The sequence below is a fragment of the Cavia porcellus genome, unplaced genomic scaffold (genome assembly GCF_034190915.1).
Source record: "Cavia porcellus strain 051 isolate PalLab524CR breed Dunkin Hartley unplaced genomic scaffold, mCavPor4.1 scaffold_28, whole genome shotgun sequence".
Classification (NCBI taxonomy): Eukaryota; Metazoa; Chordata; class Mammalia; order Rodentia; family Caviidae; genus Cavia; species Cavia porcellus.
Genome location: NW_026947511.1, coordinates 39,528,765 through 39,595,073, shown reverse-complemented (window position 1 = coordinate 39,595,073; position 66,309 = coordinate 39,528,765). Strand labels below are relative to the sequence as shown.

General features: G+C 53.7%; 6 protein-coding genes and 1 long non-coding RNA gene across 9 annotated transcripts in view; 3 read left to right on the top strand and 4 right to left on the bottom strand.

Moving 5' to 3' along the window:
• Hsp90ab1 (heat shock protein 90 alpha family class B member 1) overlaps window positions 1-2,747 on the top strand; it is a 5,760-nt gene extending 3,013 nt beyond the window's left edge. The window contains exons 7-12 of the mRNA XM_003473833.5: window positions 500-665; window positions 842-1,032; window positions 1,133-1,280; window positions 1,380-1,648; window positions 1,950-2,283; window positions 2,369-2,747. Coding sequence (XP_003473881.1) covers window positions 500-665; window positions 842-1,032; window positions 1,133-1,280; window positions 1,380-1,648; window positions 1,950-2,283; window positions 2,369-2,478 — 1,218 coding nt within the window. The 3' untranslated portion in view covers window positions 2,479-2,747. The remainder of the gene's footprint in view (window positions 1-499; window positions 666-841; window positions 1,033-1,132; window positions 1,281-1,379; window positions 1,649-1,949; window positions 2,284-2,368) is intronic.
• Window positions 2,748-2,910: 163 nt separating this feature from the next.
• On the bottom strand, window positions 2,911-6,110 carry Slc35b2 (solute carrier family 35 member B2). The gene is made up of 4 exons (XM_003473632.4): window positions 5,859-6,110; window positions 5,281-5,471; window positions 5,034-5,188; window positions 2,911-4,364 (listed from the first exon to the last, which is right to left on the bottom strand). The coding sequence occupies exons 1-4, from the start codon at window positions 5,867-5,869 to the stop codon at window positions 3,426-3,428; spliced, it is 1,296 nt and encodes a 431-aa protein (XP_003473680.1). The 5' UTR covers window positions 5,870-6,110; the 3' UTR covers window positions 2,911-3,425.
• Window positions 6,111-6,552: 442 nt separating this feature from the next.
• Window positions 6,553-13,325, bottom strand: Nfkbie (NFKB inhibitor epsilon). Of its 2 annotated transcripts, none has more exons than XM_005005356.4 (6): window positions 12,925-13,325; window positions 10,719-10,821; window positions 9,992-10,214; window positions 8,618-8,706; window positions 8,179-8,340; window positions 6,553-7,255 (listed from the first exon to the last, which is right to left on the bottom strand). In XM_005005356.4, the coding sequence occupies exons 1-6, from the start codon at window positions 13,227-13,229 to the stop codon at window positions 7,190-7,192; spliced, it is 948 nt and encodes a 315-aa protein (XP_005005413.1). In that variant the 5' UTR covers window positions 13,230-13,325; the 3' UTR covers window positions 6,553-7,189. The 2 variants fall into 2 exon arrangements, with proteins under 2 accessions (XP_005005413.1, XP_003473880.1); XM_003473832.5 differs by having other exon boundaries at window positions 8,179-8,418; window positions 12,925-13,324.
• A 4,808-nt stretch (window positions 13,326-18,133) lies between these two features.
• Window positions 18,134-25,040, top strand: Tmem151b (transmembrane protein 151B). The gene is made up of 3 exons (XM_063238796.1): window positions 18,134-18,369; window positions 20,188-20,628; window positions 21,597-25,040. Exons 1-3 carry the CDS (start codon window positions 18,256-18,258, stop codon window positions 22,686-22,688), a joined length of 1,647 nt encoding a protein of 548 aa, XP_063094866.1. The 5' UTR covers window positions 18,134-18,255; the 3' UTR covers window positions 22,689-25,040.
• On the bottom strand, window positions 24,435-37,533 carry Tcte1 (t-complex-associated-testis-expressed 1). Its single transcript, XM_003473630.4, has 5 exons — window positions 37,309-37,533; window positions 32,491-32,810; window positions 31,119-31,690; window positions 27,672-28,121; window positions 24,435-25,932 (listed from the first exon to the last, which is right to left on the bottom strand). Exons 2-5 carry the CDS (start codon window positions 32,723-32,725, stop codon window positions 25,723-25,725), a joined length of 1,467 nt encoding a protein of 488 aa, XP_003473678.2. The 5' UTR covers window positions 32,726-32,810; window positions 37,309-37,533; the 3' UTR covers window positions 24,435-25,722.
• Window positions 36,964-38,771, top strand: LOC134473677 (uncharacterized). Its single transcript, XR_010044052.1, has 2 exons — window positions 36,964-37,126; window positions 38,450-38,771. It is a non-coding gene; the product is annotated as an uncharacterized LOC134473677 (long non-coding RNA).
• Window positions 38,772-47,971, bottom strand: Aars2 (alanyl-tRNA synthetase 2, mitochondrial). Of its 2 annotated transcripts, none has more exons than XM_003473831.5 (22): window positions 47,697-47,971; window positions 46,629-46,820; window positions 46,083-46,228; window positions 45,707-45,874; window positions 44,945-45,089; window positions 44,275-44,420; window positions 44,037-44,145; window positions 43,690-43,728; window positions 43,495-43,606; window positions 43,051-43,184; window positions 42,630-42,774; window positions 42,333-42,505; window positions 42,109-42,222; window positions 41,866-42,006; window positions 41,160-41,297; window positions 40,948-41,057; window positions 40,715-40,823; window positions 40,306-40,428; window positions 40,104-40,214; window positions 39,640-39,723; window positions 39,455-39,565; window positions 38,772-39,155 (listed from the first exon to the last, which is right to left on the bottom strand). In XM_003473831.5, the coding sequence occupies exons 1-22, from the start codon at window positions 47,937-47,939 to the stop codon at window positions 38,991-38,993; spliced, it is 2,958 nt and encodes a 985-aa protein (XP_003473879.2). In that variant the 5' UTR covers window positions 47,940-47,971; the 3' UTR covers window positions 38,772-38,990. The 2 variants fall into 2 exon arrangements, with proteins under 2 accessions (XP_003473879.2, XP_063094865.1); XM_063238795.1 differs by having other exon boundaries at window positions 46,083-46,244; window positions 47,697-47,882.
• Between the last annotated feature and the right edge of the window lie 18,338 nt (window positions 47,972-66,309).

Genomic DNA, 66,309 nt, shown 5'->3' with positions numbered 1-66,309 from the left:
TTTCTCCTGATAGAAACTTGGGTAGTTGGGCTGGGGATTTAGCTCAGCAGCATAAGCACCTGCCTTGCAAGCAGGCAGTCATGAGTTCGATCCCTGGTACCGATAAAAAGATTAAAAAATATATACAGAAAAGAAACCTAGGTAGTCTGTTGCCTGTGGCAGTCTTGACATGTCGAGCTCTGATGCAAGCTGTTTAGTTCATCTGAGAATGGCATACAGCCTGGCTTGGTTGTGGGCATTAAGAGTACAGTTTTTAGTGTGTGGGTGGTGGCCCCCCCCTTCCAAGAACTGCCTTGGTGTTTGTCCCTTGTGCTAGGAAGAAGAGGATCATTGTCCCATCATACTTTTTTTTTTTTCTTTATCGGTACTGTGGATCGAACTCATGACTGCCTGCTTGCAAGGCAGGCGCTTATGCCACTGAGCTAAATCCCCAGCCCCCATCACACATTTTTCCCAGAAATGCATGGCTATTTTATTTATCTTGTTGGATTTCTTTTAGCACTTCTCTGTGGAAGGTCAGCTGGAATTCAGGGCATTGCTATTCATTCCTCGGCGGGCTCCCTTTGACCTATTTGAGAACAAGAAGAAGAAGAACAACATCAAACTCTATGTCCGTCGTGTGTTCATCATGGACAGTTGTGATGAGTTGATCCCTGAGTACCTAAGTGAGTTTTTGATCCTGGGTGCAGTGAGGTGGGCTTTGGGCTCTAGAGCATTCTTCTGGGAATAAAATCTTGAGACTAGCAAGTGAGTTGGGCAAGCAGAATGCCTCGTTGGGACATGGTGTGGCCACATCTGCTCCTACTGTTTTTACTGAGCTTTCTGCCCTGGTTGGTTGCAGATTTTATCCGCGGTGTGGTCGACTCCGAGGATCTACCCCTGAACATCTCCCGAGAAATGCTCCAGCAGAGCAAGATCTTGAAAGTCATCCGCAAAAACATCGTTAAGAAATGCCTGGAGCTTTTCTCTGAGTTGGCAGAAGACAAAGAGAACTATAAGAAATTCTATGAAGCATTCTCAAAAAATCTAAAGGTAGGGAGACACGTACACTTAACAGTCTCTTTGGCCACTTTATTTAATACATGCGGTGTATTTCTCATGGATGATTTTCTTCCCCTTTTTCTCCTTAAAGCTTGGAATCCATGAGGACTCCACCAACAGGCGACGCCTTTCTGAGCTGCTGCGCTATCATACCTCTCAGTCTGGGGATGAGATGACATCCCTGTCTGAGTATGTGTCTCGCATGAAGGAGACGCAGAAGTCCATCTACTACATCACTGGTATGTCCCACTGGGTCTGAGCAGAGCTGCCTTGGTGAGCAGGGTGGCGCTGGTAGTGTGAGGCCTTTCAATGCGTGAGTTCCCTTTGCATACCCTCAGGCGAGAGCAAGGAGCAGGTGGCCAACTCTGCCTTCGTGGAGCGCGTGCGGAAGCGGGGCTTTGAGGTGGTGTACATGACTGAGCCCATTGACGAGTACTGCGTGCAGCAGCTCAAGGAGTTTGACGGAAAGAGCCTAGTCTCTGTGACTAAGGAAGGCCTGGAGCTGCCTGAGGATGAGGAGGAGAAGAAGAAGATGGAGGAGAGCAAGGCCAAGTTTGAGAACCTGTGCAAACTCATGAAGGAAATCTTGGATAAGAAGGTTGAGAAGGTGAGCTGTTGTGGGATTGTGAGACTCAGGGGTGTCAGCTGCCTTGAGGCATTATTTCAGCTTCTTGTGAGAGTAGGGGTTTAAATCCCCTTGTTCTCACTACTCTTGTAAGCAGTCATTTCATCCATCCCTAACCCTAACCCTAACCTAAGGTGGCTTCTGGATTGAGACCATTGTCACAGATCTGTCCAGGTTGGCTTCAGACTCTTGGGCTTAGATCCTCCTGCCTCAGCCTCCTTCACTAGCAAGAACCCTGTGTGTGCTACACTGCTAAAAATAAGGTTTCTATGACTGTCTCCAGGTGACAATCTCCAATAGGCTTGTGTCTTCACCGTGCTGCATTGTGACTAGCACCTATGGTTGGACAGCCAACATGGAGCGGATAATGAAGGCCCAGGCCCTCCGAGACAACTCTACCATGGGTTACATGATGGCCAAAAAGCACCTGGAGATCAACCCCGACCACCCCATTGTGGAGACCCTGCGGCAGAAAGCTGAAGCTGATAAGAACGACAAGGCTGTCAAGGACCTGGTGGTGCTGCTGTTTGAGACCGCACTGCTGTCTTCTGGCTTCTCCTTGGAAGACCCTCAGACCCACTCCAACCGAATCTACCGCATGATCAAGCTGGGCCTGGGTAAGTGGGCGCTGAGCGGCTGCCGAGGGGCAACATGGGTCTCATGCCATCGTTCAGTTCTTAATGAGCTTTCTGTGTTGCACAGGCATCGACGAGGATGAGGTGGCTGCAGAGGAGCCCAGTGCTGCTGTTCCTGATGAGATCCCTCCCCTTGAAGGGGATGAGGATGCATCTCGGATGGAAGAGGTTGATTAGGAAGAGCACTCACTGTAGGAAACCTGTGCCCTCTGTATAGTATCCCCACGGCTCCCCCAGCAGCCCGAGTGGCCCTGTCTCACCTTGCTCCTTCCGCTGATGTCTAATGGTTTCTTTTGCCCTGTGTTGAAAGCAGGAAGCAAGGGTCTTGAGCCCTGTCCTCTCCCTAAGTTGGCAGCAGGGTTGTATGTTGTGTATTGTGATGTTATTTTTTGTTATTTTGTTCTAAAATTAAAGTATGCGAAATAAAGAAGATGCAGTTTTATACAGTTCTGCTCTCTTTTCACTGCTTACTCTCTTAAGTGTACCTCACTTTCCTGAGCATAGCAAGGTAAACTGGATTCTTTCTGGGGAAGCCAGCTACTGTAGCCACACTGCCTTGAGTTAACACTGTACTTGTCATCCCCTCCAGGCAACCAAAACATGGCCAAGTCTGTTGCAGCAGTTTAATAAAATTATAAGAGCAAAAAGTGACATTTCCAAAGTACCAAAACCTGCACCTGCCTTGGGCAGAGCCTCAGCCCAGGGGCACAGCAGCAAGCACTGGGCAGGGCTCCCACCCCTTCCTGGCACAGCACCGTCCTCAGAGAACTACCCCTGGGAAGCAGCATTTAGATTTGTGCTTTTCTCACTGAGTAAGAAATGCAGGTCAGGTGGGGTCTGAAGGGAAGGTAGCCAGGTGGGGGCCAGCACAGGTAAGGGCTGCTGGCAGAGCCCACAGCTGGACCAGACTTGATCTGAAGTGACTGCCATGGGAGACTCCTACCTGGGGCAGACATGTGGCATGGATGGCCTAAGGCAAGGGAGGCTGCCTCCGGGCCTCCACCCCACCTGCAGAGCCAGCCTGATACTAAGCCACATCTGCCCTGGAGCCAGGGCCTCTGGAGTGGCAGAGGCCAGAGAAATGGCCACATGAAGAATAATCCTGTCACCTAGCCCTTGGGCCCTCAAACCATTTGTACAGGGGACTCAGCAGGCACAGCCTTCTTTCCTCGATGCTTTAGCCGGCCCCTGGCATAGACTCTGAGCAGCAGGGCAGCAAACACCACTGCCACCCCCAGCCCGCCCACCACAGTGACAGTGTGGCCATAGAGCAGGCAGGAGAGGAGGATGGCAATGGCCTGACGGAGCGTCATGATGATGGTAAAGACAGTCGCCCCAAACTGGCTGATGGTGTAGAAGATGAAGAGCTGGCCAAAGGCAGAACAGATGGAGAGCAGGAGGGCATGGGCTGCAAACTCGCTGTGCCGCCCCATGAAGCGTGTCCCCTCCAGGAGGGCCCCCTGCTGTAGGAGGGAGACCACTGTGAGGACACACGAGAAGCAGTTGACCCCAAACATCATCTGCACAGATGACATTCTATAAGCAAACAAAGTGTCCTGCCAGTTAGAAGTGAAGCTGTCACAGGCGATATAACCTGCCAGTAAGATGAGGCCCGAGAGCGTGGTGGCTGGGGAGCTGCGGGGCTCAGGGCCGCTAGACAGCAGGAACATGCTGACCCCGATGGAGATGAGGCCAGCTGTCAGGTATTCCCAGTGCTCGTAGCTGCGCTTTGACACCAGTTTCCCCATCAGCATGACGGGGATCACCTTGGAGGCCTTGGCCAGCACCTGTGTGGGGAAGCTGACGAACTTGAGAGCCTCATACTGGAACCAGCTGCTGAGTACATTGGACAGACTCGCATAGGAGTACCGGTACATGGGTGCCCCATGTCTCGGCTGTTTACAGAGGACACAGGTGAGGCCTGCCACTAGGAATGCCAGCACTCGGTTCATCAGCACCAGGAACTGCGAGTCTGTGAAGCGCTCGCCAGGTGACGTGGCTGTGGCCCCGTAGCTGCGGGTCATCACTCTTTCCTGCAGCACACCCCACGTCAAATAGGACACCTGCATGGTGGATGGTGGGGACAGGACACAGTAAGCAAGAGAAGGGAATGGCAGATGAAAGTAGACCATAACTGCCCTCTTCCTCAGGATGGTTCAGAACAATACATGTTACATGTGTTTTTGTTCCTCTATAGCAGAAGTCTCCTCCCCATTGGAGGGAATCCAGTGTGGGGAAAACATAGTAACACATGCACTGGGCTGCTGGGACCAGTCTGTGCCACAGCATGGGTCAGTGCTAGCTTCATCCGAAGTGTGTTCCAGTTTCCAACCAATCCGGAGGCACACTCAACATGGATACAAGGTGGATTGGTACTTCCCTACTCACTCCACAGGGCTGTGTGGTCAGCATCTTAGCATCCCTCAAGCAAGGTAATGCCCCCAAACTTCTATCTGTGCATGAGACACAATGGTGCAGGCGGAAAGTGTGATAACAGCCTGGCACAATAGAAATAAAAAAAATGTAAGATACAGGTCCCCTGCAGCACCAGGTATGGTGAAGTGATCATGTACAGTTAACCTTCAGCGCCAGCACTCACTAGGGGTAAGAGGAAAGACTTCCTCAAACACACCCATGGGTATGTTTGTCCCTGGGAAGAGGAGGAGGAACAGTAGAACGCTGACCTCCCCACCGAGGCCCAACGCAGAAAGAGGGCAAAACCTGCTACATACCTGCAGCCCCACTGCACAGAACAGCAGTTTCAGGGCCTGTCGAGTAGGGCTGGTCTCTGCTGGCTCCGTGCGGGGGGCCAGGGGGACCTCATCGGAGGCCTTGGGCTCATTGCCAAATACACAGGCTCTTACCAGGGGGAAGAAGACACCTCTGCCTGAAGAAGGCAGCAAAGTCAGCTCAGAAGCCCCTGCACAGCCCCGCCCGGCTCTGTCCAGGTCCCACTCCGGCCTGACCCGTCCCGAACACCTGTCTCCAAGTAGTTGATCCGTCTGAAGTACTGCACCAGGAGGTAGCCAGGGACCAGTATGGTAGCGTAGCCCGCGACGTTCACCAGGAAACGGAAGAGCCACAGCTGTGTCCACGACTCCGGGGGGGCCTCGGGGTCCCCGCCTGCGCCCAGGGAGGGCAGCGCCGCCAGCACCACCACCGCCCACCACCTGCGGGCGGGAGCAGCCGGGCTCGGGCGGGACGCCGGGGACGGAGGGAGGGAAGAGGCAGCCTCCGCCCGCAGGCGGACAAAGTCTTCTCTCTCTGCGGCCACACAGGTCCCCTCTGTCCCGCCCGCAGCCGCCAGCCACACAGGTCTCCTCTGTCCTGCGGCGCCGTGCCCCTCCCCCGCCTCCGCCCCGAACCTGGTCCCCGGCGCCCCATCCCTGCCCTGCCGACGCTCTTAGCGGTCCAGCTCACGCGGGCCCCATGTCCCCGCGGCTCCGGGCAGCGCCACGCGGGCTGGCCTGGCGCGGGGACCCCCACCCCGCACCGCGGGCCCTAGCGTTGTCACGTGGTCCAGGCGCGATCACGTGCCCACCACGCCGGGCCCCCACCTGGTGTTCATGGCCGGACCGTGGGGTCCCCAGCTGCGCTCCCTCCGCTCCCTGAGCTCCCGCCGCCACTGCCACCGGCTCGACAAGCAACTGAAGCCTTGTGTGCCTGCCCTAGCACGGGTGCCCGCCGATGCCACAGCGCCCCCGCGCGGCCCGGAGGTGGCACGACAGGGGTCGCCGGTCTCGGCACCCAAGGCTCCTCACAACTGCTTTTTGGGAGGGATGAAAACTCTTTTTCTAGTGGGACCAGCAGTCCTGCCCCCTAGTCCCCGTGAGCTTCGAAGCTCCGCAAGCACTACTGCCCCGGGTTCCATTGGGGCCTCACTCCGCAGAGTGCCCCGCCCACCCGCTGTCCCCTCCCACCAGTGTTCTTAATGGCACCCTTTGCAAGCCGCAACTGGTGTTGCGATTCAGGATGGTAAAGGCCGTTGCATTTGCTGGACCCCACATGCCCAGGGTCACCAGCACAGGACCAACCGGCAAGGTCCGTGTGGCAAGAATACAGAGAGCACGTGAAAAAGAGGCCATCTCTGCTGCCCTCTGGGCAGGACTCCCTCCTCTGGGGCTGTCTCCCATTTCCTTCTCTCCCTCCAGCCAACACCCCAGTCAGTAGGGCCCTACCCTTCTCAGGAGCCATAAGGTCTCAGGGCAGCCTGCCTAGGTACACACACAAACAATGCTAGAATGGAAACGCTTTCAAGTCTTTGCTAGTATTTTAGTGTCATTACTTCAATGTCCTGTTCCCAAGGTCTGTGCAAGGCCCTCTGTGTGAAGTCTTTAGACAAAGGTGTTTTCATTTTTTTTTTTTCCCCAAAACTGGGGGTCCAGCCCAGGGGCCATCTACCCCTGAGCAATAGCCCAGTCCTTTTTATTCTGAGACAGAGTCTCACTAAAGTGCCCAGGCAGGACTTGAACTTGCAGTCTTCTTGCCTCAGCCTCTCTAGTAGCTGGGAATATAGGCCTGCACCACCACCAGGCCAGACTTGAATTCTGGTCAGCAGGAATGTGGGACCCCTGGGGCCCTTGCTTTGCTGTTTCAGTCTCTTCTCACTTGGGAGCAGCCAGGCCTTCTCCCTGGATGGTACCACCGACAGGGTGCCGATGTTGGTAGAAACAACAGCCCTTGCAATCTCCAAGGGGCACACGGGCTTCACCAGGGCACCTTGGGCTTTGGGCGTCCAGTCCACCAGGAGCTCTCCTTCCAGACTCCTTTCAACTTGGGACTGTGCTGTTCTAGGCTTGGGCCTCAGTCCCTAGGACGCCAGAAGGGCAGCCAGCCTGAGTCCAGGCTGCAGCAGGGGCGGCCCTCAGGCTCCCAGCCCTACCCGGCTTCAGTCAGCACACAGCAGCGGCTTCCCTGAAATCTTCAGATCATCGAAGGGCAGGAGAGTGAGTGGCTGAGGAGAATGGAGGGCAGCAAGGTCAGGACTACCAGGAGCCACTGCAGAGGTAGGGACGCGGCTAACTCACTAGGCCACCCCTCCCCCTAGACTGAGGGACATCAGGGAACACATCTTCACCATCATTCCCTAGTCATTCCCAAATCATGGGCCGTGGGCCAGGCGGGTCCAAGGGCTCCAGGAAAGCAATCTATGGAGGAATCGCTGAGACAAGAGGAACCTTAAAGGTGGCCCAGCTGGTGTCCCTGTGTGTGGCTGTTGTTGGGGGATGGGAGAAGGGTGTCCACAAACCATTTAGAACCTTGTGTGTGATACTGGGGATTGATCCCAGGGCCTTTACATTGAACTACATCCCCATCCCTTTTTAAAACCTATTTTTTGAATCAAGGTTTCCCTAAATTATTAAGTTGTTTGGGGAGGGGTGGAACATGAGATCCTCCTGCCTCAGTCTCCCAGAGAACTGAGACTGCAGACATCCACCCTCATGGCTGGCTGCATGGGACACTTAAAAATAAGGAAGACAGAACAGAAAATCTGGAAAATCACCTAAAAAATTCCAAGAGCTGGAAACCTCAGCACATTCCTCCTTTGTAAATGCAGCTGAAGCTAGGTGGCAACCTCAGGCCCAGGACTCCAGTTTCCTGTAAGCCTTACCCCCACAGGGCTCAATGCACACTTGCCTCTCCCCATTCGCTAGCTGAAGCACCCTGAAGGTGTCCCAGTGTGGGCCCTGATCCTGACCAACTAGGAACCAGGCTCATTGCAGGGCTGAGGTGGGCAGGGTAGTTTGGTGCTAAGTGGTGAGCCCTAGTTACACTGCAGACTTCTAACTCCCTGCCCTGGTTATGACAGTCCCCATTGCCTGCCTCAGCTATGGGCATGAGAGGCCCCCAGAGCAGGACAGAACACGCGCCTCTTACATCCTCAGCCAGGTCCTGGGGTGTCTCATCCTCCACATTCAGCAGCAGGGCGTCAGCACCAGCCTGGCACAGTGTGTAGGAGATGCTGCCCAGGCCACGGCCAGCTGCCAGGTGCAGTGGTGTGCAGCCGTTGAGCATGCGGGCATCCACCTGGGCACCTGCCTGCAGCAGGAATTGCACCAAACCCCGCTCCTGGGTTTCCACAGCCAGGTGCAGGGCTGTCTTCCCACTGGTGCCCTCCTGGGGGGGACAGGATATCAGCAAGGCCCCTGGGGCAGTGGGTCAGGCCTGTCACTGCAGAGGGGAGGGCCCCTGGGTGCTGGGCTGTCTTCCCACTGGTGCCCTCCTGGGGGGGACAGGATATCAGCAAGGCCCCTGGGGCAGTGGGTCAGGCCTGTCACTGCAGAGGGGAGGGCCCCTGGGTGCTGGGCTGTCTTACCTGGGCATCGATGTCAGCCCCATTCTGCAGTAACAGCTCCATGAGTGGCTGGTTCCTCTGCAGGGTGGCGATATGAAGGCAGGCCAGGCCTAGGGGTGGAAGGTGGGGTGCTGATGGGCATCCGGGCCATTTGCCCCAGGGGACCCGCTGCCCACCCGACATCTCTCATCACAAGATAGTTAAGGCCCTAAAACTCCCACAGGAGTCTGAGGGGAAAAGACCTCAAAGTTTCCATCTCTCCGAGTCATGTTATTGAAACTGTCATGCTTCAGGGCTTCAGACAGCCTGTGACAGCCCCCGACACACACCCTGCCCCAAGATTCACCCCACCCACACACACAGGGACCCATGCTCACTAGGATACTATACGTCTTCAAGCCCAATCCTGGCTTCTCTGAAAAACAGGGTCAGGAGACCCTGTTATCTCCAGCCTTTCTAGAGACCACTTGATCCTGTGGACTCCCTTGGCATTATGGGTTGTTTTCATTCTTTTTTGTACTCTTCTTTTGGGCCTTAAATAGAGATTCATAATTGAATTTATATGCTTTGCCTCCTTCAAATTCCTGTTTGTAGGCCTTGGGCTGAGTCCTTCCTTGACCACCCCACTTAAAAATCACATCATTGGGGCTGGGGATTTAGCTCAGTGGCATAAGCGCCTGCCTTGCAAGCAGGCAGTCGTGAGTTCGATCCCTGGTACAGATAAAAATGAAAAAGACAAAAAAAAAAAATCACATCATTTCTCCCCCCAGCTAGCACTTGTCCCTTTGAACATGCTGATAACGTGCTTCTTATATTTATTGTCTGTCTCAGACTTCGTTTTGTGCGCAGATGCAAACCTAGCTCCTAGGAGGCCCTCAGTACACTTCTGTTGAAAGAAAGAGTTTATCTGGCCTCTATTTAAGTACCTTCCCCTGTCATTTGTAATACTGAGGATTGAACCCAGGGCCTTCACCCTAAGCCACATCTTTTGCCTCTCACTCCCATATTTTGAGACAGGTCTCCTATTGTAGTTCAGGTTGGTCCTGAACTCATATCTCACTATGTAGCCCAGGCTGGACTTGAGTTTGTGATCCTCCTGCCTCAGCCTCCCAGAGTTCTGAGACTAAGAGGTATGTAATCATGTTGGCTTAAACTAAATATCTCAAGAATAGGATTTAGATTTCTTCTCAAGGCACCATAGATGTTATATAAATTCTGACTCATTCATTCATTCACTCCTTCATTCATTCCTTTTTCTGGCAAAGCTGTACTCAGTGCCCAGATGCTATGAGCTGGAGAATCACTGGGGACAAGATGGGACCTTCCCTTCTCTGAGGCTGGGGTCCCCACCTGACCTTCTGTCCCCTACCCCATAAACCTTGGGGCTGCCCGCACCTTGCCAGTTCTGTAGCTGGAGGTCCAAGGGGTGGGCTGGTCCTCGGCCTGGTTCTGGCCGTCCTTCCAGCAGGCATCGGGCACAGGCCAGATGCTGGCGCTGACAGGCCACATGCAGAGCCGTGTCACCATGCCGGTCCTGTAGCGTCCGGCTGGCCCCTTTCAGCACCAGGGCCCGAACAGTACTCGGCTGATCCAGATGCACAGCCAGGTGCAGAGCAGTCTGTGGGGACAGCAGAAGGTTGAACAGAATGCCTGGGGCGGTCACAGCAGCTCCACGTGCCAGCCCCACTTTTGGGAGCAGCTGCTAAAGCTCATAGTCCTGGCCTCCCAAGCCTTTCCTGTTACCCCACCAACTTCTGGAAGCAGAGTACAAGAAGTGTCCCTTCCTCTTCTTTAAATCCCTCAACCTCTGGAGAAAGGACATGTGGGGCCAAGACCAGCCCAAGCCCCTCACTCTTGGGGAGACTTGTGTCACTGGGGTGGGGAGGAGAAGAAGGGTCATCACGCCACCTCCCCTTGCAGCCTTTCCCATAAGGCTCCATTCAGACACCATCTCCTACACTACACCTTCCCTGGGAGCTGGTGTGTGACCATCACAACTCCAGTTACCTGTTGTGTGACCCAGTAGTGCAAGGGCTGTGTCTTGCATCTCTGTGCCCTCAGCTCCCACCTGTGCCTGGCAGGGCACCCACAGGTACCTGGGACCGCCTCCTCCTGCACTCACCTGGTAGAGGTTGTTCTGAATGTCCAGGACCTCCTGAGGCAGCAAGGCCAGGCAGCACAGCAGCATGGCTGGGGCCTCATGGATTACGGCCAGGTGGACAAGCCTGGGGCAGGGGAAGGCATAGGGTCAGGGCCTGGAGTCCAGATGGGCCCGGGTCTTGGGGCTGGAAGGCACTCATCAACCTCTAACAAGTGCAGATGACTTGGGTGCAGGAAGTAAGAGCTGGGGCCAGGAAGTGAGGGTGGGTGTGCGAAGCTAGGACTCAGGGGAGGGAGCTCCAGGTTCCCTTAACAAGGGCTGGTGCTGGGTGGCACACACAAGCACAGTAGGGTGCTGATGGACAAGGGCCTTCCTGTCCAGCCTGCCCTACCTCATGCGGCTCCACCCCAGGGCCCTGCCAAGCCAGCTGCAGCTGAGAGCCAAACTGAAAGCTGCAAAGTGATGCGAGGGGGTTTCCAGGGCTGGGCTCCCCACCTCATCAGGCAGGAGGACGGGGAACAGAAGTGGGGTTCCCCCAGCACCTCCCAAGAGAGAGAACAGCTCTTGGAAGAGGGATGAGGAGAAAGCGGCACTCATACTGCTGCTCTGCCCTTCCCAGGGCATTGCAATCCCTTCTGTGCTCCTGTGCAGTCCAGGGCACTTGTGTTTGTCAGGAGCCAAGAGTTATAACCTACGGAGGGAGGGAAGTCCCAGTTCCGGGGTTTCCCCACATCAGGTGGGGGAAACGAAAGCAGGAGCTATAGGGTCTGGGCTTGGCAGAAGTGCGGAGCAGCTGGCTACCATGGGCGGGGAGGGGGCTGCACCGGCCACAGGGCCAGGCTTCAGGCAGACAGGCAACCCAGGAGAGAGTGACAGGGAGGGAGAGACAGCTCTGGAAATCCCCTCAGTCAGGGCCTGCTCTGGGGCCACATTCCTGCCACCACCTCTGTCTCTCCCTGGCTCCCCTCCTCCCACTTCCTCTTCCTACTTTCACATACCTCTCAGCCCAGGAAGACAGGCCACCTCTTGGAGGGGACCCGCAGGGGAGCAATGACACGACCCCCTGCACACTCATGCACATACATACACACACACACACACACACACACGCATGTGCAAAGCACCTGTCTCTGACTAGTGGGGGTAAAGCTAGAGCTAAAAGGCCAATGAAACAGCAGTGTCAGAAGTCCTCACTACTGGGTTAAAGGTCAATTATGAGACTCTGGCATGGAACCCCCACAACCTTAGGGTTCTGGGTCTGGCATACAAAGGCTCTGGGTCTCCTCCCTCTTACTGGGGTCAGAGGCTCTTCAGCAATACCTCAGATGAAGATCCTTGCATCTCCAAAACAGATGGTCAGGACAGGTTCCCCCGTGTACCCTGCCCTTGCTCATTATCACCTCTAATCTGGGGCTCCAGCCCAGCCTCTGTTCCTCACCCCAAACTCCAACCGCTCCCTCCTCTACCAGTGTCATCCGCTTCCTGGGGCCAGTCCTCAACCAGCTGACCTGTCCCACACCATCCCTCTTTGTCCAGCTGCCCTCTGGCCCAGACTCCACCAAACTCCACCTGGGTCTTGGGGAAGGGGGAGTAAGGGGAGAGGTGGGATAGGACAGCGAGAAGAAGGACTTCAGGGGCTCAGAGGTGGCGCGTGTTGGGGAGCCTGGCTCCAGCCCTCACTTCCCCTTTCTAAAGAGGAGGAAGTAGACTGGGGAGCCGGCCACCTCTGTCTGCAGGGGCAGCAGTGCCCCACTGAATCACCCTCTTGTTCCCAGGGTTGCCCCAACCCTGCACCCTTTGCCCTGAGCTTCCGAACCCCAAAGGACAACCTGTAGCCTGACGCCACTTGTCCTTTGAGACGGCCATTCCGAGGTCAGAAGCTGAGAATCCCAGATGTTGAGCAAACGAGGATGCCCCCTCCCCCAGCCAGAAGAAAACAACTGGACCAGGCCGGGGAATTTTTCTCTTCCCAAGGGGAAAACTGGGAGATTTCCAAGATGCAGACTCGGGCTCCGAGTGCTGGGTGGGGCCCCTGATGGCTCTGCCTTTTCCCATAGTAGGCACTCTGATGCCAGGTGCTGGGTCAGGGGCTTGGCGACAGCTCAGAGGAGTTCATATGGAGTTTGCAGAAGAAAGTAGGGACTGTCCCTTGAAGGACCTCGATGGATCTCCGTGGTGCAGGTGGGAGCCCTGGACAGCTGCCTGCCTCAGCCTAACCCATACTCACGTGTCGCCGTCCTCAGAGATGTAAGTGAGCGCTTCGAGCTGCTGGGCACTCAAGGGCCCCGCGTGGGGCAGTGGCGAGCGAGGGCCGGAGTATTCGGGCTCGGAGACCCCAGGCAGAGGCAGGGGCTCAGCGAGCGAGGCGGAGGCGTAGGCCGAGTAGGCGCGCTCGCTCTCCGCGTTCTCCTTGGGGGCGCTCGGTGTCTCCGGACCGGACTCCGGCAGCGAACGCAAAGAGCGCAGAGACTCGATTCCCGAGTCGCACTGGCTGTCGTCCGATTCCGCCAAGTCTTTGCGAGTTCCAGACATGTCGCCGACCCCTTCCCGGTCGCCGTCCGCCGGCGGCGGCCAGGGCGCCGAGCTCCGCCGCGTCCACCCCGCCGACTGCGTTCGCCCCGCCCAGCGGGCCGGACACGCCCCCAGCCACGCCCCCGATGGCGCTTCCGGCTCGAGGACCCGCCCCTCCGGAATCCCCCGGACCCGCGCTTGCGTAGGCCGGAGTCATGGTTACCGTTCTGACTCACGCCTGCGGTGATGAACTCCGCGTTCATTCATTCGCTCTCTTCGCCTTTCTTCACTCCATTTATTAATTCCGTGCGTTCATTCTTTTACTCCTCCATATCTTCTATTTATTTATTCACTTATTCATTCCTTTTTAAAATTTTTATTTTACAATGTTAAGGGTTGAACCTCAACATTGAAGGATGGCCTTCAGTACATCCCCAACTCATTTTTGCAGCATCTTGATCACATTCCTCGTGGGGAATTAGTAGGTGTGCTTAACGAATCTCAGTTTTGTTTTCACCCTTTTCCTCTCCCGTTCCTTCGTCATTTGGTCCTCTTCCCTTTCGCAAAAGATCTGTTTCTATTATCTTTTATTTTGCTCTTTAATTTACTTATAATTTGTCACTCCTTTGTTTTAGAGGAATATTTATTAATTTTCTGCACAAATTGGACGCTTGGGGTGGGATGGGGCACTGCTTCTCATTCTCTGCTGGGGCCCAGGAGTATGGGTGGAAAAGAGAACCCATTAGAATCTTTGGGGAGCAGGGCTTCCTGGGGGCGCTGCACACAGGGCCTCCTGTGTCTGTTTCCCACACACAGACCAGGGTGTGGGGCTGTGTCTCTGGAAAGTGGCTTTTCTCAGGCAGCCCACTGTCTAATGAGCCAGTGGTCATGGGCCTCCTTCCTCCCCAGGGTAAACCAGTGACCTCAGGCGGTTGTGGCAGCTGGCCCCTCCCTCTCAATGGTCCGGGAAGTTAACTTCCTCATGGTGGGGCTGGGATGGGGAGGTCCCAGGCCCAGCCCCAGCCCTAACATCTTCTCTGCCCCTGCTTTCCCTGTGTCCAGGGAGGACACCACCATCCACAGATAAGCTTCAAGCCAGCACCTCCTAACTTGCTCTTACCCATGACTCCAGCTGCCATTGGCCTTGGCCAGCAATGCTCTTAGAGGATCATATCCAAAGGAACAGCTGCTTGTATATGGGGGAACTGAACACAGGGCCTTTGCACTAGCTACAACCCCAGGCCAGCTTTCTAAAAACTTTATTTCGAGACATTATCTAAATCCCTAAGTTGCCCAGACAGGGCTGGAACTTGCAAAGCTCCTATCTCAGCTTCCCAAAGTGCTGGGATTAAACAAGCACATGCCGGCCCACTCAGGTTCCTTTTCATTTCTTGCTTTGGGTAAAGAAGTTGAATGAATCTAGGCAGCTACTAAGCAGTGTCCTACTGCCCCTCCCCCTGCAATCTCATTTTATTCATTCATCCATTCGCTTATTTCACAAAACACATATGAGACTTCTGCTATTTGCCCGACATTGTTCTTTGCGGGAAGCACAACCAACTATTACAGTAACAGTCATAAGCGACGCCCACATTCCACCACCATGAAGAAATTCCAAGGTCCAGGCTTCCTGGCAAGTGGTTTCACCAAGGCATGGACAGGACCAGGTGTAGTGGGGCACACATGGCCAACTAGTCAGTGGGGTGAGGGGCAATGAAGGTTCCATTTGGATGAGAATGGAAAGGGAGAAGGGTGGGAGAGGGAAGAAGGGCTTGGTCTTGCCCCCTGTTCTCCATCCCCTGCAAGACCCGAATGGTGAGAATGCCTTAGGCAGGAGGCTGTGAGGACCACTGGGGACAGCAGGAAGAAATGGAAACTTCCCCTTCCTTTGGGGGCACTTGGGTGCAGCTCAGGGGTAGAGCACATGTCTAGCAAGTGAAAGACCCTGAGATCCAGTGCCATGTCTTCCCTTGGGGCCAGTGTGATGTGATCTCAGATGTCCTAGCCTCCTCCCTCTTTATGCTCCCCTCCCTTTCTCAAAGTCTGCAGGAGCATCATCTGTAGATCAGTTGGTCCAAATGTGGCACAATATCTCATCTTAATACAGAAAAGCTGAGGCCCAGGGAGGTGAGCTCACTTGCCTGAGGTCTCCCAGCCAAGAACTACAAGGCCGAGATCTCTTGACCTAACCCAAATCCTGAAGTTTGTTTCAGTGAAACCTTCCTTTGTTTTTCTTTTTGAAATTTTCTTCCTTTATCAAAATAGAAGTCACAGAGATGGGCACCTGAGTCTCTGCCAGGACACAGACTTCAGGAAAGAAGCAGTGGTTTATCACTAATTCACATGAATGAAGGCTGAATTTAAGAAAACCCCAGCCCCACCAGTCAGAAATCTGCCTGGTGTGTGGCAGCCCCTTTTATGGCCACGTGAGGGCAGTATTGAGTCACACACCGCCCCTTGAACTCCCATAGTCTTCCAGTTAGCCCTCCTGACACTGCAGGAATGAATGGCAGGAGGGACTATGGCAGTGGATGACCTGGGAACTTCGGCTCAGGTTGCAGTGTGGTCAGGGCCGTGGCTTTGTCTCCTCAGCTAGACCTCCAGGACAGGCCTTTGTGGTCCTTCTGTCTCCCTGCTGGTTCCCGCTGTGGTGGCTTCATTCCCCATCTCGGCCCGCCAGGCTCATCTTCAGGAAACTGGGCTGATTTCCACAGTGACCTATGGTCAGGTGAGTGCTTTTACCCGCTTCCTCACATCCCTTTTCCTGGAGCTTCCTGAGAAAGCTAATGTGTGTGAAAGGAGAAGGCAGGAGTGCCCTTTTTTCTCTTGGGAGCTCTGAAGTTGGCCAAAAGGAGTTGGACTGTTCCCCGGGCCAGTGTTCCATGAGGTGGAGAAGCAGTGGGCGTCGGGAGGATTTTAGACATTGAATGGGCCAGACATGGTGGCTCATGCCTTCCTGTAAGAGGATCAAGGACTGCTAAGAGTTCGAGCTCACCCTGGGTTACGTGGTGCATTCAAGGCCTGCCTGCCTGAACTACATGGCCAGACCCTGTCTCATATATAAATAAGTAAATAAACACTGAACTGGCCAGCGAGGAGCCCATGCAGGTTAGGAAAGACCACCGGCACCAGGAACTCTCAAGGCCTCCGTTCTGCCTGTAGGAGTCCTGGACTTGGTGGACAGGTCTGAAACCAGGACAGGAGGTGCAGAGTTTGGCTGTGAGACCGACTTCCCCAAAAGCATGGGTGGGAGACAACTGGAATGAGCCACCAAAAGGGACTCTCCTATGCCACTGGAATGACAAGAACCCTGGCCTTTTCAGGACCACAGCCTCCTTGTTAGGAAGGATGGATCACTGCCCTGGAGAGGGTCCTTCTGGCCAGGCCTGAGGATTTCTGAATCAGTAGGTGGCAGAGCAGAGCCACTGGACCTTGTCTGCAAAGGCAAAGGAGGGAAATGGCTGGATCAGGACTGGAGGGGGGTGGCAGCCATGGCTCTCCTGTCCCAGATGAGACCCAGGAATACTTGGACACATTAATGTGCCTGTATCCCATCCCCCGGGGTCAAATACCCAGGTTTCTCCTCAAGGTGACTTCCTGCCCTGAAACGTTCCCTGGACTTTTGAATGGGAAAGATCTGAATTCTAGGAGTAGTTCTAATGCATGTTAGCAGATGACCTGATTAAGTCATGCATCTTGCCTCTGCCTTGGTTCCTTGTGGGGAAAGGAGCACAGTCACTGTATATTGAAGGCCCTAATGATACACAGTAGGGTATCAGGGTAGATGTACCCAAAGATTGATGGGTGGCCTTGATCACAGTGATGGTTCCAAGGCCTCCCCTCCCCATTAAGATTTGTTGTCCTTGTGGTTAGGAATTGGGGACAAGGTGCTGAGGATGGAACTCAGGACCTCGCACACGTTAGGCAAATGCTCTACCCCTACATGACATTCCAGCCCTAAAGGGAAAGAGTTTAATTCTGCACAGGACACACAGCAGATTCTTGTTCGCAGGACAGAGGTGCCAAGTGTGGAAAGGCTGCCTGCAGTCCCCCCAGCCTGGCGTGGCCTGTGCAACTGCTTCCCACATCCATAGTTCGGGGCCTCAGAGAATGGGCAATTGACTTTCTTGCTAAAGAATTTCTGGATGAAGAAATGAGGGCTCATAGAGGGAAAGATACTCACCCAAGGTCACCCAACTCATTAGCCAGGATTAAAAATTAGAACTCAGTTCCCCTGATCTCCAGTTTAAGGCATCGTGCTCACTCCATTCCTTCTGAATTTTGGGGGACGGAAGATGGGCAGATGGTTCAGTGGAGGCCGGTCCTGCATCCTCCTCTCTGTCCTCTGTCAGTCCTTTCTCGAATCTAGCTCCCTGCCCTCCCCAGTACCTGACTCCAGCCCCTTGGAGCCTGGCTCCTACCCGACTCTCAATCAGCACCTGGCAATGAGGACTTTTCGGGGCTAGGTCTCCTATCCCCTCCCGACCTGAGCCCCAGGACCTGGCAAGCAGAAACAGGGTGTCCGATCCCCGGCGGGGCCCCTCGCCGGGAATGACGGGATGGGGGGGCACTGCGTACCGATCTCCCCAGATAGGCACGCGGTGCACACGTCCGCGCGGTTAAGGGGTACTAGTAGCCCCTGTTGCGTCTCCCCTTTGGGGGGTGGCTAGGAGGCAGGCTTGGGGAGGGCGGAGTTTGGGGGGCCGGGGGCGGGGCTCGGCGGCGCCGGGAGGAAGGGGGGGGCGCGCTGGCTCCAGCTCGGCTCAGACAAAAGGCGGCGGCGGGAGCGGGCGGGAGGCGGAGCGGCGCCCGGAGGGCCTCAAGGTGACACCGCCCCCGGCCCCGGCCCCCCCAGCCCGGCCCCTCCAGCCCGCCCCCCACCCCTGCCCCCGCCCCCCGCGCATTCCCCGTCCCCCCTCCCCCCGGCGGGGGGTGGGGAGCAGAGCGGGCCCCGCCCCCGCCGCCCCCTCCCCGAGCCAGCGCAGGATGCCCCCGGCGCCTGGCCGCCCCCCGGGAGGTCCTGAGCACCACGCGCCCCCTCTGCGCCATGTCCCCGCCCGGGTCCGCCGCGGGAGAGAGCGCGGGCGGCGGCGGCGGCGGCGGCGGGCCCGGGGTCCCGGAGGAGCCCCTGGCGGCGGACGAGGGCCCCGCCCGAGAGGAGGTGAGAGCGGCCGCAGCGCGCCCCGGAACCCCCATCTCGGCACTCGCGCCCGGGCCAAGCGCCGCAGCCGCAGTCTGCGCCTCCCCCACCTGCGGCCCGGCTGTCCGCGGGGCGGGGCGGGGGGCGCGGGGGCGGGGCCGGGGGGGTCCCGGGCAGGGGAGGGGCGTGGGCGGGGCCTCGCAGACCCCTAGGCTCGCGCTGGAAGGGCTCGGCTCACCTGTCCCGGCGCGAGGACGCGGGGTGGGGGGCTGCAGAGATGGGAGGGGACTTGGGAGGCGGTGGTGTCACCTGGGTTGGGGGCCTACGGGTCGGTGTGTGGAAAGGCCAGAACCCCCATCCCCGGGGTCGCTGGGAGCTTGGGAGGTGCACCCTTTCTTCCAGCACTCCCCCTAGGGGTTTTAAACCCAAGAGCCTTTAAGTGTGGGTGCTAAGCTTATTCCTATTCTGAAACTGGAGACAAAGAAAGGAGGAAAGTACCAGCAACCCCCCGACCCTGCATCCTGCACACATACATGCTGCACAGCCGGTAACCAGGGGGGCCTGCAGGCAGGGCCTCTTGGGGCCAGGGCTCCCGCAGGGCGCCTGTGTCCCCATGCCAGGTAGGCTTGAGATGCCCCTTCCAGTTCCAGCTCCCTGTGGGTGCTAAATTCAAGGCCTCTGCCTGTGTCTGTGTTTGCCTTTCCACCTTCTCCGCTCCCCTAGCTGGCCTCCTGGCCAGGCTGAGGAACTGAAGGAACAAATCGGGGTCCCAGCAGGAGGCTGTGTACATGTATTGGAGACTTAGGCTACCCTTAGAAATCAAACTCAACTCTCATTTCTCCTGGCTGCTGGGTGGCAGCACTATGTGTGGCACCACTATGAGTGGCACCCAGGATGCAGGGAGTGAGGCATGGGCCCTGCCAGACGGTAAACAACTCTAAACAACTCACCGTGCAGAGCACTTGAGGAGACAGGCCCTAGGAGAGGACCAGAGACCTTGTGACAAATGGCTGGACTTCAAATACATTCCTCCTGCTCCCTTCCCTGTCCCCATCCCCATCTTGTCCCCAGGCACATGTCTCTGCCTTTTTGGATCCTCTCTCCCCAGTTGCCTTCTGCTTGGGAACCCCAGCCCCTCCCTCCTGTTTTAGAATTTGGAAAAGGATGTTAGGGTCCAGCAAGAAGACTTGAGGGAGGACGGGGCTCTGGAATGTGTGACTGAGCTGGGGCAGGCTTCTTCCTCCTCCAGAGAAAGTATTGGGGGGCTGTGTGAGTGTTAGGGAGGTGGGTGGATCAAAGGGGGAGTGGCTCCCAGGACAGGGATTAAAAGTACCTGCCAGAAATCAGGGCCTCACCTGTTAAGGGCCAGGTGATCTCAGGGTGTCCCTCCCCTGTTTCCTTGAACACCTGGAGGGGGTCTGGGCTGGGGACCTACCTTTGCTGATGCCTGTCTGTCTGTCCTCCCTTCCCCCCCATCCACACTTTTTCCCATTTCACTGTGGTCTTTGCATCTGTCTTTGGACTATCTCTGGGTGCCATCCTGCCCCTCTGTGTCTTTGCTTCCTGGGCCTCCATCCCTGGCTCTCATTCTTCTCTGCCCCTTGGGGTGTCTCTCTCTCTCTGCGCTTTCCTGTATTGGCTTTCTGATCCCTTTTTCTGACCTCATGATGCCCTCTGGGTCACTCACTTCTGTGTTTATTTCTGGTCTCTGTCTCTCATGTTTGTCTTATGTTTTTTCCCCTATCTCTGCCTCTGTCTCTGCCTCTGCCTCTCCATCCTGCATCCATTTCTTTGTCTCACCTCCTGCTCATCCTGGCCCCTCCCTGCCCATCTGAGCAGCAGCGACCCATCCAGCCCTCTTTCACCAAGTCCCTCTGCCGTGAGTCCCACTGGAAGTGCCTCCTGCTGTCGCTGCTCATGTACGGCTGCCTGGGGGCAGTGGCCTGGTGCCACGTCACCACAGTGACCCGCCTCACCTTCAGCAGCGCCTACCAGGGCAACAGCCTCATGTACCACGACAGCCCCTGCTCCAATGGCTACGTCTACATTCCCCTGGCCTTCCTGCTCATGCTGTATGCTGTCTACCTGGTGGAGTGTTGGCACTGCCAGGCCCGCCATGAGCTGCAGCACCGCGTGGATGTGAGCAGCGTGCGGGAGCGTGTGGGCCGCATGCAGCAGGCCACGCCCTGCATCTGGTGGAAGGCCATTAGCTACCACTACGTCCGCCGCACCCGCCAGGTCACCAGGTACCGCAATGGAGATGCTTATACCACCACCCAGGTGAGCAGCCACGAAAGATGAGAAAGAACCTGGTGGGGGGTAGGAGGTCAGTGATAAGCTCACAGCAGCAGACACAGCCAGGGCCATTCTGTCAGGACTTCACATGTGTGCCGTCATTTATTTAATCCTGATAACAGCTCTATGAGATAGGCACTGTCCCCATTTTACAGATAAGAAAACTGAAGCACAGAGAGGTTAAGTACTCGCCCAAAGTCAAACTGCTAGTATGTGGAGGTGAGGGCTCCCAGTGTAGACTGTTTAGGACTGAAAGTCTGCAGATGGCTTCCCAGGTGGCTTCTCACAGCACATGCACACCTGTTGGGTGAGGCAGTGGCCATCTGGTTCCCTTTCTCTTAGTCTCAGAGACTTGCCCACAGCCTGTATTTACTGAGCAGCAGTGCTAGACTCAAACTGAGATCCTGGAACCCCATCCCAGGCTCTCTGAGTAGATGGATGTGGGGGGCCTTACAGGGAGCCCCAGAGCCATCAGCACTGCCAGGATTAGACCGTCTGGATCTTGGAGGAGGAGAGGTTGCCAGAGGTGGTAGGCATTGTCATTGACTGTGCAGGCAGCCAAGGCCTTGACAGGAGACTGGAGAGGAGGGCTCCCTTGGAGCCAGCATCCTCTTGTAAACACACAGGTCAGAGGGCAGAAGCTGGGGGGCCTGTGATGGCTGAGAAGCAGTGGGACAGCACAGGCAGATGTGGCCAAGGGTCAGGCCAGCCAGAGTGCGGGTTTGTGGCCAAGATTCGGCCCCAGGGGGCACAGGGAGGACTGGGTTCCCGTCCCATCTCGTTTTTAACGCACTGGTTAAGCCTCGGGTCCCAGTTGTAAAGCACATGGTGATGTCTTGTGGGGCTCCAGCAGGTACCCAGAGTGGGACAGGCGCAGGGGCATATGATTAGGAAACGCAGCATGAGGGGGTTGGTGGGGGGGTGGTCCGAGACTGCAGCTTCCTCACCTGCAGGTCTACCACGAGCGCGTCAACACGCACGTGGCCGAGGCCGAGTTTGACTATGCCCGTTGCGGCGTCCGGGACGTGTCCAAGGCGCTGGTGGGGCTGGAGGGTGCGCCCGCCACGCGGCTGCGATTTACCAAGTGCTTCAGCTTCGCCAGCGTGGAGGCGGAGAACGCGTACCTGTGCCAGCGCGCACGCTTCTTCGCGGAGAATGAGGGCCTGGACGACTACATGGAGGCGCGTGAGGGTATGCACCTGAAGAACGTGGACTTCCGGGAGTTCATGGTGGCCTTTCCGGACCCGGCACGGCCGCCCTGGTATGCGTGCTCGTCGGCCTTCTGGGCCGCAGCGCTGCTCACACTGTCGTGGCCACTGCGCGTGCTGTCCGAGTACCGCACGGCCTACGCGCACTACCACGTGGAGAAGCTCTTTGGCCTCGAGGGCCCGGGCTCTGCTGGGGGCCTGAGCCCCGGCGACGAGCTGCTGCCCCCACTGGCGCACCGTCTGCCGCGCGTGGACACGGTGGACAGCACGGAGCTCGAGTGGCACATACGCTCCAACCAGCAGCTGGTGCCCAGCTACTCCGAGGCGGTGCTCATGGACCTGGCGGGCCGCAGTGCGCATGCCCGGGGCTTCGCACCCTCCTGTCGCTATGGTGGCGTGGGTGGCCCTGGCGCGGCCCCGCTGCGTCGCAGCTGCGAGCAGTGCCAGCGCGCCGCCAGCAGCTCCTCCATTTTCTCGCGCAGCGCGCTCAGCATCTGTGCCAGCCCGCGCGCAGCACCGGGGCCCGGCGGGGGTGTGGGGGGCGCGGGCAGCCGCTTTTCCCTCGGCCGCCTCTATGGCTCACGGCGCAGCTGCCTGTGGCGCAGTCGGAGTGGCAGCGTCAATGAGGCCAGCTGCCCCACAGAGCAGACCCGTCTGTCCAGCCAGGCCAGCATGGGGGACGATGAGGACGACGATGAGGAGGAGGCTGGGCCGCCGCCGCCCTACCATGATGCGCTCTACTTCCCGGTCCTCATTGTGCACCGGCAGGAGGGGTGCCTGGGCCACAGCCACCGGCCACTGCATCGCCACGGCTCCTGCGTGGAGACCTCACTGTGAGGGGCCCCTGGATGGGTCCACGCGCCCCTTGCCGAACTGTGTGTCCCGCGTGGAGCAGGGGAGTGTGGGGGTCACCCAGGCCAGGTGTGGAAGGAATAGAACAGAAGGGTTCTGGAGAGACCCCCATGGGGCCAAGAGCGACCTAGCCTGGACACAGGGACAGAGCATGAGAAGGCGTGGCTCCCCAGAACCCCAACTGCAGGCAGAATGACTCCTCCACCACTCCCACAGTTCATGAAGGCTCACCCCCCTCTCCGCACACACCAGAGATTTCCCGTGCAGCCTCCCACCGGCCTGACTGTTAGTGGCAACTATGCGGGGAGTGGGGGACCTGGGCTGAGCCGCCTCGGGAGGGTGTGTCTCCCTGGGCAGCAGGGTGGTGTGCAGATACAGGAGGGGCACCTGGGACTTTACTGACCCTTGGGACCTTTGCTGGGAACAGCAGGGGTAGCTGCTATCCAGCTGACGCGTTCAGAGCCAGGTGGCAGCCCCAGCACAGTCCCCACACCGTGGCAATGTGGCCGTTCTCTTCTTGGCGTTGGCCCCAGAGCTCGGGGCTTCCTCTCACCCTCTTCCTGCACTGTTGTTTGTCACTGGGCCCCAGGAGCAGGTCCTGAGGGATTGTGCTCATGGCACCACGTCACTCTCTTCTATCCTCCTGGGACAGGGCCCTTCAGCCCTTTCTGGAAACTCTGTAGCCTCCTCCCTGAGTTCGGGTGGGTTCTGATGCCACCTCGGCGGCTGGTGTGAAAGCCGGCCAGGGTGAGTGACACAAGAGATGCACCTGATGACAGGTGGGCCCTGGGGCACAGAGGGCAGTGGAGGGTGGAGGGGCAGGATCTCTGAAGGGGAGCCCTTACCTCCCCAGACCTCTGGGGAGGAGTAGCGCAGTCTCGCCCCTCACCCTTGCCTCTGTGGGCTGAGGAACTGGTCACTGGCCCAAACTGGAGGGACACTTGATTCCAGTGGCAGGAATTATCCAACTCTGCCAAACTTCATCTCCATTTATGCCCTGAGCAGAAGCCCTGTCGTGTGTCCCAGGGTCTTCAGAGGGGCACCCTGCCACTGCCTGGGGGCGTTGGCCCTGTTCCCCAGAGCTCCATTCTGACGTTTCTCCCCCGTGCTTCCCGCCACCTGCCCCGGTGTGCTTGGTGTGCATGTCTTTGTACAGCCCTTCGCCTTCCCAGCTGCCCGGCTCCTTTCCCAGCACACTTAGGGCCTGGGAACCAGGTTCACATCTCGGGCACCCAGGCATTGTGCCCCAGATGCTTCTTGCTTCTCTGCTGCCATCAGAGCTCTGCTGTTGGCCTCTCCTGGCCACTTTCCTGCCCGTCCTCCCCCTTTCTGGCTAGACCCACACCTGCACGGAGGTGTGGCCTCCAGCTATGCAATATCGCCTCTATCTCCTGCTCTCCTCAGGGGAACGAGGATGGGGGCAGACTGTGGGGGGCACTCTGGCCCATGGATCATCAAGGTGCACAGAGATGGGTGAGGGAGGAGAGGCCAGAGAGGGAGTAGTTGGGGCAGAAAGGCACAGCTGCCCACCTGCCTGCCAGCTCACAAACCCATCGGGACCCTGAGTCTGTGCTCCTCGGGGCCTGGCAGTGGGAACACCCCTCTCAGGAGGTGCAGCGGGTCCCCGTTATTATTTCACGTGTATCAATCATTTCTGCTAGGTGTGCTCACCCAGTCAGCCTCGCCTCGCACATACGCACAGACTTAGAGAGAAACTGATTCTTTGGTCTATTTTCTTGGTAGCTTTTATTGATTGCCAGGGAAAATGAAAACCAGAAAATTAATTAATCTCTAAAATTAAACTTTACACTGAATGTTCTTGTTTCTCTAATTAGAACCTCTGCTAGCAGCGGTGGCCACACACACACACCCTCCCACCTACACGTTTGCACTCTGAAACCGTTTGAGGGTGTCAGGCATGAAGGATTCAAGGCCACCCAGACAGGCACATGTGCGTTACCCCGCTCAAGCCCCTGTGGTGCTCTGCTCAGCGGCTGCTTGTTGGAAGGGGTCCCTGGAGAGTGGGTGCCGCTGGGATATGGTTGAAATTCATGACCCAGCCCTTGGGGACCTAGGCCTGAGCATCAGCCCCTTGGGCATCCTGGCTGATGTGATTCCTGTAGTTGTGGCCAAGCTGAGCAGCTGCAGAGTGACAGGGACTCATGCAGGGCACCTGGAAGGCTCCCCATGTCTGGGGACAAGGGCTGTCAGGCGGGCTGGGCCTGGCCGGGAGGAGCAATTGGGTGCATCACACTGTGGCCTTTCTGTCCTGGATTTCCAAGTGCAAAGATTGTACAAATCTAACTGGTGGATAATAAAGTTGCGATGACTCACCGACCTCCCCTCTGGTGTGGCATTTCTTACCCCTCCAGCAAGAGTGTCACCAGGTTCTCCCAGCAGCCACCACTGACAGCTGCCTTCCTGTATCCCAGGGTCCCCTTCCCAGGTGAAAAGTGGGGATTGATGGTGTGGCCTGTAAAACTGGGTCACATAAAGCAGAGTCGAGCAGTGGGGAGGTGACATCTTCAGGAGTAAGTGTAACAGGAAGATTCCGGCATCATTGTACTGTAGCTACAGTGTGTGTGTGTGTGTGTGTGTGTGTGTGTATGTGCTTGTGTATGCATGCGTGTGTGCACATGCGTGAAGGTCAAGGATCCCATCAGTAGCCGGGGGTGGGGAGATGGAGGAGAGTCATCTACATGGGCAGCACGCATGGGAGTCCATCTGCCTAATTCCTGGAAGAAGTCATCTTTTTCAGGGATCTAATGACACCACTTTGTGGGCCCCACAGCAGGGTCTCCACTTAATACCTTTTCTCCCTTACCGGGAACCTCCTTGCCTTGTGTCTTTATGCCTTCAATCCTCAGTTGCTCCTTCGGAGGATGTTCGAGTCCCTCTTTCCCTCCCTCTGGACTGGAGTGACCTTTAGCAGCAGGGTGTGTGGGAAGGGCAGGGAATGAGGGACAGGGCTGGAGTGGTGACCCCTGGTCTCTGGTCACTGCCTGGCCCCAGTTGCACCTTATGCCACAGATTTCCCAGGGCCACTGGCAGTGACAGGTAACACGAAGTGGCCAGGGTTCAAGGCCTGCTGGCGGGCAGCTTCCCTGTTGGTGTGGAGGGCCTGGCCGATGAGGTACTCGCACTCCTGGGTGATATCTGACAAGCGCAAGTCAAACTCCAAGAGGGTCTTGTTGTCCGACACGCCCTCCAGGAGCTGCTTCCCGCCATCCTGGGAGGACAGAAGGGAAAGAGTCATGGCACATCAAGGTCGGGTGACAGCCACACACACAACTGATAAGAGATGAGGTTGCCATTAACTCTGCTGCACGCTGATCTACTCCTGCTTATTCAGACAGCGTGGTCAAGACCCACTAACGTGGCTGTCCACCCCAGTGACCATGACCTTGCTTTTCTACCCCCACGCAGGGCCTGGGGGCAAACCTGTCTAAGATCAGAGGAGGAGAAGCTCAGAGGAGCCAGCTCTGGGCAGCTTCTCCTCACCCTGACCAGAGAATGAGGAGGAGCAGTGCTGTCCCTCTACCTCTGCCTGCTGCCAGGCAGGATGCCAAACTGCAGTATCTCTCGGGAGAGGAGAGGAGGCCCAGAGAGGCCAAAGCCATGGGCAGATGGCGGAGCTCAGCATGGCCCTGAATCCAGGGGTCTGGCTGGTGCAGGACCCTAGCCCAGGGCTTCTGGTCATGTGAGGACTGAGTGTCCCCCTGCGTCCTGGCCAAGCTGTCTATGACTTGTAGTAGGAGCACCCCTGTGGGGACAGCAGAGGGAGGCTGAAGGGCAGCCAGTTGGGAGTCTAACCGGAGCACACAGGGCCCCCCTGCAGTCCTTCACCCATGCTCTTTTGTGTGGGGTGGGCCAGGTCAGGGTGAAGATTAGAACACTGCTGTCCTATGGAAGAATCCCACTTGTGGTTTGGGAAGGAAATGTAATGGGTTACAAAAACACTGAAAAAAAAAATGAATACAGTAGAACCTAAAGGAAAACATCAGGCCGGGCATGGTGGCACACACATGTAATCCCAGCACTTTGGGAGGCTGAGGCAGGAGAGTCACTGTGAGTTTGAGGCCAGCCTGGGCTACATAATAAGTTCAAGGCCAACCTGGACTACAAAGTGAGACCTTGACTTGAAAAAAAAAAGTGTACATTAGCATAAATCACAAGCAGAAAAAGTAGATTTCAATGACATCTATCTACCTTTCTACAGGTGTTCATGTAATTTGTTCCCTCCCAACAGAGGTGGGAATTAAGACACACACACCTTTTTTTTGCTTTTTTGAGACAGGGTCTCGCTATGTAGTTCAGACTGGCCTTGGGCTCACTTTGTAACCAAGGCTGGTCTCAGACTTGCAACCATCCTCCTGCCTCAGCCTCCCGAGTGCTGGGATTATAGGAGTGCACCACCATGGGCTCACCCTGAGCCCCTTTAAGAATATCTTTAAAAGGTTTGTGACAGAGTCTCTCTAAGTCACTAGATTGTCCAGGCTGGAACTTGTGATTTCCCTGCTTTATCCCCCCAGAGTGCTGGGTGACAAGCACCACCAGCCTGGTGTACTTTACATTTCTTCTTCCATGATTTGGTCAAGAAAATTTGAGAAACATGTTTTTGTTTTTGTATTTTGAAATACTGTTTGTTACAGAAGACTCAGGCTAGGCTTCAGCATGACTTGGTAATGCAGTGCTTGCCTAGAAAAGACAGGCTGGGCTGGAGGGCAGTGGTAAACCACATGCCTGCCATGCACGAGGCCCTGGGATTGATCCCCAGCACTACACACACCAAAAAGAAAGTCTCATTTTCATAGGTAACTGTGAAGACAAAAGGGAAAGGAGCAGATGTTGGGGACACCCCTCGACTCTGCATGTATGCATGAGTGACATTGCATGTAGCACCAGAAGCCCAAGGTCCCAGTGTTCCTCCTGCAGGCAGCCCGCCCCGCTCCCAGAGGCCTGGCTCACCGGCCCGATGTGGTTGCAGGACAGGTTGATGCTGGTGAGCGTGGTGTTGACCGAAAGGACCTGAGACAGGAGTGTGGCCGTGGGCTCAGACAGCTCATTGCCGCCCAGGTGCAGGGTGGTGAGGCACGTGTTAAACAGCAGGGCGTGTGCTAGGGCCTGGCCGCCCTCGTCCTCGATGCAGTTGAGGCGCAGGTTGAGGGACAGAAGGTTGGTGTTGTGTGTCAGGGCGTGAGCCAGAGCCTGGGCCCCAGGCGCACGCACGCGGTTGTTGGCCAGGTTGAGCACACGCAGGTGGCTGTGGCTGAGCAGCTTGGCAGCGCCACGTGCCCCGCGGTCCCCGATGAGGTTGTGTGACAGGTCCAGCTCCTCAAGGGCCGGGTGGTCAAGCAAACTGCGGATCAGAATGCGGGCCTTCTCGTCATCCACGCGGCTGCGGGTCAGCCTGAAAATCTGCGGGTGGGCAGAAGGTGACCGGCCTGCTGCCTGCGCACCTTCTGTAGGTGGCCAGCTGGGTGGGGCAGCCCATCCTGTGACACAGAATTGGTGGCAGGAGGAAGAGGCTACTATTGGTCAAGTGATTACTACGGACGGGCACACTGCCAGCATGGTTGATAACCATTTCCCTGGCCACCAGCCCCCTGTGGAGTCGGGCCTGTTCTCTCCACTCTGGGCAGAGAAAGGCTCAGGAAAGTTCCATTACTCAACCAGAGGTGCAGATTTGGAATTCAGGTCTGTCTGATGCCCCAGCCTCCCACTGTTTGCTCCCACTCTGCTGGCTGATGAAATCTCTTTATCTCTCTCTGTCTCTGTCTTGTGGTACCAAGGATTGAACCCAGCATCTTTGCACTGAATTACATCCCCAGACACCCTCACTTTTTCCCCCCAGCCCTTATAAATAAAAAAAATTTTAAAGCCAAAGTTGCTACACTACCTAGGCTAGGCTAGAACTTTGGATCCTCCTGCCTCAGCTTCCCAAGTGCTGGCATCAGACACATGTACCATCATGCCTGACTTTCGAGTTTCTTCTTAGGCAAATCTAAAGCCTTTACCTATTTCTGCTTTTCTCTCTACCTTCCCAGTCAAGATCTTGGCAAAGCTGATCATAGCACCCCCTCCTCTCCTCTTGGGCTCCTGCCCCGGCCCTGGCACCCCACTGCAGTTTCCCCAGGAACTCCCAGGCTTTCTAAGTCAGCCCCCAGTGCCAAGAACGCCGCACCTCACTCCTCCTCCTGGAACGCACCCTTCACGGCTCAGGCACACAATGCCAGGTCCCTTCGCTCCTGCCTCACGTTTCTGGCAGGCTCTGCTCCCATTGTCACCTGCCAGTGTCTCCGGGCCCTCTTCTGGCTCCCTTAGGTGTGCCACGCTGAGCCCACACTTGTGAAGCTGGCACCCATTTCCAGGCTTTGTTCAGATCTCTCCCAAGAGCTGCTCTGCCGGAGGATGCCGTGCCAGGCCACCTCACAGTAAAACCCAGCCCTCCTCCTGCCATCGCCATCCTGCCAGTGGCCTCTCCAACCATCTGGTCTCCCAGGCAGGAAGGCCTGATGCCTCCAGCGCCTTCCTCCTCTTCACCTCCTTATGCCAGTGAGGCTGCTGATGCAATTGCTCAAGCTCCTTTCCTCTACTCTCTCTCTCCTCCCCTCTCTGCAGGCCAAGTCAAGGTTCCAGCAACCCTTGTCTTTGTCTCCACGTGGCAGGGAACTCCCAGGTGACTGCCATGTCCTCAACCCAACAACATGAAGTTCCCCTGCTAAAACCTCCACAGTGCTATGACTTGGAAGCAGTGGTATCCCTGCAGGCCCGAAGCTACACACAGCACCAGCCCCCAGCGTCTTGAGCTAAAGACTCCCCTTTTTCTTTTCTTTGTTTCTTTCTTTCTCTCTCTGTTTTTTTTTTTTTTTTTTGTACTGGGGATTGAACTCACAACCTCACACTTGCCAGGCAGGCTAAATTCCTGGCCCATCTTTTTTTTTGTCTTTTTGAGACAGGGTCTCACTATGCAGTTCAGGCTAAACTTCAGCTCACTTTATAGCCCACGATGGTCTCAAACTTACAACGTTCCTCCTGCCTCAGCGTCCTGAGTGCTGGGATTACAAATCTGTGCCACCATGCCTGGCTACTCCTCTTTTCTTTACAAAGTGCCCAGCTTTGGTTACTTTGTGACAGCAACAGAAAATAAAAAAATTCAGATGGTGCCTGGAGCTCCTCAAGAAAGCCAGATCCCTGACAAGGCCTGCTTTCTCCAGGAGCATGGAGCCTTCCGCCCTGCTCCCCCACGCTGGCTCCACCAACACAGCCCGCTCTGCCAGGCCCTGGATTGGCCCTGCTGTCCCGTCAGGGGCCTACATGTGCTGCTTCCCACTGGAACAGCTCCCCTCTTTCCCTTGTCTACAGCCCCCCGCCCCATCTCTGCATAGTGACACTGCTCCAGGAAGCCTTCTCTGGCGAGGAGAAATGCACCTTTATAATCACACATAAGAATGTCTCTTTTGCAGGGGATTCAGCTCAGTGCCATAATGCCTGCTGTCAAGCACAAGGTCCTGAGTTCGATTGCTGGTACAAAAAAAAAAAAAAAAAAAAAAAAGGAAAGAAAGAAAAAGAAAAGCCTACAAAAAAAGAATGTTTCTTGGGGCTGGGGATTTAGCTCAGCGGAATAAGCACCTGCCTTGCAAGCAGGCAGTTGTGAGTTCAATCCCTGGTACTGATTAAAAAAAAAAAGAAAGAAAGAAAGAAATAGGAAGAACGTTTCTTTTTACAGGTGCACACCTGTAATCCCTGGGGGAGGCCAAGGCGAGGAGGATCACAAGTTCGAGCCCAGCTTAGTGATTGGCAGCACAGTAGCTCTGACACACACACACATGCACACACACATGCACACATGTATACATGCGCATGCACGCGCACGCACACACACACACGTCTTTTCTTTATAGCACTTATCCTAATTAGGGGTGCAAGAAACAATACAGGATGCCCAGGCTGGGGGTATGGCTCAATGATGGGAAACAAACACAACCCTAAACCAAGGGGTCCTGCTTAAATTAAAATTTCAGACAGACAAATGTGTCCCATGTGATGTTTGGGACATACTTCTACAAAATCATTTGCTATTTGTCTGAAATGCAGTCAACTGGGTGCCCTGTGTTTCAGCTGCAGTCTGCAAACTCCACCCCCACCCCCCAGCTTGAAGCAATTAGTGCTTTTTATCGCGGCCTCAGCTGCAGAGGCCACCCGGGGTGACTGTCAACGCAGGGCCACCTCTTCAGCACCCAGGACAGGGCCTGGAGTAAAGATGTTTGTTGATGACTAAGCAAGCCCAGAGTTCAGTTTGCAGCAACAAAAGCAGCTCTGTCCATGAATGGAAAGGAGACAGGAGGAAGGCGATGGCAGGAAAGGAAATCGAGGAGGGCACAGAGAGCCCGGGGCGGGGCGCTGAGAAGATACCTTGAGTGTGTGGCAGGCCTTGATGGTAGCCGCCAAGGAGTGGCAGTCCTGGTAGGTGAAGAGGAAGAGCTTCCACTCGAAATTCATGCCACAGTCTTTGACACCATACACCAGGTCCAGCTCCTCCAGCTGGCTCAGGCCGGCCACCAGCGGGCCCAGCGTGTAGTGATCGGCGCTGATTTCCTCGGGTTCCCCTTCGCTGGCTGAATCTGACTGGTCTCCCGCCACACGGGGTGGGGCCGGCAGGTACACAGGCGGGAGGAGCTGGTCAACACGGAGGCTGCGAATGAAGTCCTTGCAAAGGGGCAGCAGGTCGAGGATGGTGCCAGGGTCCGTGGTGCCAGGGATGAAGTGGCACAGCAGACCCTCCATGTGTCGCTCGAAAAACAGGCGCTTCCAGCTGCCACCGTGCCGGGCCACGTGGCACACAGGCCAGCGGTGCATGCAGCAGCGGCGCCAGTAGCCCTCGTCGTCGATGAGATTGGCAGTCACGGCCAGGGGCAGGTCAGGTGGCAGTTGGCTCAGGACCTTCTGCTGGTATTCTGGAGGCAGCTGCTTCAGGATTGGGTTTTCTTTGGGAGCAGAGGAGAAAAAACAGGGGTGGGGGGGTCATAGCTCTGGGGGCAACATAGCGCCCTGTTTTGGTGATGTTTCTGCAGCTGGACAGGCAGTGTCCAGTCTTGGGTAGGATCAGTCTGTGGAGGCACACGGGTTGTCACCTAGTCCAATGGAGGAGATAGTCCCTGATCCAGAGCCTGCTTGTCTGATGTGATTCATTCATTTCAAACAAATGCATCTGGAGCCAGGCATAGAGGTGCATGCTGGTAAACTCTGTGCTCAGGAGGCTGAGGCAGAAGGGTTGCCATCAGTTTGAGGCCAGCCTGAGCTACATCATGAGACCCTGTCTCTAAAGTAAAACAAACAGCAACAGCAACAAAACAAGTGTATCTGTCTGACATGTGCTGTGTGCAGGACAATGCCAGCAGGGCTGAGCCCCAAGGGTGGGGGGCAGGTTGCCCTGACCTCCGGAATCTCACATTCCAGCCAGCGAAGACAGAGAGGGAAAAGATGAAAAAAGCACATATAGGTCAGGTGGCCATCATTTTTGGAGACAGAAGGATGGCCCTGTCTTCAGAGACCTGCAGTCAGGGCACAGAGGCCACTCTCCCCTCACCCATGTTCTTTGGACTGAGTATGGTCCCAGAGCAAGCCAGGAAGCCACATGTGCTGGGGCTCAGAGTTCTGGGTGAAGGGTATGGGCCAAGGGGGGCCTCTGGCTAGGGCAGTGAAGGGCAGGAATGGCAGAGTCTGCTGGGAGCCTAGAAGTGGGGTCTGCAGGGCGTGGGGGCCCTCCTCCCTCCTACAGACTCACTCTGGAAGTTTCTGATGATGTTCTGGATGCAGAGCTCCGTGAGGAGGGGCACAATGGCCAGTGACCACTCAGTGTCCTCAGCAATGAGCCTGCGCATGCGGCGGAAATTCGGAACAGTGCGTTTGGCAGGCTGCTGGCCCGTGGCTGGATTGTGGGCTGCAACAGAGGGGGACCTCGGGACCAAGGGGGACCAGCTGAGTTTGGGCGATGTGGGTGGGGGCCGGGAGTCCTGCATGCTGAGTGCTGGTAACAAGGGGGCAGGAGGCCCCTAGTTGACCTGGACACAAGACGCTGCTTAAGTCCTTGATACTGGTGGGGACCTGGAACGAGAGGAAGTGAGAGAGGTGAGGATTTGGAGGCATTTAGAGTGCAGAGCTAGCATAGATGCTGGTGCAAATCTCAGCCACCAGCTGTGTGGCCTTGGGCAGGTAACTGAACCTCTCTGAGTTTCCTGCTGCCTCTGTGAAATGAGAGGATTATTAGGGGGAGGGAGTGAAATCCTGACTGAAGGAAGCAGAGTAAACTGTCTGGCACATGAAACTGTAGCAAGCAGCTGAGGAGACTCACTCTTTAGCACCCGCATGCACTGCACACTCCTTTATGTGTATTAACACATTTACCCTCACAAAAACTTTTAGAGATAGGCACTCACATTTCCCCCTGCTTTCTGATGGGAAATGGAAGCACAGAGAGGTTAACTGACTTGTCCAATGTTGCACAGCTTATAAAGAACAAGGATGGATTTCATCTGGTCTGTGGTCATCTGGTGTTGAGGGCATTTTGGGCTGGGAGAGAAAGGACAGGGAACCAGGCATGGTCTGCCCACGGTGCTGGTCCCTACGCCTCTGCTCCTCGGGGTCTCCAGCCCTGAGCCCTCCTGTGATCTCCCCATCAGGACCACTCCCGGTTCTCCTGGCCCCACACCCCAGGCAGCTTGGAACACAGAAGTATAGGGAAAAAGGCAGCTCAGTCTGGTGCTGAGGACAGGGGATGCAGTGCGGCGGGGTCTGGGGCCACCCTGCCCTGTGCTCGGAGACCTGGGGGCGGGCAGGGCTGACTGCCCAGTACTCAGCACCCTCAGATGGCACCTGCCTCAAGGCCTTGTGGCACGGCCTATGGGGAGGGACTCGGTAATCCGGGAAAGGCATCCTTGGCAGAGGGAGGGACCAGATGGTGCTTGCTGGTGCCAGGCAGCTCCAGGAGGAAGAGCCTGGCTGAGGAGGTTGGTGGCTGGGCAGTGTGGGGACGTTGTTCCTGCGTGATGACACCCCTTGTGGAAACCAAATGGGAATTCAGCGAAGGCCCACTTTGGACTCAGGACCCTGCGAGGGGGCGGCTGGAATGAACACTGTTTTAGTCCTCACTGTGAATTTCCTGCTTTGCCAGTTACCTGCTGTGTGACCTTGGCCCAATTACTCAACCTATCTGAACTTCAGGGTTCATGTCTCTAAGTGGATGATGCTTCTTTCCCCATGCTGGAATTCCTCTGAGATGCTACCTGGTGACTACTGGTGATATCTGGAAAGGTTGCTGGGGGTGGGTGCAGGTGACAGCACAGGGTGGGCCTGGACTTGACCCAGGGACCTTTCTCTGGGTTGAAGTAGCGGTGGTGTTGGAGGCTGGCTACACGGCAGCATGGAGGCAGGGAGAAGGGTCAGGCAACGGGCTGGCCTTGCTCCTTGACTCCGGGCCCCTTCCTGGCTGTTCTGTTAGTCCCTGTGGACACTGTGGGTCACACCGCAGGCAGCAGCCCGGGCTTGGCAGGGACATGCAGATTCCTAGTGGACATTGCTACATCTATACCCAACCTCACTATTCTGGTCCCTGCTCCTCTTCGTTGGAGACCCCTCCTGGGGCAGGGAGACCTTTCCCAGGGCCTCAACAGCTGCCAAAGGGAGGGACAGGGCCACTCTGCTCCAGCTGTTACCATAAGAGCCCACCCAGGAGCCTGGGACTATGGGGCCTGGCATCATTTCTAAGGCAAACACTAGGATCGTTAACTGTATAATACGCTCACTGTGATCATTTTCCTTTAATCACTTGCTGTTTTAAAAATATGAATCACAAAAATAGTTTTGGTGAGGTGTAGCAGGGCACATCTGTAATCCCAGCCTTCTTCGAGCCTGAGACAGGGGGATTTTTAATTAGAGCCCAGCCTGAAAAACTTAGTAAGACCTTGTCTCAGAATAAAAGAGGCTGGGGATGTAGGTTAGTACAAAAGCCCTGGCTTCAATACCCAGTACTGGAAAACAAACAAACAAACATGTTTTTGATAGGCAACTTTTTACCAGATGCAGGTTTTTGTTTTGTTTTGATACCAGGGATCAAACTCATAATCTTTCGTTCTCCATGAAGGCACTTATACCAATGAGTTAAATCCCTGGCCCAAAATGCAGGATTTTGACCCTGAATGTTTTTTTTTTTTTTTTTTCTCTCTGTTTTCTTTTTTTTTGTTTTGTTTTGTTTTGTTTATCGGTACTGGGGCTCAAACTCATGACCGCCTGCTTGCAAGGCAGGTGCTTATGCCGCTGAGCTAAATCCCCAGCCCCTGACCCTGAATGTTTTAAAAAACTTACTTTAAAAACCTAATGATAGCTGAGCATTGTGATGCATGCCTGTAATCCCAGCACTCGGGAGGCTGAGGCAGGAGGATCTTTGTGAGTTTGAGACCAGCCTGGGCTACAAAGTGAGCTCAACACCAGCCTGAACTGCACAATGAGACCCTGTCTCAAAAAGCCAAAAAAAAAAAAAAAAAAAAAAAGTGTATATTTAAAAGGATAATGAGCAAAATGAACTTCTATCTTCCTGTTATTTATGTTGTGAAGATACTGACACGTGGCCCCTCTCTAGGTGGATGTCACCCTCTGCCACTCTTTCTCCCGCAGGTTTCACACTGTGCCCACGACGCACGTGTTGAGCCCCCCCATGTCCTGCTGTCCTCTCTCAGGGCCTATCTCCTTTCTCCCCTGAGCTCAGTGGTCCGGGCCATCCTGCCCACGCCCCATATCTGGGTGTTGCTTCCACTTGCCTGCTCCCCAGGCCCCTCTGGCCTTTCCTGTTGCCATCACCATAGTCCAGCTGTTGGGCCAGGGGCTCCTGGCATGAGCTGGTCCTCCCATGTCTGGACCTTGGGAAGCCTTTTCGTCCCACTGGGCACAGACAGCTTCCGGGTTCCTGTGTCCAAGGCCTCCCAGCTCTTGCACTCAGGACACTGCGGGCCTCTGCCACTGTGCCTGGGAAAGGGAAGCTGGTGCGCTGGGTCTGAGCGTAGTAGCACCACTCTATGGGCTTTCCTGTCCCCTGCACTGCGAACACGGCCTCCAATCCCTGTCATTACTGAGTGGGGCTCTAGGGTGGGGGCTGCTCCCCACTCTTGCCCGCTTGTATCTCAGGCCTGCTCTGGTAGGTGCTGGTGTTTGGGGCTGCCCCACACTTCTAAGAATAGCTGCTGGTGAGGAGCATCCTATTGGCCCAAGCCATTGGTCCGGGGGTGGCTACAGTGCCAGCCAATCAGAGCCCTCCTCAGGTTTGTCCAAGTGCAGGCAACAGAAGGACAGATGTCCTTGAAGGTTCTGCAGCCCCCATTGCTGGGAACCTCTCCCTCACACACAGGGCTGCCTGCAGCAGGAGGCACAGAGTCCAGAGGGAATGGATGGCAGACCTGGAGCACCCCGGCACCTTCCTCCCTATCCCTGAGACCCCAGACGGCCCGGTGCCTCCATAATCCTGAGACCTAATATGACTGCTGTTTCCAAGTCCCTTTTGCTGAAGCTGAATGTTGCTAGGTCACAGTTTGGTGAGAGGAATTATGGGAAAATCTTGCCAGGTACTGAAATAGTTCATTGAGCCAGCTGAGAAGGGCCAAGGCCCCCAGTCGTCACTTTCAGAGCTGGGACTGTAATGTGGTAGCCTTATCCTCTGCAGCTACGCTGCACATCCAGCCTCACAGCCCTGCTTTCCTGGCACTGGACAGCATCAGCTCAGGCGTGACGGTAACAGGTCCCTTCAGAATTATTCTCATCTGTGTCTTCACCCACCCTATAATGGAGGCAGGGCAGGCTTCCTCAGCCCATTTGATGGATGAAGAAGCTAGTGACTGGGACAGGGACTGGCTGGCTCCTGGACACCTAAGAGGGCTGCATACTTTGAATGTCAAGCATAGGATACATAACAAGAGAAGATACACAGATGTATGTATGTGTAAAATCCACATCCCAGTGAGAATAAGTTTCAGATTCTCCCATTTAATCTAGGCACTGACTTGGAGGCAGGGATCCCCCACCCACCACCCATAGATGACATTACAGGGGCCATCTCACCCTGCTGTCACAACCCCCGCCCTCAGCAATCCTCCCTCCCTATGTTGAGAACCCGTAGTCCCCACTCTCCCAGGCTCCCTCTCTCATCGCCTCTCTGATCTCCCGCACTCTACCGGCTCCGCCCCGCGCACTGGCTCCGCCCCACTCACCTGTACCCAGGGTCCCTAGGACAGCCCTCCTGGGGCGGCTGTCCTAAGACCTTGGTTTTGTGTCTATCTCTGCTTTGATCTCTTTCATGCCCACAGTGACTTAGCTTAGGACAAGCCACACCTACATTCCCAGCTGAGGAGTCCCCGTTTGCAGCTCAGAGAACAGAGGTAAGAAAGTTTTCCTAACAGCCAGGCAGGTTGCTCTTCTGCCCCTTGAGAATCATGGTCCCCCGATCCCCCGAGCCTGCTCCCGCTAACTCCTGCCTGCTTAAGTCTGCTGCCTCAAGAGGAGCTCCAGGGGCCTGGCTCCCAGCTCCCTCAGACAACCCAGCAGTCCCTCCCCATCCTACCTGGGGTGAGGACTCTGGCTTCTCAGTAACTGAGGGAACCACAGCCTGGTGTGTGGGAGGGGAAGAGAGGAGAAATTTCTGGGCCTGCAGGGGGAGAGGTTACTTTTCGGAGGGTCCCAGGGCCTCCAACACTGATATACTGGGGTCATGCAATGGCCCCAGTGGGCCAAGGGCGCTGGCCACGCTCCCTACAGTAGCCAGGTAGGAGATCACTAGAGACGCTGATGTTGCCAGGGAGTTGCTAGGGACGCCCCGCGTTGCCAGGGGCGGGGCCAGCGCTGCGTTGCGTCAGTCCGTGATTCCCACAGATCCACCGAATGCAGGGGCAGGCGGTTTGCGGTGCGGGCTGTGCGATATGTGGGAATGTGCACTTTGAGGGGCGAGTTCATATTGGTTGTGCTCCTCTCTGGGAGAGGACCTGGAAAAGCTGGTGGGGAGCAGAGTAGGGAAGGGCTAACCCCACCTCTCCAGGATCTCTCATGGCAGGCCCAGGCAAGGAGCCTGTGATGCTCCCACAGCTCTAGGCGGGCACCAGCACCTTCCAGCCCCAGTACAGGGCGGAAGGACAGGCGGAAGGAGCAGCTATGAAAAGGAACTGTGCTCCTGGTGGAGAGAGGGTTCCCGGAATGCTGAGCTTCCTTAAATGTCAGCTCGAGGGGATCCATTACTGGTACCACAGACCCTATGGTGACTCACCAGTAACACTGGGCACCACACCTAACTTGGTGGCCACCCTGAGGGCCAGTGAGACCTGCTGCTGCCAGTCCCACACATCATCTCAGGAAGACGCTGCAAGGAGACAGCTGGTACCTAGGGACCAGGGCCTCCTGACCTTGAAGACACCCTTGGGCCTCTCCTATTCCCAGCATTGGTGCTGCAAGCTGGTGACCCATCCTGATGAGTGGAGGCTGACCGTTACCTCAGCTTCCTCCCTCAGGCTGGGCATGTGCTGGGCAGCTAGTTTCAAAAGTGTGTAGTTGCCCTGGCTGTGTCATCACTAGGGGCCAACTCCCTGCTGTCCTCCAGCCTGCAATGCTCTTGGCTGACTGTCCAGCTCAGCTGCCCCCTGATCCCTGGTGTCACTGGAATGTCATCTACTGACACCACCTCTTCACTGCTCCCTCTCCACCCCTCACCCCAGGGGGCACCACTGGACTCAGCAGTTGACCAGCTCTCACTGCTCAGCGGACTGACCAGGCAGCGGAGCTGAAAGAAAACTCTGGACTTCTGAGTCTGACCTAGGAGGGTCTGGCTAGCTGCCATGATCTCCACCTGACACTTCCAGAGCATCTGTGGGTATCCACTGTCACATGGACCATCCCGGAACTCCGCCAACGAGGTGGTCCAGATCTGGATCCTGTAGGCTTTTCTGTGTTATGAGTGGTCACATTGGTGATGGGTACCCTTGTCATGGTGGTAAGGCCAAGCCTACCCTTTTTAAAGAAAAAGAACCTTCCAAAGCCTTCTGTCCTCTGTGAAATCCACTTTAATGAGCAGTCATAGCCTTAGTAGCTGTTTGCACATTTGATGGGAGTAATGTTTCTGTGTTCCCAGTCTATGTGTCCTTGTGTCAGGCAGGAACAAGTGGCCTCCTTCAGGTCAGCATCTAGACATTTGGGAGGTCGTGGGTCTCCTCTAGGGTACCAAGTGCTTGGTTCCTATAGGTCCCTGAAGTGCTGGGGTCAGAGCTGGTTGAGGGCATAGGCTCGGGCTGCACTGAGGGCAGCGTCCAGGTCTGCAGTGCTTCCGGTGCCCTGGGCCACCACATTCGAGCCCCAGGCCCTGCCTCCCATGTGGCGGCACACAGCCAGAGCCCAGGCCTCTGCTGAGAAGGCAGGTGTGGCACCCTGGGGACAGACAGAGTTAAAGGCAGGTGATGTGGAGCAGCCCCAAGGGGCCCCTCCACCCCATCACAGTGGCTGGGCCAGTGAGCAGCTTTGCAGGGATGCAGGGAAGCAGGTCTTAGGCAGGGGTGATCAGGGGATCTTGCAGTGCATTCTGGGTTGGAGAAGGCTGTCTTTAGGGACAAGGAGCTTGCCCTGTCCCTGGCCTGGCCGTCCTTAGAGGTTTCCACTCCTTGCCCCAGTCCTTGTTTGGGGGTGGTGGTGTGAGTGTGGAACCCGAATCACTGGCCATGCTCCCTTACCTGGGCCACCTGGCAGGCACATAGGACACTGCCCACTGGCTGGGGACTGAGGAGGAGCACAGAGGTTCCTGGGGCGAGCTCACACAACTGCCGCACCACCTTCACCAGCATCTGGGAAAGGGAGGGCATGGGTGACCCTGCCCCAAGGACATGTTCCCTCCTCCAGCCCCTGCACTCACACAGACCGAGAGGGACTCAGCAGAGACAGTGTCCACGATCAGAGGCCCCTTTTCATGCCGCCTCAGCAGCTCCTGGGACTTCACAGCAGCCTGCAGAGTGGAGGGACACAGGATGAGAGGGCTGATCTGCTATCGCTCCCATGTCGGAACCCAACCCTCACCCCAGCCCTGCTGTCCCTCCCCAGAGAGGCATGGCTTGCTGGCTCCTCTCTCAGGTACTACTGTCTCCTTTCCCCACCTCGCCTGTTCCCTTCCGTCACAGCTCCTGGCCCTACAAACAGGTCCCCACAGGTGAAAGGGGGCAGGCCAGCTGCAGGCGGCAAGGAGCAGGCAGAGGTGGGTGCTGCTCACAGTTGAGAGGCCTCAGGAGGGAAGGCTGCAGCAGAGACACTATGTGGGACCAGCCTGGTGATGGTCCTGACCGGCGAAGGAAGAAGAGGCTACCACTCATGGACCACCTGTGCCCTCACCTGACCCAGCTCCAGCTTGCGGATGGTGGTGTTGGCACGGCGCTGCAGCAACTTCAGCCTGGCCTGCAGTGCCCTCCGCTGCCACTGAGGCATCATGGCATTGTCCACAGCCTGTGGCCAGGGGTAGAACTGTCACCTCTGCTGTGTCCCCAAGCTACCCCACCGAGGGTGGGCAGTGGCTCCATGGCAGGGTGGCCCTCACCTCTGTGAGTCGTCCTATGTCCTTGGACAGCTGCTGAGCCTCCGCCAGGTTCCTGGTGCCCTGACTCAGACGCTCTGCAGCTGCGTCCACCTCCCTGGCCAGGCTCTCGCCCACTTCTCGGGCCTGCAGGGTGGGGACAGGATAGTCAGGGCCACCTTAGGGCAGGGGCTTGCAGCCACTGCTGGTTAACACCAAGTCAGAAATGTGGAAGAGTCGGGTATGATCATGGCACCAGCGCTATGGTAACAGATGCCAGTTGCCAACAGCTGGCACAGCCACACCAGTGTGCCAATGTATGTGCACCCATGCTGGCTGTGCGGTTGGAATCCCTGAGCCTGGCAATATCTGCAGTGTGTGGCCCCTGCCCCATCCACACTCGGAAGTCTCCTGGGCCCACTAGTGTGCTGACCTGCTGGGCCTGCTCCCCAGTGACAGCCAGCAGGCGGGTGGTCCCCTTGGTGAGCTGATGCTCCCCAGTTATAACCAGGTCCCCCACAGCCCCTGTGCGAAGCAGGTGCCTGTGGGTGGGAGGGAGAAGTCAAGGGGATGAGGGAGTAGGGAGAAGCCTGGGCCTTGGGCCAAATGCTATGTAGCTCCACAGACCAGGAAAGGCACAGTCCAGGGTAGCAGGGGATGACTCACGTCCCACAGCAGAGCTCCACAGAGGCCTGTAGTGCAGCCTGGGACATGGGGTCCAGGGCACAGGCCACAGGCACCCCAACTGACACCACCCGCACAGGGTCTGGGTACACCTGCAGTGGAGGAGCTGGGCTATAATGGCTTGTGGAGGACAGGTATGACCCGCTGGGGATGTCAAGGACAGCCATTGCCACCAAGAGGGTGGCCCTGCTCACCTCTTCGAGGGATCGCAGCCCCGGAATGCAGGCAGTGAGTTCCAGAGGTACCTCCTCCATGTACACGGGCTTGTCCTGCTGCACAGCCTCCTGCACGGTGTCCTCTATGGTCCTGAGCTGCTCTGGGGTCAGGGGGGACTGGGGCAGGGGGAGACTAACAGCGTCAGCCCCATGCATGTCACTCTCATGTTCCCGGGACTGTCCCCAGGCCCCGGGGCATGGCTGGCATGGGACAGTGGCTCTGTAAGCAGGGCAGAAGGCTCCAAGAACTTGTGAGAGGGGCCTGTGGGAAGCCGCAGGCCTTCACTGGGCACCAATCACTTGGCAAAAGCCACCAAGAGGAGGCTGTGTCCTCAGGGAGCTTAGACCAGGTGGCTTGGCAGGGGGAATGCAAGAGGGGGCTGTGGGCACAGAGCAGTCAGATGCCACAGGACCTGTCAGCTAGATGTGCTCGGAGCCAGGAGATGGGATGAAAGAGAAGAAGGTGGTTGGGTCTGACCAAGGCTGGTTTGGGGCAGCAGCAAAAGCATGCTGGTGGCTATGGGTGAGGAGAACCACACAGCAGGACTTCAGGAGGTCACCATGGCTAGCCTGACTCCTTACTGGCAGGAAGAGTCTGGGAAAGGGGCTTCTAGAGAATCACAAAGACCAAACAGCAGTGCCTGGCCCTTAGCCTGGTCATTCTGCCCCATAACATTGGGCTTACCTGGGTGGCCACGTCAAAGCGCAGCCGTTCAGGGTTGAGGTGGGAGCCCCGCTGTTCCACGTTGGGGCCCAGGGTCTCCCTCAGTGCCCAGTTCAGCAGGTGGGTAGCTGTGTGCTTCTCCATGCAGCTCAGACGCCAGTCCTAAAATGCTGCTGTCACTCAGGGGCCTGGGTGGGGCTGGGTGTGGGGAATGGGAGGGCGAAGAGGCTGCAGAGACTGAGGCCTGCGTGATGGGACTCTTACCTCATCCACGTGCAGCTGCACCAGGTCCCCCACCTGTAGGTGCTCAGAGGCCAGCACCTCGTGCAAGACAAAGCCCCCCCAGACCTGGGCCTGGGTCACGGGGAACAGCACATCCTAGGAAGGACAGGGCAAGACACAGATTGACTGCTTGTGACTTCCCTGGCCCTGGCCCAGTGTGGCCCCAGCCTGTTCCCATAGCCATTACCCTGGTGTGGGGACACTACCTGCTGCTCTATCCGCACCAGATAGCCCCGGTCTGAAGCCTGGCCACCCTGTTCAGCGTAGAAGTTGGTCCTGTTTAGAAGGAGACCGCAGCGCTGGCCTGGACCCACACTGGCTACAGCAGCCCCATCCTCTGTGTACAGCTGCAGCACCTGGGCCTCACAGGGACCAAACTCTGCAGGGTGCAGAGGGCTGTCAGTGCCAAGTGGGAACTAGGGGCATGGCCTGTGGGTCTCCACAGTGAGCCCTAGAGGTGACCTTAGCAAGCCTGTGCCCTGGGGACCGATCCTGGCTCTCACCATAGTTCCCAGTGGACTGCAGGGAGTAGCTGTACTTGGGGCTGTCATCGGTAGGGGACACCCCACGGTGCTGCAGCTCTGCAAGCGCATGGACATCAAGGCGCAGTCTCTGCTCCTGAGCTGGCTCAGCCTGGCGGCCCCGAAGCTACAAAATACAAGTGCAGGGCACAGGTGTCTGGAGAGCTGGTCCTCATGGGCCCTGCACCCTTGGGCTGGCTGGAAAAGCAGCCATGGGCTGGGCACCCTGGGACCAGGCCTCCTGCCTGCCCCTGCTGTCCCCTGGCCCCTCTCCAGGATGCTATGCTGCCCTATCCTCTGCTTCCTCCCTGTAGGCTGTGGCAGGGCTGGGGGCTCCATCCGATCATCCCACAGAGCCCAGGGCTGGGCAAGGGGCCGATATATCATGTGTCCCCACCCATACCTGGGCCTCCTCCTCCACCAGCTGTGCCAGCCTTTCAGAGTCCAGATGCACGCCCTTCTCTGCCAGCATCAGCTCCACCAGGTCTAGGGGGAGCCCTAGGTTCCCAGACATAGACAGGGACCAGGCCACATCAGCTTTAGGGAAGGAAGACAGTCTGTTAGGGATAGGCAGGGACAAAAGAAGGGGGAAAAGTGAGGGGAGGGGAAAAGATGGGGCTCTAACCATGCAGGCAGATGCCATAGAAAGGGGAGCTGGCATGTGTGGGGCAGAGTGGCTGAGAGCATGGATGGGGCCAGCAGGGCAGAATTCTCCCTGCACATGGCACTGTGTGTTGGAAGGAGAGGACTCGTGGGTGGGGGTCAGGAGAGATGAGCTGGCCTGGAGCCCCATCCTGTGCCTGGCCATGTCTGTGCACTCCTCGCCTTTGCCAGGTCCCTAACTCACCAGGGAACAGGTCAGAAGGCCCCAGACGCTTCAAGGTGCGTTCAATGATCCGCCGGCCCCGCTGCAGTGAGTCCAGGAAGGCGGCCTCTTCCTCTGACACCAGGCTGGCTATCTGGCCAGGCAGGAGGCAGTGGAGCTGGATGCCCCTCAGGGAGCACCTCTCTCCACAGCTCTCTCATCCCCACGGTTTCCTACCTGGGCTGAGTTCCTCCGCAGTTCTGGATACGTGTCTCCCTAGGGAAGGACAGGTGACAGATAACAGCCCATTGCATCTCTCTTGGCCTCCCTAAGGATGTCCTAAAGACTCAGCTGCTCTGAGGGACTCATATGGGGACAGGGTTTCCAAAGGGGAGGTAGGGATGCAGGAGGAAGGGTCCCAAGGTCACAGGATAGGCAGCCTGGGAGGGGGCTTCCTGCAGTGCCCCTGCCTCTTGTGAGCAAGTATGGCTTTGTCAGTCCATGACACGTGCTGGGCTGGAAGGGAACACCATGTGCCCAGGCCAGGGGTACTTTGAAGTCCAGGGAGGAAGTGCTGCCCTTACCAGTGTCTCCACTACCACCGGCACCAGGCTGCCTAAGAAGCCAGGTGGTGCCTGAAGCACCTCCGTAGAGAACCGCACAGCTCGACGAAGGATCCGGCGAAGGACCAGCCTACAGGAGGTCAGAGCCCAGGGTGAGCCCCACAGCTGGCTTGCAGCCAGCCTGCCCCACCTCTCCACCTGCCCCTCCTTTCCCAGCAACCTTGTGGCCCCTGCCCTTGCTGTAGCTCCCAAGACTCACGGGGCCCCTGACATCCCCGGGAAGACACCATCGGCGATGCAGATACTGAGTGTGCGGATGTGGTCGGCCACCACACGGTAGGCTGTGTCTGTGTGTCCCTCATCAGCTGCTCCTACCCGGCCCAAGTAAGGGGGTGCCCCACAGCCCTGCAACGTGGGAGAAGAGACAGGCAGATGGTGCTGTTGGTGTCCTCATAGGGCTCTGCTTGGCCCAGGTGACGATCATATCTGTGACTACTTGCTGGACTTCTACTGTGCCATGAAGGACATGGCATCCATCCTGGAAACAGCCCCTCTGGGAGGCATTACTATCTTTGCTTTCAAGGTGAGGAAACTGAGGGTCAGAGGAGCAAAGACAGGCAGGCTACACCACTCATGGGCCTACAGAGTCTGGCTTCTACTCTCGTCTTGGTGGCAGTTTGCAAAAATGGCCTGTCCTGAGCACATGCCATTCTGCAGTATGACTTCATAGTTGCTCCCTGTCTTAGGATGAAGTCTGCTTCTTCCTCTCCAGCCTGTGCAGCCCAGTGATTTGCTCTGGCCCGTAGGACACTGTTCTGGGCCCAGCACTAGGCTCACTGGGACCCAGGGAGGAAGCTACGTCTTTACCAGCATCTCCATTACCCCCAGCGCATGCTCCTTTCACACATGTTCCACTGCCACCTGCTTACCTGATGTATGGCGTGGAGCAGTGGGGAGAAGAGGTCAGTGTCATAGGTGGAATGCTTGCCTTGTAGCATGGCCACCAGCCTCTCCAGGCCCATTCCTGTGTCCACGTGCCGCTGGGGAAGGGACTGCAGGCTTCCGTTGGCCTCTCTGGCCAGGGACAGTGTGCAAGAGGAAGGCAAACCAGGATTAGGGGGTAAGGAGGGTACAGCAGAGTAATGAGGGATTCCAGGGGGCTGACAGTGGAAGGAACCCAGTGGGTACCCCGCCTCATACCCAGTGGCAAATGGAGAAGGCCGTGGGTCCTGCCCTTTGTCATAAAGGGCCAACCCCACCCTCACTCCCACCTTCACCCCAGCTGGGCCCTTGCCTGGAACCAAATGCCACCTAATGCTCAGAATTCTTTGCCTAGAGAGACAATGTAAGGCTACAAAACAATCTTAGAGATCATTAGGTTCAACTGTAACACACTCATGTAAGAGGTCAGAGAACTACAGTGACCACTCTTTCACAGTCAAAGGCTAGGGATTCAATCAGTTATTTTCTGAAAAGTGTTTAGAAATATGTCTGACACATACTAAGCGTTCTTCAGGGTTCTTTTTTTGTTTACTGCAGGGCTTGGGATAGAACCTGGGCCTCACGCATGTTAGGCAAATGCTCTACCCCAAGCTGTATCCCAGCACTGTTCGTTTTACAAGTGCATCGGTCTGCTGACTGCTACCTGTTTCACTTCTAGCTGTGTATCGTGCTGCTTCAGCGCTCATTACCTGTTGTACTGCATGAAGACCAGATTCCAAAGCTCCACCAGCTGAGGGGCTCCCACCCCACCAGCCAGGTCATAGTGGATCTCAGTACAAGGCCCACAGGGGCCAGTGTCCCCCATCTCCCAGAAGTTCTCTTGTGGTCCAAAAGAAAGCACACGATTGACAGGTACCCTGGGGAGAAGACCAAGGAAGTGGCAGGAAAGGGACAGATTCAGAAGCTGGGATCCCCTCTGCAATGAGAGCCCTCATCCAGGTACTCACTTGGGAAGAGGAAAAACAAGGTTGCCCTACAGCACTCTGGAGGCTCTGAGGACTGGTGCCAGGTCTGTTTCCAGTCCTCCTGCCTTCTCAGAGTGGGCTGAGGAGAGGCGTGACTTACCCTAAGCTGAGCCAGATGTCTCTGGTCTCCAGGTCTGGGTCCAGTCCTGCCTTGGGATCACCACCAAAGTAGGAGACCCACAGCCTGTCTTTAGGGATCCCGTAGATCTGAGTCAGCAGTTCCCAAGCCATGCTGCAAGCCTCCTCCTGCAGCAGAAACCAGCTGGAGGCCCACATGTATGCAAATCGAGCAACAGTAACTCAGGCTTCAGATTGAGACAAAACTGTCCAATGCCCACCCCATCATGACCATTTTTGCTACGGCTTCTATTCCTGCCCAGAAAGCATCCTGTTCTCTTAACATTTCTCTTTTTCCAAGTCCCTATTCTATGAAATTTTCTGCCCGCCCTGGCCTAGAGTGATCTTGGACTCCAGTTAGCATCTTAGCATTGTTGTCTGACCACTTTTCATGCACATTTGACCAGCAATTAGGCAGCAGGCACTTAGAATCCAATCGGGGAAGTGAGACACGTTCTTCTGACACACATTCCTCCAGCCATTTGCCCCTGCATCTAGAAGGAGGCCTTGCCTGAGCCGGGAGACTCACCTTGAAATATTCACCCCCAAAGGCCCAATTTCCGAGCATTTCAAAGAAGGTATGGTGGGAAAGGTCTCGGCCCACATCTTCCAGGTCATTGTGGCGTCCTCCAGCCCTCACACACTTCTGGCTGTTGGCCACACGTCGGAAGCCAGCCATCTCACTTCGTGGATCCACAGTGCCCAGGAAGATGGGCTTGAACTGGGAGCACAGGAAGGGGGAGAGAACATCTCAGTGGACACAGATGTTGCTGTTCAGAATGAAGGCTGACTGTAACCCTGAGACTACAGTGTGGTCTTGTCCTACGTGCCAACTGGGGAGTCTGATGTGGCCATCTCTAGTGTGTGTGAGGCAGAGAAAGGGTAAAGAAACCATGAACCAGAGATCTGCTAGGAAAACAGCAAAAATAAAAGGAAGAGGAATGTATGAATGGCTGGAAACAGGAGATTGATAAGTAGATGCCTCTATCTCACTTTTTAACCATACCCCAAACTTTCAGGGTGCAAAAAGGTCTATGGGGTGCTAGGCACTGAACACAATAACAGCATTTGGTAGGGAACTTGTACGGCCTTTACCCTCCCACTCATCTTTAATGTTCAGGTGAGAACTATTTAGGGTAGTAGGTGGTTGCTCAAAGATCCAAGCTTAAATACAGTAGCTAGCACACAATAGGGTATCTGATGTACAAGTTATTCTTTTTTTTTTTAATCGGTACCAGGGATTGAGTACAAGTTATTCTTACTGAAAGATGTTAGGACTGGGGATGTAGCTCAGTGGCGGAGCGCTTGCCTAAGCTGCGCAGAGCCTGGGCCTGATTCACAGCACAGAATGAATGCACGTACGCATACACGCATGAGTAAATAGGTAAATGCATGAATGAATAAATACAGTCCTTCCCCCATCAGGATGTAAAATCCAATCCTTCTCCACCAGTTTTCCCTCCCGAGCCCCGCCCCCAATAGCTTCGCCGAATCACGCACTGCCCTTATTCCCCAGATGCCGTGAGCCCCGCCCCCCAGTCTCGCGCCCAATCCCGCGGCTCCTCTCTCCGAAATTCACGGGCTTGCCCCGCCCCACCTGGTTCATGCCCGCATTGACGAATAGCAGGCTAGGGTCGCCGCGGGGCCGCACAGAAGCAGAAGGCACCAACCGGTGGCCATGGCGGTCGCGAAAGAAGCTCAGGAAGGCGTCCCTCACGGCCGAGCCTTGGGTTGGAGGGGGCTGGGTGGACAGCGGCCGTCGGCTGCGGCCTGCCCATGAAGGCGACCTTCGAATAGCCCGCCGAAGCCGCCCAGCGACCCCTGCCATTGATGCCGCCATCTTAACTCCGGGCGGCGGCTTCACGGCATCAAAGAGCGACGTAAAGCGAGGTGTGCGTGGCGTACAGTGGCCCCTGGCGACGGGAGGCCTGGCGGCACGCTTGCGGCCGGTCGGGCTGGGAAGGAAGGGAAAGAAGAGGTCAGGGTAGCACAGCGCCCTTTTTACCCATTTAGCTTTAAGTAGGTCATCGAGACCTAGTGTGTGCTAGGCACTGCTTTAGGCGCTTAGGGTACATTAATGGCAAAATCAATAAACTCCCCTGCCTTGTGAAATCTGTATTTTAGCAGTAATTGTTAGGCTGATTTTACAAGGTTATGAGTAGGATTGAGGGGAACAGATTCAAATTGAGGTTATGTGTGTGTCCTCAAGTGACTAGAAGAGGATAGAGAATACCAAGGGGATACCAGTATTCAACTCATTCAGTAGAGATTTATTGGATTGCTGTGTGACGGGCACTGTGGTAGGCACATGCCAGTTGCCTTTGCACTTGGCAGTGGAGAGTCCTTTTGTCCTTAGGGACCGAAAGAGGTTCTTTGGGGTTAGATCTGCCTGTCAGAGACACAGATGCCAAATAGCATCTGCTGCATTATTAATTGCTTAATAACATTTGGTCTTTTAATTTGGCTTGGGATAAGGGAGAATCCAGGTCGTCACGTTAGGACACAGCTGGTGGCTAAAAACAGCAGAGCTCTCTCATGAGCTTCCCTATGTCTTGAGGTTATGTGTTTTGCTTTAGGGAAGACACCCGCCCACCTCCTTTCTGAATTTTCTCTCCATGGTAGCAGGTGTGACCTCGAAGCCAACATAAGCCCTTAGGGTACAGCCAGTGTCTTGGGGCTTCTGATGATTCTGCCCTGGGTCTGGACAGTGAAAAAGAGATTGGGCCAAGGTCAAAGCCCAGTAGGAGCAGCAGAGCTGAGGAAAACATGATCAGAGAGAAGGCTCTTGCCACCATTCTCTCTATGTGTTGGGTTATTTGGAGTCGTTTGAAACAGTTTCCTTAGGGGACTGCATAATCTATTTTGGACTTGCGTTTCTATGGCAATAGAGAATTCTCAACTTTGTATTCTGAAGGCCCATCTTGTCTATTTTAGGATCCTCTGTTTCTCCCCTTGTCCATGGTTAAAGGTGTTTTGAAAGCATGTTTTGGTTTTTCCAGTGCTTCTGGAACAGGAACTTAAAGGCAGATGGGGATTTCTGTGAGACTGATGACCTTGAGAAAGACTGAAATTCTTTTTCAAAGTTGAGCTGGGAGTATTTTGTCCCATAAGTACAGCAGGGCCTCTCCCCAGTATGAATGTCAACTCTTTTTCAGGTGCTGCCCAGAGTCTTTGTGTTACAGTAGGAACTCTGTGTTTCAGACTAACCTGGATCTACTGTGCCATGAATTTTTTTTAAAAAAATCTTTATTGAAATATAATGCACGCCATACAATTCACTCATTTAAAGTGCACAGTTAAATAGCTTTCATTACTTTCGCAGAGTTGTGCAATCACTTTTAGAATATTTTCATCACCTCCTGAAACACCCTGGCATTCTCTGGCCATTAACCACCAAGGCTGTCATCCTTCCCAGCCCCAGGCAATCATTACTCAGCTTTTTCCGTTTATGTAGATTTGCTTACTTGGACCTTTCATATAAATGAAATCATGTAACGTGGTCTTTTGTAACTAGTTTCTTTTATTTAGCACAACGCTTACTTGCTTGCTTTGTTTCTTTGGGTAGTGGTGCCATCCCTTTTAATTTTGAGACAAGAATGTCCTGCAGGGTCACCAAGTTGCCTAGGCTGAACCCACACTTACAACCTTCCTGCCTCAGCTTCTGTGTGTTAAACATGTATCATGGATTTAAAAAAAAATTTTTTTTAGTTACTGTTTTCTATTTGAAATAGATTTTTCCTCGTATTGTTATTTTAGCCTTGCTGTTAAAAATTTTTCCCCTTTAAATGTGTTCTGAGTGTTCTGTATTTCCCAGTGAAGCACAGTGATTTCCTGGAGGTCTGAGATGTGACTTTTCTGATTTAGCACTGTCACCTGATGGGGAAGTTAAACCCTAGGGAGATGGAGGCGGAGAGAAGGCACCCCAACGGGAAGTTACTGACCTGGGAATTTCTCTGGGTACAGATCCACTGTCGCAGTAATTGCAGCAATTTCATTTTGCACTTTCCATGCAAATGGGTCTGCTTCTGGGATTTCTCCAGCTGGACTTTGTGGACACTGACCTGCTCCTCCACTGTTGTTAAAGATAGTGACACTTTCTCTTCCTTTCCTCTTGGACCTATTTATCATGCCAGGTCCAAGGATCCCATTTTTTGGATCTCCTTCTTTTTTGCTTTGTTTGAAAGAAGGGACAGAAAGACCTGGGAGTGGGAATTGGCCTTTCTGTTTTCCCCTTGGGCTGAGAGCAGGAAGGTGAGGATGGCAATGTCCTCTGTTCCCGCCTGATGGATGAGGAGTGAGGGGACCCTTTTCACCCGTACTGAACACAGGGAGTTCAACTTTGGTGACTTCCACTTATAAATACTGCCTTTTAGCATCTAGGTGTAAAGTTTAACCACCAAGAGGTGTTGCTGGTTTGATGTGTTTATGGGGTGCCCATCAAACCAGGTGTCCCCTTGTGGCTCTTAGCAGCTTGCTGAAGATGTAGACCCTGATTCTGATTGGCAGGACTGGGATGAGTTCTAGCAGATGAGAGAGGGTCTCTGTCTGGTCTCAGAAGGTTCTTAAGGGAGCTGTTGTCTCTGCCTGTCTGCAGGAGTGTGCCTTCAGTGACAGGGTGTGATAGAGGGTCGGGGGACACAAGTTCCTTTGCCTGTACCAGGGTCTCCTGTTTAAATGTCCCTGGGCTCTCTACTGTCTCTAAAACAAGTGACCACATGAGCAGGTGGATGCAGCCAGTGCATTTACTCTTCCTCCGGTTGATTGGAAACTGGAGGTTAATGCTAACTGGAGAGGATGGGGTGAAGGCAATGGACCTTGAGATTGGAGGGGGAGGTGGCTCCAGGATCCAGAATTTAAGGATTAATGGGAGCTAGGCGAGGTGTTGCACCTTGTAATCACAGCTTCTGGGGAGCCTAAGGCAGGAGGATCGTAAGTTGAAAGCCAGCCAGGGCTACTTAACTAGGTCTTGCCAATCAGTCCATCAGTCAGTCAAGGTGGGGCATGGCTTAGTTCCGAGGTCAGTTTTTAATACCCCTTTCCAAAGAAAGGATCAGTGGGCCTTTGTGGTTATCCTCGTGATCCCTTTTTTTCCCCCTAGGTACTCAAACTGGGGACATGCTCCTGTGGGGCTACTATACTCTCTACCCTTATTATTTTGAGTCAGGGTCTCTAAATTGCCTAGACTGGCCTTGAATTTGCAACCCTCTTGCTTCAGTCTCCCTATTAGCTGGGATTACGTTATGGGCGTGCAGCTTCATGGCAGGCTATCCTTACACATGTTTACTTACAATGTCAGTGGTTATGTAAGTAGCTATAGAACATCCTTGATTTTGTCTCTTGGCCTCCAAAACCTAAACAGTTACCATCTGGCCCTTTTAAAAGTTTATCTAGTCCTACCTTAGAAGTTGTTTTTAAAAATCCTTTTTAAATCATCATAAACCATAGATGTAGAAATTCAATCAAAACTTATGAATGTAAATGTGTAATTTAAGTATTGGAAAACAACTACCTTGGGCCGGGGTGTAACTTAGGGATTGAGGGGCTTGTCTGGCTTTTAAGGGGCCCAAGGTTTTCCACTAGTACCTCAAAAAAAAAAAAAAGTATCCCAGCACCCCAGGGTCCCCATGGCCTCAGCTCCAGCCCCACCTAACCTCCGGAGGTGCCCCTCCCACAGGCAGGCCGCACCCGACTTTCATAGTAAACACTTTGCATTTCTTGAGAGATTGAGCACCCAGTGTATCCTTAGCTGGTAGTCTTTCCCTTCTTAGCTCCATTAGAGGATTTGGAGTAGGGAGTGACGGGATCTTATTTATGCATTAAATCATGACTCCCAGGGAGAAGGATGTGTGGGCCAGCAGGAAAGCAGAGAGCACACAGTTAGGGGTGGTGGTGGCCATGCCCAGGACAGAGGCCTCTGGGGCTGTATGTGGAGGCAGGATGGGTGGGAGGAAGGTGAGAGGACAGTACTAGCTGAGTTGTTGGAGTCTCTGGGGTGTAAGGATGCTACTCCAGTAGGTCAGCTGGGGCACCGGAAGAGACCCAGAGGATACCTGTAATCTGTCACTTCTGCTTTAGGGGATATGCCCAAAAGAACTTCCTAAAGGGTCTTGGAAAGATTGTATTTCCATGTTCACAGCAATGCTATTCACTGGAAGCAGCTCCCAGGTGTCCATGATAGGCGGATAGATAAGGAAAATTCATCAGAACAGCATAGAGTGTGGCCCTAAAGAGGAAGGAAACTCTGACATACACTGCAACATGGCTGACCCGCAAGGACATTACATGAGGTGGAATAAACCAGCCACAAAAAGACAAATACTGTACAGTTCCACCTAAAGGAGGTATCAGTCAAAATCATGGAGGCAGAAACTAGAATGCTTGTTGCCAGGTGCTATTGCTGCACTGAGTTTCATCTCTGCAAATACTTAAAACCTTGGCTCTGCCGTGATCCCCTCTCTCTCTCACCTTACTGATTTCTTCTCTGTGCTGGATTGTCCCCATCTGTACATCGCACAAACAGCTGGAAGGCAGCTGTTCTAAAGATGAGGAAGGTGCCCCCTAGAGCCCGTGTCCCTCTTGGCCTCCCGTAGTTTTGTTTTCCTGAAAATTTCTTGCAGAGTTAGCTGTACCTTCCAGAGCTGTCCCCACCTCTTGCATTACCTCACATGCAATCAAATGACCTGCCTTTTCACCTCCTTTTTTCTTCTTCTTTTTATTATTTTGTTTTGTTTTTGAGACAGGGTCTCTCTGTGTAGTTCAGCCTAGCCTTGAACTCACTCTGTGGTTCAGGCTGGCCTTAAACCTGTGATAGGCCTTTCCTCGGCCTCCTGAGTGCTGGACTACATGCCTGCACCACCACACCCAGCCTTTTCTTTCTTTTTCTTTCAGTCTCATTTTGGAGGAGCTGTCATTTGGTTTTTCACAGTGGCCTCCCATTCCCACCAACAGCGCACAGGGCCCAATTCCTCTACATCCTGGCTGATGCTTGGTATTTTCTGCACCTCCCCCACGGTACCCTAACAAGTGTGAGATGGTATCAGTGTGATGTTTTTATAAACAAAACAAAACAGCTCAAACCCTTAGCAAATGCTGGTTTTGGTTGATGACACATGTGCTGACATGTTGGTGGCGAAGTGTTCTGATGTTTGTGGTTTGCTTTGAAATGCATCAGGGGAGGGTGGACTGGAGATGAATGGAGAGACGTGTGACAAAATGATGAGCCACTGCAGAGAGGTGTTAACAGTTGTGGCATTAGGTGCTGCTTGTACACAGCTTTGAAGCTTGAGAACTTTCATAATCAATCTTTTTGGGCTACTTTCTGAGCCTTAGAGAAGTTTTACTGTGCAGGACTGAGACTCCTCTAGTGAATGTGGACCCAACAAGCTGAAAGAGGCCCAAGGGGAAGCAGATAGAAACCACTGACCAGGACGCAGGGCTCTGGAGGTGTGTGCTTCAGGATGGGAAAGGGGACCACAGAGGACCAAGAATGGGACCCCCGTCCCTCAATGAATGTCTGTCTGGCGCAGGCTGTTCCCACAAGGGTGGAAGGAAGTTAGGTCATTGGGTGTTGCCCTCAGAGAGGATGTTGGGCCCTGGCCCCTCTTCTCTCTTGCTCATTACTTCTGACTGCCAGGGTGTGACAGGTCTTCCATTCCACTATTGTCATGATGCCATCAGACCCCAAGCAGCAGGACCAAGTGATCCTGCACAGAAACTCTGAAGCCAGAATATTATCTTCACTCTTCCCAGTTTTGTACTTTAGGTATTTTGTCACAGGATGGAAAGCTTAGTGACCCAGTTCTTGAGAGTCAAGATAACAGGTGAACTAGGGGAGGCCACTGGTCCTGGGCAGGATCTGCAAACTCAGGCTTAGGGTTTTGGGCTGCAGGTCCAAGAAGTTACAGTGCTCTGTTGGCCCTGTGAGTTCTCAGGTTGTGCCAGTCTCGTTCGTGGGTTTCTACACAGTGCAGGATGGTGAGACATGGTGCTACCAAGGGGAACAGGTGCTCCCCCAAGACTACAGTGGTATCATTTTCCTGTGTCTGCCTGGTCACTGTGCCACATCTCTATCAGTTGGCCCATCTATCAGTCAGTCCATTTTCAAGCACCTTGCAGTGAGATGGTCATCACTGCCTCCTCCTTTGATGTGGAAAGCAAGTATTCTCCAAAGCCCCTGTAGCAAGCTGAGCATCATACAGGGAGAGTGAATGTAATGACATCTCGGTGACTGACATTCCTGACCAAGGTGGCCAGATTAAGGCTTTTTGTTTTGTTTGGTTTATTTTGATACTGGGAATCTTAACTCATGACTGTGTGTTTGCTAAGCAGGTGCTGTGTCACTGACTATATCCCCAGCTCAGGGTGGCCAGATTGATGCCCACAAATCAACTGAAATGTCCATGATGACAAAACTGGTGGCACATTTTCTCTGGAATCCTGGAAGGGGCTGGAGACACACTTTGCTCGTTCATTCATTCATTCATTCATTTAGTGGTGCTGGGGATTGAAGCCAGGCTCTTTACACAGAGCTACATCCCAGGTCCTTTTTGAAAAATTTGAAGTTTTACTAAGTCACCAAAATGCCCAGACGGGGCTTGAATTTGTGATCTTTTTGCCTCAGCCTCCAGAGAGCTGGGATTATAAGCATGCACAATTATACCCTGCTTCTTATCCCTGACCCTTGGGCCTCTGCTTCTTAAACTCCTTGCCTCTAGACTCCAGGCTGCTTCTGTTGGCAAAATTCTTCTTTGTAGGACACAGTGCATAAGGTTGAGTCTTCAGGTATTCTACAGTTGTTTTCATGACTTTGCCAGCCGCCTGCAGCGGGAATCAGCAGGATGAAAATAGCCCACGAATGGGGAAGGAGGGCTAAGAAGCTGTGACGGTGGAGGTAGAAAGCGGCTGGGACTGCAGCTGCATACAGCTCATAAGTCTGTGATCTCTCTAGATTCTACTTGGGTCTTATTCTGTGAGTTTCCAGGTACCCCATTTACAATTCCCAGCGGGTAAAGGAACTCTGTTTTGGGGGGAGGTGTTTGAGACAGAATTGCACTCTGTAGTTCAGGTTGGCCTTGAACTCACTATGGAGCCCAGGCTGGCCTTGAAGTCACAGTGATCCTCCTGCCGCAGCCTCCTAAGGGCTGGGATTACAGGAGTGCACCACTATGCCCAGCTTTGGGAACCCATTTTTTTTTTTTTTTTGATACCTTGGAAAGTGGCATTTTTCTGTACAATTTATTCATACAATGCATTTTTGGTTCAAACTAAAACAAGTCTTCATTTCCTACCGATGTGGATTCCGATGGTCTTTTGTTTCATTATCTCAGCTGTAGTCTTTGAGCATTCTTTACCTGATTGGCAGATAGAAAATAACAGAACATCATTATCTTGGCTAACAGAGTTGTATATGTTTGTCAAGTCTCATAACAAAAACATTCCATGGTGTGTAATTCTTACCAAAAAACCTTCAAAATTAGTGAATGAATGTACAGGCACACACCAAAGTGCTTTTGGTATTTATAGCTTACTTTCAAGTGCACCAAAATTAGATAAATTTTAAAGTATTCATTGTTGACAGTGGAGAAAAGGACCAACTTCTAGGCTGCATGTGGCAGGGAGTGGGGTGATGCTGGATATAAAGTTTAGTGGGCAGGAAGAATAAATTTTTGAGATCTACTGCGTAGTATATAATGTAATGTATATTTGAAATTGTTAAGAGAATAAGTTTTGAGTGTTCACATAGCAAAATGTATTAAGAAATGAGGTGATGAATGCATTCATTAGCTTGATTTAATAATTCTATAATATATACATTTATCAAAACATCATGCCCGGGGCTGGGGATTTAGCTCAGCGGCATAAGCGCCTGCCTTGCAAGCAGGCAGTCGTGAGTTCGATCCCTGGTACCGATAAAAAGGAAAAAGACAAAAAAAAAAAAAAATGATGCCCATAAAAACATAGAATTATTATTTATCAATTAAATAAAAATTTCAAAACCCCAAAGAGTTCCTAGGTCACAGGCTCATGCAGTAACTATGACATAAGTGTTTTCTTTCTCCTCCTCCTTTATTTGTTCTCCTTCATTTTGTTTTTTGTGGTGCTGGACATAGAACTCAGCAGCTTAGTGCTTTGCCACTGAGCTACATCCTCAGCCCCTTATTATTAATGTTTTTTTTCCTAGTGCATGTGTATTATAAAACTGAAGTGTGTGCGCAGCCTCCTTTAAAATTGTTGTAAGTACCAGACTCGTTTTGTGGAGGAATCCACCTTGCAGCTGGTCTGAGCCGCTTGGGTGCTGTGAGGGGTGGAGAGGGGTTTAGATGGTACAGAGTGCACAGGAGTGCAACTCTCACAGCTGGGTATGTAGCGGACCTGCCTATAAGGCTCATGTGGGCAGCATCAAAACGGCTTTTCCAGGGGCTGCATAATTCAGAATCTGTCTTCAGAACTGAGCACAGTTGAGCCAGGTGTGAGGGGGCATGCGTGTAGTCCCAGCATTCAGGAAATTGAAGCGGAAGCATCACTGCAAGTTAAGGCCAGCCTGGGCTACAAAGTGAGTTCAAGTCCAACCTGAACTGCATAGTGAAACCTTGTTTCAAAAAGACAAAGAAAAAAAAAAATTGGCCAAGGCTGGGGGACTTGGTAGCATTTCTCTTTCCTTGAGGAAATTTGAAATAAAGATGTTTTATGGATAATGCTATGGATAGATCTGCCAAAGTAAAAATAAAAGCACTCAGCATAGTGTGATTAGATGCTACCACGTGCACAAAAGGATAGAAAAAGCACCCATAATCACATTTGCTTATGTGGCTGTGGCAGGGACACATGAGAGAAATAATTGGTTTCTCCTGGGATGGGGCAGAGGGTGGGGCTGGCTGGCTGGAGGTGGGTGTGGGAGGGGGCTTTCCCTGGAGGCCTGGATTTTGCATGATATGCAAATGAACTTCCCGTTTAAAATTAGATAAAGTATTAAAAGAATGTGTATAGAACAATATGAAGCAAGGATTGTTTTGCCCATGAGAAAGTTCATCATAAAATCCTTCTACAGAGATACTTAGGCAGCAGACCCCTTCCTAATTGTGGCATTTTGGGGTACAGGAAGCATTGTCTTCTAGAACACACTCTAGAAAGGATGGATGGCTGACGCTCTTGGCAGCCAAATGGGCTTATTTATGAGAGTGCCTGGTCCCTGTGGCTTCCTTCTTGTCGCTGAGTTGGTAGGGTTGGAGCTAGTCTCTCTGGCTTTGGTCTAGAAAGCCTTTTTCTGCAAAAAACATACTTTGTACATTGGACACAGAATCCCATTATCCCTTCTTGAAATGGGGCTTCTGTCTGTCAGGATGACTGGAGAAAGGAAATGCAAATGCGGAATGAGAGATCCTTACATTAGTGCAATTCTCATTTGCTATCAGTTTACGCCACTGTCTTCCAAATGCTTTTGAAAAATGCATGCAGGATGTGAGATAAAACATATCAAATCCAAGTTGATTCAAATTCACAAGAGCACTCAGTTCTCTGGTCCTTCAGCTCCAGTGGCTGGAAGCCAGAAGACACAGCCCAGGTAACTGTTTTATTTGGGGGAGGATGGAAGCCAGAGCCTTGCAATGCTGGGCCAGAGCTGTGCCGCTGAGCTCCGCCCCAGTCCCCCAGGTTACATGGTTTAATGTAATTTAATTCTCACAACAACCCAGTGCAGCCATTGTTCTTCTGTTTTTCAGATAAGGAAACTGAGAGACTTGCTCACTACCTGTCATGCAGGCAGTAAGTGATAGGGTAAGAATTTGAACCCAGGCAGCCTGGCTCCAGAGCCTGAGCCATTAACCTTCTGTCTCTGTGTGCCTTTGTATGTGTGTTTCATACTCATAATTATAAAAGCTTAGATATTTGGTGTACCAACTCGTGACAGGCTAGGGAATAGCATGTCTAGAAACACCCTTTCATCACGTCAAGAGACACTTTTAAGGCTGGGCATGGTGACATATGCCTGTAATGCCAGTACTTGGGAGGCTGAGGCAGGAAGGTTGCTGTGAGTTCGAGGGCAACCTGGGCTACAAAGTAAGTTTAAGGCCAGCCTGAACTACATAGTGAAACCCTGTCTTAAAATGACGAAAAACCACAACAACAAACCACTTTTAGCCAGGCATGGTGGCACAGTCCTAGCCATGTGGGAGGCAGAGGCAAGAGGAGCCCAAGTTTCAGTTCAGCCTGGGCAATTTACCCACTTAGTGAGAGAGACCCTCCTTCAAAATGAGAAAAAAAAAATAGAAAAAACAGGGATCCTTGGATATGGACCCCAGCTGATGAGTTTCTTGCTGCTAGGCATGGTGAGATGGCTACTGTCCTCTGGACTAGGAGCAGAAGAGAGTGTGCTAGGCCATGCATGCTCTAACCTTCTGCTTGTCCCTCTTTCCAGGCTAGGACTTGGCCTTAGTGACAGAGAAAGAAGGTGGAAAGAGCTTGGGTGTCTGGCCCTGTGGAGTGGCCATTGCTGCTCCATGGGGGAGGGGAGCTTCCCTTGGTTGAAGCCCTTGTAATCTCAGAGAGCAGCCAGGCTCACCAGCAGTGGAGACCTCTGGCTTGTGAAAAGAAAGGATACCTTACGCTAGCTGCCTTTTGCTAGCCAGCCAGGGGAATATTCAAAGCGTTGTAGAAAGAGCTGAATAACAAGCTTTGAGGCCTAATGAGGTCACTTTAATTATCTGGAAATATTCTTGGAAATTTTCTTGACAATAGTAGGAAAAGGAGGGGCTGGGGATTTAGCTCAGCGGCATAAGCTCCTGCCTTGCAAGCAGGCAGTCGTGAGTTTGATCCGCGGTACTGATAAAAAGGAAAAAGACAAAAAAAAAAAAAAAAAAAAAGTAGGAAAAGGAGGGATATTTTATTTGGTTGAAGAAATAAAGCGAGCATAGAAACACATTCAGTTCTGCAAATGTTTGTGGAATAGCTACTGTGTGTCCAGCGGGGCTGCTGGAGTTCTGGCCTGGTTGGGGTATGTGTGTGTGGTCCCAGTGTGCGGGTGTTTGGGAAAATCCAGTGAAAAAGAACCAAGTGTGCCATAAGACTACAGGAAAAGGAGGACAGTTCCAGCGTTTCAGAACCTAGGATCTTTGCACTGAGCCGCACCCCCAGCCTTGTTTCATATTTTATTTTGAGACAGGGTCTCACCAAACTGCCCAGAGTAGGGTAGAAGTTGTGGTCCTCTTGCCTCAACCTTCCAGAAGCTGGGATTAGGGGCATGCCATACCGTGCCTGGCCGCAGAGTGCAGGTAATGGGATTTAACTGAGAGAAGCAAGGTCAAGGGCAGCCAGACGTTGGAGACTGGGATTTGGGTCGGAAGGAGGTGCTTGGAAAGTGGTCAGCACAGAAGTGACTCTCATCCAACCTGGAATAGGCTTGGTTTATCTCCAGCTTTACAGTGTGCTGGGAACAGTGTGACATCGGTCACTTCAGACTGGATCCAGCAGTGGCTGCGGCAGACACAGAGATGAGCTTGTGGTTACAAAATGACCAGTGGCTGCTGGGAATAATGGTGCATACCTGTAATCCCAGCAACCTGGGTGGCTGAGGCAGGAGGATCTCAAATTAAAAATCAGCCTAGCCAATTTAGCAAGACTTTGTTCCAAAATTTAAAAAACAATAGGGCTTGGAGTATAGCTCAGTGGTACAGAACTTTCCCTGGGTTCAATCCCCAATACTACAATAAATTAAATAAAATAAATAGAAAAATAAAAACCAGAGGTGGTGGAGTACATAATGTGACCTTGACCTTGGGTAGTGGGGGAGGCTCTTTGGAAAGAATCAAGCCAAGCCCCGGGTGGCCTTACTGTGTGGTGCTGAGTTCCCTTAAAAAGGGACACTCATGCTTTACCACAGTTGGAGCTGCAAAGCCCAGGCTTCATCCCAAGCTCCTCCCATGGTGGGCAGGTGCGGGTGGACTTTAGAAAGGCCAATGTATCTTCTCTCTTTTTTTTTTTGTCTTTTTCATTTTTATCGGTACCAGGGATCGAACTCACAACTGCCTGCTTGCAACACAGGCGCTTATGCCGCTGAGCTAAATCCCCAGCCCGCAATGTATCTTCTCTCCTTCACTGAGACAGGGCCTCACTGTGCAGTCTAGGCTGGCCTCAAACTCATTCGTGATCCTCCTGTCTCAGCCTCCCGATGGCTGGCTTTACAGGTACATGCTACCACACCCAGCTCCCAGTGTGTCCTGTTAGTTGTGGTAAGCAGATATTACCTTGCTCTATCATCCAGGAATCAAAAGGGTCCTTGGGCATAGCATGTCTTCCTTTTGCCTCAGGAAGTGGTCAAAGCTGAAGGACAGCCCATCCTGATGGACTGAAATAGCACGCAGACCTCTGCTCCTCCCATCGCCTCACGGACAGGCAGACAGGCAAGTAAAAGGCTCAGCCGTCTGCTCTATAGATGGTGACATTACCCTTCCCAAGCAGGACTCTGGAGGCACTGATAAATCAAAAGTATTACATGGCACTTGGGAGCCAGAAAAAAAAAGCCAGTAATCAATCACTTGGCAGCCTGAAGACACTTGCCACTTCCTCCTCCTGAGACAGTGTGACCCCAGGAAGAGCTGGGAGAGGGAAGGTGTGGGAAGGGGGAGGGGGAGAAAAGGCCAACGTGATGCAGGCACGAGAGCAACTTCCTCCCGTGGGATTTGAGGCCAGTTTCCGCGACCTTCACCCCAAACCTTTTCCTTATCTCTCCAGTGTTCTAGAGGCAAGACCTGGGTTTCATTTTGACCAAACCTAGGTCAGTCGGGGCTGGGGATTTAGCTCAGCAGCATAAGCACCTGCCTTACAAGTGTGTGGTTGTGAATCCGATTCCTGGTACCGATAAAAAAAGAAACAGACAAAAAAAAAAAAAAAAAAAAAAACCACCTAGGTCAGTGCCCAAATCCCACAGTATATGGTGGATTGACTATGATGTTATCTTTTTTTTTTTTTTTGCCCTAGCTCCCTCCCTCCCCGGCCCCAACCAGGCCGACTATGATGTTATTTCAAGGAAAATTGTTTTCTTTCATGTAAAGAAAGGTACTGTATACATGCCCATGTGTGCATACACAAATCTGTGTGCATTTACACAGATTCATATACACATATGTGTATATATTCATTTGATTTTTAACAAAGATTTGACATACTTGGTTTTCATGCAAAACTTTGTGTGACCAGATGTTTAAAAAGATTGCAAGGTAGGATCAATAAAGTACCCAAATGAAGGCCCTTTGAATTTTCCTGAAGTGAAATTTTACTGATAAATGAGAAGTTTTCCATTTGTTCTGAATGAGTTAACACTGTCCTTTTTGGCATAACATGGGAATAGATTGAGCCGAAACTATTTCATAGGCTGTACAAAGTACTTGAATGTTAATTGAATTAACATTAACATCTTGCAAAAATAAAAGTGTAAAATTGCTTCCTGCTGTTCCTGCGGAGAGAATTAAATCCATCCCGTGGTCTGCTGCGCAGTGGCTGGGGCCTGGCCTCTCGTTCCTCCCTCCTTGGTCTGCCTGCCTTCCCTGCAGCACTCTTCCTGCTCTTATTTTCATATTAAATTCCCTGCCTCTTTTATTTTTTTGAGACTGGGTCTCACTGGCCTTCAGCCTACTTTGTAGCCCAGGCTGGTCTTGAACTTGCGATGATCCTCCTGCCTCAGCCTCCCGAGTGCTGGGATTACAGGTATGCACCACCGCGCCCAGCTTCTTTGCCATTTGAAACCTTCCATTGGAGTAGAACAGGCATGGAAGTGTGTACATTGGTGGACACCGGGAGGGATTTCTAAGTGATCATGAACCTTAAAATGGAAATTATTTACTTATAAATATTTACGAGATAATATTTACTGTTTTCACCATTTAAAAATATACATCCGAGTTCTAGTCAGCCATAAAGGATAAACTTGAGCCTTTTATAGGTAAAGGGATGCAGCTTGAGACCGCACTCATAAGTGAAATAAACCAGACACACATATAAACATCATTTTTGTCTCACTACTGTGAGAAGCTGAAACAACATATGTATATGTGCATGTACACACAAAGTACTTGAAAGCACTATAAACATATTAGTTGATAATTATACTACCAATTTCTCTGAGCTCACTGAAGAGAAATATTTGTGCTGGTGTTGTTCTGACAGTTGAGTGCAGATGTCTTGGGCTCTGGGTGAATGATTTGGGGATGGCAGTGCACACTGTATGTACCATTGTTGCCCCTGATGGACGTGTTTTGAAATTTGGTTTTAGTTTTTTTTCCTTCTTTTGTTTATATTTTTTTTGTCTTTTTCCTTTTTATTGGTACCGGGGATCGAACTCATGACTGCCTGCTTGCAAGGCAGGTGCTTATGCTGTTGAGCTAAACCTCTACCCCCCTTTTTTTCTATTTGAAATAAAATGGGTTTGAAAAAAAATATACATCCACATCATTCTGTAGCCATCACCACTGTCTATCTCTAGGACTTTTTAATCTCTCCAAACCACTTTCTGCACCTACTAGAGCTCCTACCTCCCCCCAGCCCCTGGCCACCAGCTTCCCATTCTGCCTCTCTGAATCTGTCCCTTCTAGAGACCTCACATGTGGTCACAGACTTCTGACGTGACATGCCAGCCACATGGTTAAGCTCTCCTGCCAGGCAGTGACAAGCGGAGCCCTTCCACTTCCTGTGGGTCCTGCTCAGTACAAAGCGTGGCAGAAGCAGAGGTCTCAGAGTCCATCAAAGCCATTGTCAAAGGAAGCTGCCGATACCAGTGATGGTTTCTAAATTTTTCCTTCTTCATCTGCTCTGAGAGATTTCTTCCTGCTTATGTAGGTTTTTATACCCAAAAGAGTGTCTGTTTTTTTTTTTAAAGTGTCAAGTAAGCAGTTCTGTCTCTTTTTCTGTCCTTCCCCTTTCCCTAAATCTGAGTCCTGTTTAGTTGAGCAAAGAACATCTGGAAATCTGAAAGACTCGTTTCATCCAGAGATTGGCGCATATAATTCAGCGTCTTTCTGGGACACGAATGAGCAGGATTAGAATGTGAGAAAATAAAGGTCTGTGGGGAGAACTTGTCCATGTCTTACTGCTCAGAAGTCCTGAAGACGCTGGCGTAGGTGGCCATGGCCTTTCTGTCTGTAAAGTCTCTCTTCACCTTGAAGTGGACCACAGCTCACTTGTGGACTTGGAGAAGACAGAAGAGGAAAAGGCTTGTACAGGGGGAGGGACCTGGGCCTCTCCACCACGAGGTCCTGTAGGAACTGCAGAGGAGGATGAGAGTCACTGGGTTAAATCAGGGTCCTCAGCTGTGTACCCTTCCACGTTGTCACCTCTGTGGTGCGGCGTGTCACGTGACTTGCTTTGACCAGAAGAATATGGTGACAGCGATGTCTTAAAAGACATTGTGTGATTTCACTTGCTTTTTTGTTTCTATGCCCTTGGACACGAGGAGACTGTGCCTTCGGAGATGCCAACTCCAGGGAAATGACAGGTCCTGGGGTGCAAATCTGATTCTGCACTGTCCCCAGGAGCTAGGTCCAGCTGACCCTCATTCTAAAGGCCTGTAATCTGTCCCTGAACTCACAAGTGAGCGAATTATGTGCTGCTTACTGCAGGCTGCTGAGTTTGGGGGTCATTTGTTACACAACATTATCATTAAAGTAGCTGACTAACACACAGGGCACATGATAGGATAAGAGTAAAAAAATGAGTAGAGATGGCTGACCTGGGAGGCCAGAAGGATGTGCTGGTAGAGTCTGAGAAGAGAGAAGGTGGTAAAGGCCTCTGAGAACAAAATGGACTATATTGTAAGCTTGAGATCAGCCTGGACTATACAGTGAGACCTTAGCTCAACCTGTTCCTTCAGGAAAAAAAAAAAAAAAAAGATACAGAACCAGCCATCCAAAGAAGAGCTCACAGGTGTCTGCTGGGGGCCAGGCTCTGAGCTGTCCTGGGAACCTGGGGAAGTTACTTAATTTCTGCATTTGAGGCCTGGGGACAACGGGGCTCAAAGTGCCTGCCCCAGGACCCTGACTCTGGAATCTGTTTCATAGACTGCATGTGCTGAGTGAGACCTGGAGCCTCACTCATTTGAAATCCCAGTGCAAAGAGTTCTGTGCTTCTGGGGACAGGCACCCTTCCTGGGCACCCTGGCAGCCTGAGAGGGGAGAGAGCACAGTTGGGTGGTGCTGGGAACACAGTGGGGAGCACACACTGACACTGTGTGTCTGGGGACCTTAGGTTGAAAACCCAGCTGTGCCATCACCAGATGGATGGGTCACTGCATAGCCCCCTGGGCGCACCCCTCCTGTATGTAAACGGTGTGGGTGGTGGTGGGGGACTCTAATGGCATTCACTGTGCTGAGGCTTGGGGGCAATAAGCATCCAGAGGTTGGCATATGCATCATAGCCCTGATCTCCTGCCCTATAACCTGGGTCTGACAGGGCCTGCTGGTGAGGCCACTGAACGTGTGTGAGCTGGTAGGAGTGCTGGGTAGGTCCTGCCCTGGCGCCCCATCTTGCATCTTTGCAGCTCCCTCTGCCCCCAGCTTCCTTGGTGCCTCTCCTGGAGTCTGTGAAATGGATTCCAGAGTCAGGGTCCTGGGGCAGGCACTTTGAGCCCCGTTGTCCCCAGGCCTCAAATGCAGAAATTAAGTAACTTCCCCAGGTTCCCAGGACAGCTCAGAGCCTGGCCCCCAGCAGACACCTGTGAAGCCCCTCCTGGAGGCACTGATGGAGGAGCTGAGCCCATTTTCTTCTATGTCTAGGTTTGCACTGCCCTCTGGTGGCACTGCTGAGAACAGTGTGTTTACTGAGGCTGGTGGTGTGTGACCTTCCCTTGACATTGGGGAGGGGAGGGTCCCCTATCTTGGGTCTTTGCATCACTGTTGGGAAAAGGGTATTTAAGTCCCCTCCCCCCAGTTTAGCTTGTAGCTCTTGAGGCTTAGCAAACACAGAGGCTTTTCACCCTTGTCCCTGGCTCCGCAGCCATCAAATAACAGTGTCCTTCTTCCAAGGCTCAAGTTTCTGTCTACTGCAGACGCCTTTTCTTCTGCCAAGAGGGAGGAGGAGTGCAGTAGTGTTTATCTGATAACTTTCCCCCTCTGCCACCTGGTTTCCTCTCATTCTGACTGTGGTTCTGGCTGCTTGCAAGGGTGAGAGGCAGAGAAAACAAGAGTGTCCCTCATCCAGGTCTGCAGTTGTCCACTGCTGCCTCGGTGCCTGTCCTCGTGCTCCAGAGCCACTTTCCCACTGGTCACTGGACATGAAATTCTGCAGGGCCAGGAGGCCACGTGGAGGCTTTAGGCCAGCCTGTCATTGTCTGACCTTGCTGAGGAACCTGTTAGAATCATCCACTATTTACGATTGAATTGAATCACAGGACATCGCTGAAGTACAATCATATTTAGCCTGCCAAACAGCCATTGCATGTGGTATGATGTCATGACACTTTGCATCTGAACTCTGTTTCACAGTAGAAGTGACCTGGAGTCCAGGTTTCTTGGACCCATTCAGGCCAGAACCCTGGATGCTAGACTGAAGAGCAGGGGAGAGGTTCTTAAAACCAGAGAGAAGACAAAGTTTATCTGAAGGGGCTGAAGTGAACCCCGGTCCCTGTCTCAGCTTCTCCTGTCCCTGGATTCTGCAGTGACCTGTGGGCTGGGCTTGGATGGTGTGTGCAGTAGGCACTGGCAAGGGGGACCCTGGAAAAGCCCTTCTGGCTGGGAAGTATACGTCCTGCTGGATAAATGGGTAGGGCTTTAGGAAGCCTTGTGTTTCTAGAATCACCTATCTCTAGAATCACTAGAATCACTCCATCTCTGTTACAAATCCTGGTGGTGTGGGCTGTGTGGGAGGCCAGGCTGAATAAAGGCAGCTCCGAGGTGAAGGATCCCACAGGTGGCTCCAGAACCTCAGGGTCAGCAGCTACCCAGGCCCATGCAGCAGGCCTCTGGAACTTACCCAAGGGCTGAGAGCAAAGTGGCCCAGAAGGCTTCAAGCTGGTAGAAAGTTTATAACTGCGTCAAGGATGAGAGTTTCCCTTCTGGGATTCACCAGCCTGCCTCACAATCATGGAACCAAGAGAGGCCTGGATACCTTGGAGCCTGGTGATGCCGTGGGGGACTTGGTGTCTTTTTTCCCAGGAAGATACCAACAGAGAAGAGAGAGAGTCTCAGCTCAGACCATTTTACCCATCTGTACATCCATCTTTTCATCCATGC

What these genes read in the sequence shown, in the direction of transcription:
- Nfkbie (XM_003473832.5), bottom strand. Translation starts at nt 13,229, where the DNA reads ATGTCTGGAACTCGCAAAGACTTGGCGGAATCGGACGACAGCCAGTGC. An exon ending in ATCTCTGAGGACGGCGACAC is followed by an intron (nt 10,822 to 12,924) that starts GTGAGTATGGGT and finishes CCCCTGCCCCAG; the next exon opens with GCTTGTCCACCTGGCCGTAA. An exon ending in CCAGCTACAGAACTGGCAAG is followed by an intron (nt 8,707 to 9,991) that starts GTGCGGGCAGCC and finishes TTCCACCCCTAG; the next exon opens with GCCTGGCCTGCCTTCATATC.
- Slc35b2 (XM_003473632.4), bottom strand. An exon ending in GATCAACTACTTGGAGACAG is followed by an intron (nt 5,189 to 5,280) that starts GTGTTCGGGACG and finishes TGCCTTCTTCAG; the next exon opens with GCAGAGGTGTCTTCTTCCCC. An exon ending in TCTGTGCAGTGGGGCTGCAG is followed by an intron (nt 4,365 to 5,033) that starts GTATGTAGCAGG and finishes TCCACCATGCAG; the next exon opens with GTGTCCTATTTGACGTGGGG.
- Aars2 (XM_003473831.5), bottom strand. Translation starts at nt 47,939, where the DNA reads ATGGCGGCATCAATGGCAGGGGTCGCTGGGCGGCTTCGGCGGGCTATT. An exon ending in GCAGTCCACTGGGAACTATG is followed by an intron (nt 42,506 to 42,629) that starts GTGAGAGCCAGG and finishes TGCACCCTGCAG; the next exon opens with AGTTTGGTCCCTGTGAGGCC. An exon ending in GTGGAGCTCTGCTGTGGGAC is followed by an intron (nt 40,824 to 40,947) that starts GTGAGTCATCCC and finishes TCCCACCCACAG; the next exon opens with GCACCTGCTTCGCACAGGGG.
- Tmem151b (XM_063238796.1), top strand. Translation starts at nt 18,256, where the DNA reads ATGTCCCCGCCCGGGTCCGCCGCGGGAGAGAGCGCGGGCGGCGGCGGC. An exon ending in AGGGCCCCGCCCGAGAGGAG is followed by an intron (nt 18,370 to 20,187) that starts GTGAGAGCGGCC and finishes CCATCTGAGCAG; the next exon opens with CAGCGACCCATCCAGCCCTC. An exon ending in ATGCTTATACCACCACCCAG is followed by an intron (nt 20,629 to 21,596) that starts GTGAGCAGCCAC and finishes CCTCACCTGCAG; the next exon opens with GTCTACCACGAGCGCGTCAA.
- Tcte1 (XM_003473630.4), bottom strand. Translation starts at nt 32,725, where the DNA reads ATGCAGGACTCCCGGCCCCCACCCACATCGCCCAAACTCAGCTGGTCC. An exon ending in AGGCCTGCCACACACTCAAG is followed by an intron (nt 28,122 to 31,118) that starts GTATCTTCTCAG and finishes GCCCACCCGCAG; the next exon opens with ATTTTCAGGCTGACCCGCAG. An exon ending in CCTGCAACCACATCGGGCCG is followed by an intron (nt 25,933 to 27,671) that starts GTGAGCCAGGCC and finishes CTGTCCTCCCAG; the next exon opens with GATGGCGGGAAGCAGCTCCT.